This window comes from Typha latifolia, chromosome 14 (assembly GCF_019914945.1).
Source record: "Typha latifolia isolate L0001 chromosome 14, TyphaL0001v2, whole genome shotgun sequence".
Classification (NCBI taxonomy): domain Eukaryota; kingdom Viridiplantae; phylum Streptophyta; class Magnoliopsida; order Poales; family Typhaceae; genus Typha; species Typha latifolia.
In genome coordinates, this window is record NC_133099.1 from 2,704,538 (window position 1) to 2,759,212 (window position 54,675).

Genomic DNA, 54,675 nt, shown 5'->3' on the forward strand with positions numbered 1-54,675 from the left:
AATCACAAATAGTACAATTCGCCACTTAGTAGCAAATCAAATGGCAAGTTGAAAACAACACATCAAATTAACACCACATTAACAACAACAACGACAACGATAACAAAATGAGAAGTGAAACAAATCAACACACGACCAATGCAAACTTCCCCCGTGCGCGCCTTCACCAACCAAAGCCATGCACGAAGAGACCAACGGTCACCAACACCAACCCCATCGCAGCCGCCGCCACCCCCTCCTTTGAACTCCCACTGTCGTATGCGTTATGATCCACCAACGCCTGGTTCAAACCATTCCCTCCCTGCAACTGCTGCTGCCCAAATGGAAGGTTACCATTAACGCCACCGCTTCTTCCTCCAGCAATCGGCGTCGCAAACGCCGGCGGCGAAGCGAGAGGCAATTCCGGTGATCCGGGAAGATCGCTACTCGCCGGCGGCGAAGCGAGAGGCAATTCTGGTGATCCGGGAAGATCGCTACTCGCCGGCGGCGAAGCGATAGGCAATTCCGGTGAAGCCGGAGAGGAGAAAATAGACGCCGGCGATCCGGGAAGCTCGCTGGTCGCCGGCGATGGCGGCTGAATGATTTCATCACTAGCACTAGGTGGTGGTAGCAGTGAGGAGGAGGAGATGTCCACCGGCGGGGAAAGCGACATACCACTCGATTGCTGCCCGTTTTGCCCGTACTGTGACCCGGGCAGGCCGCAGCCTTGGTTCCCCTGTGTCTCGCTGCTCGACTTCCAGACCGGCTCGCCGTTGCTGTCGGCCAGTTGCATGTCTCCCTCGTCGTCGAGGGTTAACGCCGAGAGGTAGTAGTAGTAGTTGTTGTTGTTACTATAATTGCTACTCTCGCTGTTGCTGTTTACGCCGTCGATTCCGGTGTCCCACACGGCGTGGCTGCCGTCGTAGAGCTCGAGGCCGACGTCGGCGAATGCGAGTGCGCAGGCGTTGGCGGCGCTCACCGGGGTGCACTCGGAGTTCCAGACGCTCTTCCCGGTGCTCGTTTCCTGGACTTGGATGTAGCAGAAGCTGTTGGTGAGATCTCCGGTCATTGATGAGGCGGCGGCGGTGGTGCGGCAGAGGTAGGCGGTGTAGGTAGCGGAAGGGGAGGTGAGGAAAGGTTGATTGGGTTGGGGTGAGGTGGAGGGGATGGTGGCGAGGAGTTGTTGGGTTTGGGTTCTTTGGATGGTGTCTGAAGGGGTGATGGTGGTGGTGGGTGTTGATGAGAGTGGAGAGACGAGGAGGAGGAGGGAGGAGAGGAAGAGAAGGAGCTCCATTTGCTTTAGTTGTAATGGAGTTTGAGATATGAGTAGTTTGGATATGGGTGATATGGAGAGGATTGAAGTATGTATATATATATAGTAGGGAAGGGTTTGGTGCAAACTTATATCTTTGTAATGGAGTTGGAATGATGGAGTAGCGAGAATTAATAAATGCAACTTTAAGTTCAAAAGATGGATGAGTTAGCAACTGTTCCAATAGTTAGGGGAGTAGGAGATTGGGTTAGCTCTCCTTTTGAGCTTGAGCCCGGCTGACGGGAGAGATGGAGTTTAAAAGTAGAGAAAAAAGAAGATGTAATCTCTCACTAGTTTTTCTTCTTCTTTTTTTAATCTTTTTTTTAGGAGTTGTTACATTTTAGAGATGTACAAATCTACCTCTATTTTTTTCTAGTTGTTAATAAGCCTCCAAAGGGATCATTATCTTGTTTGTTTTGAGTCTACGAGACTCTTAAACTAGTACAGGAATTAAAGATATATTTTTTTTATATCTAATCGAATTTATTTTTAAAAAATTTAAGACTAAAATATAAGACTAACTAATTAAATCCGGAGCTTGGTCTCAAACCAAATAAAATTTTAGTTGCCAAAAGTCATGGCCCCTTCAAAACTAAATAGAAAATATAAGTAGAAACTAAATCTTCTCTTCTTCTTATCGCATAATACTATAATATAAAGTAATTCTCATATAAAGTATTACTCAGATTGATTAACCCTTTACATCTTAGTAAAACACTAATAAATATACCAAATTTTCTACCATGGTGGTTAGCTGGCGTATTTAAAATCGACCCAACAACTATGTGAGATGGACCATCTGGATAAATAAGTTTGCGAGGGCTACATTAATCAAAGTCCGGTCAAATACTCTCCTATATATTGCTGTTAATATTAATCTCTGCAGTTATCTCTTTTGCCAAGATCCTGCTATCCAATCTCGAGACATCTAGAAATTGCTTATTGGCATAGCTCCCAATCAGCAAGATTCAACAAATGGAAGTTTATGATCTCCTCCTTCCAAGCGGATAGAAGTTGAAGGAATTATTTCTTGGTTTTGTGAGCTATGCTTATCTTCAACAAGACATTCAGAAACCTTCCTGTGATCATATTTGAATTATAAGTTTAAAAGAGAACTCCTGTCTTTATATTTTGCTGTATTTTTAGATTATCAGAGTACTAATGGCACACCATAGAAATTATAAGTTAAAATTTGCTCATAAATATCTGATAGTAGAATGAATATTGTAAGTGTATACTTTCGATTCATTTGTTATCTTTTGTTTTTAAGAGGATTGGTTCAGTTATCTAGCTCGTTATCTAACTATAATTACTAATTAGTCTACGAGTTTATAATTAAAGAAAATATTACTTCATATTTTGCAAGTATCTAATATTAAATTACATGCCAATCATTTAACTAATAAATATAATATACATAATTTTCTCAAATAATTTCATCAATGTGGGACTTACGTCACAAAAAAGTCCTAGTTTTAGTGACGAACTTTTTCTGCTTTACAAAAGTTATAATTTTCGTATTTATGAAGTAGAAGACCAATCTTAACAAGATATATTCTTGATGTGCTTCTTTAGCTTATCTTAGATTAACTTAAAATTCGTGAGGAGTAAAATGAGTGGATTGCTTCACTTGTCAGATAATGTAAGAACAATCGACTAGGCTTGATGCAATGAGTAGACCTTTGAGATTTTTAATTAGTTCAATCAAGAGGAGTTCCAGTTACCACATTCAGTGACTTATCTAAAAGAACTTTAAACAATTTTCTTTTCCCTTGTAAATGGAACAACCAATTCTCCATATAAAATGGAAGAAAGCACAACATGTACACATATTTTGAACTTTGGCAACATTTGAGATTCTTAAGCATTTATTGCTTATATAGCAATATAACAAAAAGATTATGAAAATTAAAGTTATGGATCGTAAGATAACCTGTTGCTAAAGAATAGTGTTTTTATCTTTTATATTCTAACACTCTCCCCTACAACTAACCTCACCACATTCTAATAGACTCGAGATATGGATATTGAATTAAAAGGGTGAATATTTATATTTTTAATGACAAATATACTTGATGTAAGTTGATCTCATGACCTATTGCTTAAGTTGTAAGAGAGCAAACTTTCTATCTTTTATATTCTGATATCGATAAGGATGGTATTCTATCTTCTGTAGGTATTTTCCAGAATATGGTGTAGAAAAGTCGATGCTCAGTGGTAGTATACAAGTACCATTTGATTCATAGACGTGTGCAGCTTACAGTAGTATAGAAAAGAAGTCTTCTTGTGAAAGTGAGTCTTTGATTTTTCTTCTTTAGAATGATATAAGTTGCACCTATGGATCATCCACCAGCCTTTTCTAGATGGAACAAGAAGGATTTCATATTTAATACCTTGAAACTTCTTATTTTAATATAGATAATAAAAAAAATGAAGTTGCACAATGTCATCTGTGTAGACAATGTTGTCTAAAATGGTAACTATGTGTCAAGTTTTCAAGCTTTAGATGGGAATATATGCAAGTTTTGTATTACAATTGTTAAAGAGTCTTGGAAGGGCTTAACTATCAAGGAGCATATATGCAAATACATATATATTCCTAAGAGATCAGACTTGGTTTTTTTACTATACTTTAAATTCCTTCATCATGCTTCTTCTATTACTAATGTCCAACTCTATCTTAGGATCATCAACTAGTATTGATGTTATTAGCAAACAATATATACATCGTTGGATATGTAATCCATGTAAATTCTCATGATCTGCCATGTTGGAATACAATTCCACTCAATGTTTCTTGCAAAGTTGGAATAATGTCTTTTTCTCATCTTTTGTTTACAGGGATAAAAATTAAATAAAGTTGAAAGGTTCCACTTGTCCTAACTGGAAACCCAAGTAGTCCCTGGCATAAGAAGCTAACCAGATGATCCTATGAATCATCATGAAGATGAATATCTATTCTATAATTATTGACTTTATTCCTAAAGTAAATAATGCCCAGTTAGAATGAGTCTCATTCTCCCAAAGAATTGGCAAGTTTGCAGGCTCTTTGGTCCTTAATTTTCTGTTTACGAAAAGAGCTTTTCAGGAGAATTAATTCCCAGCTAATCTCGGTAGATTTTTCCCCATGAATACGGGGCCAATGCATTAGATTTTCAAAACCCCAAATATGGTGCTTTCTACAATTTAATAAAAGGACAAGGGTCAAATTAAAAATAGCGAAAAGGATAGGGTGTATGATGAAATAAATACGTAACGTACCGTGGACCAGTTCAGTGCCATGCTCCGGGAGTGGGAGGAAGAGCTGCGGGAGGCCTTGTACTAATTAAATATATTGTTGTCCAAAAATTCACTTATAAGTTGGGTGTTAAATAAAAACTTCACCAACTAAGAGAAATTTGCACCTAGCGCTCTGTGTTTAAATAAGAAATTCACTTAAATATATGGTGTCAAATGTAAACTTCATAAAAAAATTAGAGAAATTTGTACCTAGCGTCCTGTATTTATGCACACTGAAAATGCACTAATAATTAGGGTGTTAAATATAAACTTCGGCGGATCTAAATAAATTTGCAGTTAATATCTGTATTTATGCAAATATAGTGTTGACCAGAAAATTAACATTTAGAGGGCCTCAAATGAAAACTTTCACGAAAAATTAGAAAAAATTGCACATTCGATGCAAATATTATTCACACTGGAAATTTAATAATATATAGGGTGTTAAATATAAACTTCAACAAATTTAAATGAATTTGCAGTTAATACCCTGTATTTATGCAGTATAATGTTGACCAGAAAATTCACATTTATAGGGTGTCAAATGAAAACTCACAAAAAATTATAGAGATTTTCACTTTGGTCCTGTATTTATGCAATATTATTCACACAAACACACTGGAAATTCACTAAAGCATAGGGTGTTAAATGTAAACTTCGGCAAAAATTAGATAAATTTGCAGTTAAAACCCTGTATTTGCGTTGACCATAAAATTCACTTTTATAGGGTGTTAAATAAAAACTGTCGAGAAATTTGTACACAGCACCCTGTGTTTATGCAATATTATTCACTGAAAATTCACAAATATATAGGGTGTTAAATATAAACTTTAGCAAAATTAAATAAATCTGCAGTTAACACCCTGTAATGAAAACTACACCAAAAATTAGACATTTGCACATATAATGTCGACTAGAAAATTCACATTTATAGGGTGTCATTCACAAAAAAAAAATTTAGAGAACTTTGCACATAAAATCCTGTATTTATGCAATATTATTCTCACCGAAAATTCACTAATACATAGGGTAAGGTATTAATTATAAACTTCAGCAAAATTAAATAATGTATTTATGCAATATTATTTGATCATAACATTCACATTTATAAGGTAGTAAACTTTACCCAAAAGAAAAGTAGTAAATTTGCATTTAGCACCCGTTTTATGCAATATTACTGAACCACACATTCACTTATTAAATGAAAACTTCACCAGAATTAAGTAAATTTGCAGTTAATATTCTGTATTATGCAAATACTATTTGACAAGAAATTTAACATATATAGGGTGTTAAATAAAAATTTTAATAGAAATTAAGGAAATTTGCTTTTAGCGCCACTTATTCACGCGATATTATAGAACCGCAAAAACTAAGATAGGGTGTTCATTGAAAATTTCACCAAAAATTAAAAACAAATTATAGTTAGAGCCCTGATTTTATGCAATATCGGCATTCTCTCTGATGCGTGTGAAAATATTTTTTTTGAACAGAATTTTCATTTAGGTATCCGCATTTATGCAAAAAATAACCGAAAATTAGCGGGTGTTAAATGAAATCTTCACCAAAAAAATATACAAACTTGCATTTGAAACCCTATAATTATGCAATATTATTTCAACAGAAAATTTGACATACATAGGGTGTTAAAAGAAAATTTTACCAAAATGAACGCAATTTGCATTTACTGCCCGCTATATATGTAATATTATTGAACAAAAAATTCACTTATATACAGGGTGTTAAATGATAACTTCACAAAATTTAGGAAATTTGCGATATATAGTGTTATTTGAAATCTTTATAGAAAATGAAAGAAATTTGCATTTACCATTTGGCCGCAGCACCCCCTCTCTCTATAGAGAGTTTCCCCACGCCATTGGCGGCGCGTTCTCTCCTCCCTCCCCTCCCTGTGGTTTAAGGGAGAGGAGAGAACGAGATGCTTCTCCCTCTCCCCTTCTTCCTTATTCTCTTTTCTTCTCCTTTTTTTCTTTCAAACAATTCCGTTATTTTCTACCTTAATATATATAAATTAGATAATTAGGCTAACCACCGGTTTAAAACAAGTTTTCTGTTACGTTTATTTAGAGATTAGTACCATTTCCTAAACCACCTTAAAATTCTTTCCAATACAAGGAGTGTAATATCATTGCTCACCTAAGTTACTACAATCTTCCTAATTGATAGACGAAAACAATGAATTAATACACAAGAACTCAGATGATCCAAACTTGATTCATTTTTTTAAAAAGATCGGATGAGGAGAAAGTTAATTTTACCTAAAACTATATAAACTGATGATCAACAAATAAGATAATAAGAAAATCATCGAAGCAGGGCTATCGTTTTACTAGGCCACGGAGGGGTTCAGGGGTCAAAAGTGCTATCCTTCCTACTTAAAAACGACACTTCCATTAAAGTCTCGTCAGATGCATCGAGAATCGCACCTAATCCATCGTCCGAGCCGCGGCTACTTGTCCCTCTGCGGGCAAGGACAAAATATATGGATAAGATCCATTTCCTCGCACGTTCTCCAAAGATGTCCAGGTAATAATCAAACCTACTACCGCTATTAAATTATTCCAAAACTCCAAAATTAAGAGAGGGTAGAAAATAAATCCGTCTATGTAAAACTAAAGACGGCAGTAGATTTATTCTATTTTAAAACCCACAGTCCTCGGAAACCCCCAAACAACAAAGAGGAAGAAGACGAACCACAACGGACTCGAAGACACAACAAACAAACTCTTTTTTATTTTAACTACCATTCTAGCAGAAGCTTTTAGATCTCAAACTCGTATGGAGTTCATTCAGATCTACGCGATCTGGCCGCAATCGGCGATGGTGACGGCCTTCGATGTCGTCCCCGACCTCGATCCGACCTTCTCGATCGCCTTCACCACATCCAACCCCTCGACGACCTGGCCGAACACGACGTGCTTCCCGTCGAGCCACGGGGTCGCGACGGTGCAGATGAAGAACTGCGAGCCGTTCGTGTTGGGGCCGGCGTTCGCCATGGAGAGGATGCCCGGGCCGGTGTGCTTCCGCACGAACTTCTCGTCGGCGAACTTCTCGCCGTAGATCGACTCGCCGCCGGTACCGTTGCCGCGGGTGAAGTCGCCGCCCTGGCACATGAAGTCCGGGATCACGCGGTGGAAGGAGGAGCCCTTGTAGTGGAGGGGCTTCCCAGAGCGCCCCACGCCCTTCTCGCCTGTGCAGAGAGCGCGGAAGTTCTCGGCGGTGCGGGGGACCTCGTTGGCGTAGAGCTCCATAACGATCCGGCCGGCTGGTGCGCCGCCGATCGCCATGTCGAAGAAGACCCTGGGGTTCGAGGCCATTGAGGAGACGGTATCGAGCGAGTAGAAGCGTTAGGGTTTGGGTTTTCGATCGCTTTTGAGATTTCAGAGGCAGGTGGGGGAGTTAATTATATAGATGTAGATGGAGATCAGGGTTCGTAGGAATGTACATGTGGCGAAATCTGGAGGTTGGAAAGGGTAAAACTAACCAGGGTTAGGAGAGGGGGTTAAGGGGTATATGCCGTGTTCTGGCGACAATATACCGGGAAATGAAAGCGGATGGCACGTGAGCCATGAGGAACTGAGTAACTGACACGGCCCACATATCCTTATCCTTTCAAATTTAAGAGGTGTAAAAATATGTCAGAATTAGCCAATTAGGGTAGGGAAAAGGACGGAGAGTATTCAGATAAACCCAAAATTTTAGGGTGGGTTTACATTTAACCCTTAAAATATCTCTTATTTACTTATATACCTTAGAGTTGAAATTTATATGTATATTTATTAAAACAGGCAGTTTTAGATGTATACGGTTTATGAATACCTCATCACGAAGTTAATTAACTGTTAAAATTTAAACAATTTTTTTAATATAAAAAAGATAAATTCATACTTGTGTATAAAATCACTCTATTTGTATGTGTTTTTTTTCCCATTAAAACGGTTTAGCATGTAGAATTTTTGTTAATTTGGAAGAAATTTTTTAACAATTTCACTTTGATCATGACTAATGGATAAAATGTATTTTAAGTAATTCAGACTTAAAACACACACACACACACACACACACACACTGATATATATATATATATATATATATATATATATATATATATATATATATATCAAGCATAAGAAATATTTAAAGAGTATACATTCGAAAAATGAAACCCTATTTTATTGTGGGTTTCTACTTTCTAGCTTGTTTTACTGTTCATATAACCTTTCGTCTGCTGACCTGCACTCATTCGAGTAGATCAATTGGTGCTGGCAATTCTCATTTTTATACCAGCATAGATTTACTGTGCTTGATCAAGCAATGCTAAACTACATTGCAATCAGATGGTGCCAGCAATCTAGACAGTAGTAAATTTATTTTTCGTTCTAATTAAAAAGAAAAACTGATATAATAAATAATGTTTCTCCTAAACCAAACCTAATTTCCAAAAATTTTCTTGTAGTTTACAACAGAAAGTCGGATTATAATGACACCAGAAGCTGGAGCTTAAAGTTAAAAGCTACTTGAAAGCAACTAATACACTGTTTCTTTTCCATCTCGTCAGAATCTATCTCTTCCTGCTCTCCTGCTCTAGAAATCTGAAAATGATTCACACCATTGTGGAGTCTATTTCTTCTTCTTTGACTTGCTTGATAGTGACTGAGCATATGCAGTTCCCTGAACGACAGGAGCAAAAATAATTTGTATGTCAGAAGAACGAAAACCTAAGCAAGACAAGCGCACGAAAAAGGTTTAACCATCTAAAATTGCATACCTGCAACCACTCATCCATATTGGCATCGGTTGTTCCAGTACCTACTTCCACCTTCGGTGCCCTCTTTGTTTTCTGGGTAAAGCATTCAAGAAATAATAAGATTGTTTTGTACTTAGTAATTTATTTCTAGCACGACTCAAATAGACAACACAAGTCAACTAAACCAAGCGAAATTGAAACAACTAACTTGATTTATGATTCTTTGACAGCAAAATCCTGATTCTAGAACTTCAACATGGTTCTATCAGATTCCATTTATTGCACTATGGTGTCAAGAAGCAAAAACAACATGATGTCTGCCGCGAGAAGGAACCTACTACACTGATTGGCTAATAGGTCATCAAACAGCTCAACTTTAGGATACAAACTTCAACGGAGAAAAAACAGTGTCCAATAATATAGTTTTGAGAATATGGTCAATTATCTGTACTTCGCCCTCAATATGAACATGATGTCAAGTACATGTAGTTTCAGATATGCAATGGTTAGAAGGATAAAGTTAACCAGGGTTAGGAGAGGGGAAACTTACATCTAACAACCCTACTAATTCAGCATGTAGAGAAAATGACTTAATTCACAACAAGCAGCAGAATTGTATTCTATCAAATTAAGATATTTAAAGTCCTAACAGTGAAAGTAGGGAGAGTCTAATGTGCGGACAAAAAAATATCACAACAATATTTGTAAAATTAAATAGAATATGATAAAGCTCATAAGACAAAATATGATAAAGCTCATAAGACAAAAAAGAGACCTTTGAGAACTGCTGGACTTGACCGTATGCCCACACCCCGAAAAAGCCAAGTAGAGCAACTCCAAGGGTAATAAGGAAGACAGACTCGATGCTGAGAAAACCTCCAGCCTCAACAACCTCAATGGTACCATTATAAAAGACACTCTGATATGGATGCTGATCAATCTCGTACACAATGGAACCTACTAAATCGAACGAGCCAGGCTGCAGTGTAGATTAATTATTAGATTCTGACGAAGGAAACAATATGTTACAATAGCTATGCAAATGACGACAAAATTGCTAGTTTGAAAGCTATTCAGATTTCAAAGCATCCAAGAAATTACAAGAAAATAAGACTGCTACAAACCAGTGCTTACCTGCAAGAATTTGCTTACAGCAAATATGTAAGGAAATGTTGCTTGAGCAGAATATGGAACTGACGCGTTATGGAACTCCTGCAACAAAAGGAAACAAACTATTTCATAAGGGGTGGGAGGATATATCATCAAAATGGATCTAACACCAAAATGGAATAATGAATGAATAATAATTAATTTGAAGAATCAACAAAGATCTGGAATTGGAAAAATTGGAAAAGAACAGGAAAAAAGAATTTGGGGTGTCCAGACTCCAGATTACACTGTAATATCTAGCTTCTGTCAATTATATCCCTGATGATAGAAACATAAAATGGAGATGTTACTACTGACATACAACTGCACTTGAGTGTGACAAAGGATTTTGCTATATGTCAATTAACAATTTTTATCCGTCAACATGTGCCTTCCATGCACAGATATTGTTGTGCATCTTCCAACTTGCTGCATATAATTATAGTGCACTTCAGAAACTCATATTGAAATAATGAAGAATTGCATTACATATATTTTATTGCGCTTTATGACTGCTCCCACAACCTGGACTGAGTTTTTCATTATTGCAACCTCTACTTCTTTTAGCTAATAATAAATAAGAGACTTAGACCATTATGTGCTGCTAAAATAACAAGTTATTTCAGAATAAACAGAATATCAAGGACAAGAATACCAGTATAAATGGCATAGGAAAATCAAATGGATCTTTGATCAACAATAAAACAAATAAAAGGAATAAAACACAGAAATGAAGATTAACAATTAACCAATTCATTGCATAATCATGGAAAATATATTTCATATTTTTACGCAACTATGCTAAGTTCTACACAACTTAGGAATAAGTAAACACCAAAGGACTTGAAAAGAATTGTGGTCACACCTGAACAGTAAGATTCTGGACAAACATATGATGATCGAAGGGCAGATGAAGGCTAGCATGTATGGCGATGACCTTTAAAGTTGATTCACCTGAGCTTCCCCAGATATTAACAAAGAGTAAGAACGTATCAGACAATCTTCAAACAAAGAATAGACACGATGAAACAGAAAAAAATCGAAATAAAAAGCATCTTGCGAGTTAAGATTAGAAGACAATTCTTAACAATATTGTACCTAGTATTTATCAACAATATCGATTGGACAAGTATGAAAATACTCAAATAGCAATCAAAATTACATTCAACCCTTAAAAAATCATGTTGTTGGCAAGATTTTAAGAAAAAATAAACATGATTATTCCTTTTTCTGGGCTTTCTGATAAATTGGCATCTTCACAATTCATATAAACAATTGCTTCAATTATGACTGCAAAAAACTTCATAAATCATAGATTTAGAATAAGAGTTCAGAGGCTTAAGGGTGCGGGTGCAACCTAGAGTTTAAATGAATATTAAGAAGACAAAGGTGAAACATGCAACAAACACAAGACCCAAACAAACAACAGAAAGAAAAGGAATATCATGCCACATTAAGCATACCCAGTAGACCATTCATAATATATACTCATATCATGATGATCAGGATAATAATTCAACAAAAAAAATTGGACTGCTCCATCAGATGGAGCTCACGTGAGCACGTGACTGCAAGACCTTGATTGCAGCTACAATAACTGTGTCATACTGATATTTACCTAGGATAATCCCTGAGCAATGGTAAGATAGGGTTAAGAAAAATCTAAATTTGCTAGAATGACAGTCATGATGATCAGCAAAATCACAGTTAGCAGTTAGCACAACAAATTGACAAAAAAAAGGGACTGATCAAATAGGCAATTTCGAAGAATACAAGTAAATCATGGAAATAAACGATCAAGTATAAGAGCTAGAGAGCCTGTAATTTCCATGTTAATTCATCCTGGTATTTATATAAAACATTTACACAGATATCAAGAATTCTTAATGGCTCATGAACTGAACAATTACAAAGGAGAAGTACAGCTAATTCTAGTTAAAGAATGAATTGATGGATCAGTGTTGAGCACAAAATAGCAACACAAAAGGATAGAAGGAAGTTACCCTCATTATGCATGCCAACAAGAAGTTCAGTCTCTTCCCCTGCTGGTACCACTGCATTCAAGAGAACATGGTATTGGAAGTTCAAAAATAAGGAAAATGAAAATAAACCATTTTGATACTTACATTTTGCAGCATTTTTTGGAAAAACACATACTGTGTTTATTCCAGGAGCTGGACTAAAAGTTCCATCACCAAAGACTTGTGTCTCATCACCAACTATGCCAAGATCGCCTCCTTCAATAACTTCAGCTGCAGCAATTTCTTCATCTGACTGACATCTAATGCCTGCAATGTTAAGCATGTAAAAGAAGGCAATCTCTGTGTCTGTAACAATGATTCAATTATACTATCTGAAGATAAAGGCACCCATTGAGAAGAAGTAGAATAGGCAAAACCAAATGATATGGTCAATAACAAAAGCCTGTCATTGATCGACTTGTTGTGGATAATTTGTGTCAACCTAGTATAAAATCAATGCACCTTTAGAAAAAATATTGTCTTATATTGAATGTATCACATGAGTCTCATCCAGTTTTTCCATATGAATATGGGCTTTTTTGCAAGCCAGCAAGTCACTCCATAAAAAAAGTGCAAATTCTAAAACCGAATGAAAACTATGCAAGAGCGGATTGCTAAATCAACTGACAAGTGACAAATAGTAGCAGCTACTGAGGAATAGAGACAACAATCTATAAGCTGTTTGTTTAAGTGTAAAGGTCGATACAATAATTCAATGGGCAAAAGTCCCAAATTATTGCACAAAAACTCCAACTTTGATTAAAATAGAAGCAACAACAAGTAAAGAGACATTCTGCTAACAATGCCTACATGAAGTGGTACCAATAAGCAGAACTAATCAATCCCAAATATTTTTGACAAGAGATTAAATTTAAAATGTTGGAATCTCAGAAGATACAATGAGCACATGAAATAATGATAAAAGTAGAGAATACCGTTATTGTGATCATGCTATGTTAATGCAATAAATAAAAAATATTGCAAATGATTTGGCACCATTTGGTCCATTTCTCTTTCAAGAATGTTATTATCTGATCCTTCTTTAACAAAGTAACGCAGAACACATGGAATTGTCCACAAGGCACCTATCCAGCAGAAATCTAATTATATCCCAACAATCTCATTTTCCACAAGCCCATCCATTAACAAAAATTTCGATCAAATACTCAATACCCTGGAAATGCCAACGTGCCAATCATCTCCACCTTTCCTGTTCAAATGGGATTCCAACTCCATACTTCTTTAAAAAAATTCCAACAAATCCACCCAATTCCAAGGCAAAGACAGATAGATCGCTCAGATCTAGCATCAAAACTAACTAACAGTAAGATCGAACACCAGATCCATGGGCTCCATTACATGCTAGAGATAATAGCAACCAGAACACAGGCAGAAACTTAGATCTAACGGGAAATAGAGAGGGATCGGTGGATCGAGTGCTCACCATGAAGTGCAGGCGAGGCAAGGACGAGGAGCGCGAGGAGGGCGGAGAAAACCCTAATTCCCATGGCGACGGAGGTGGCCGAGGAGAAGAAGACGACCTGTTTGATCGCGGAGAGGGGGAGAGAGAGAGATACTTATAAATTAGGGATCGCGGAGAGGGGGGGAGAGAGAGATACTTATAAATTAGGGATCTTTATTAGTTCTTTATTAATAAAGATGGGCCTCAGAATATTATTAAACGGGCCGGAATTTGGGCCAAGAGTTGGTACTCGAGAATAGGACCCAAAATAATCTCAGATAAACAGAAGTTTTATCGTGATAATCATGAATAAAGGGAAGTTTATTCATGAATAAATCTCTCTTCCCGAACTAGTTACATTGGGCGAATTGAGATTGTGTTATTTGTTACTATGTTATGCTATGTTCTGTTATTTACTCTTCATACAATCACTTTAGTTCGTCTTAATGTATAGACAATTAAAACTAAGCCTTAATTTTGCACTATCGGCTGATGTCAAATCCCTTTTAGTCTAATATATATTATTTATTTTGGACTCTAAACTGAAACCAATTGAAATCAAAATTCAAATTTCAAACCATGAGTGTTAAGTTAGGTCTTACATTGAGTTTAAAAAAAAATTCTCTTGCCATTTATTCTTATAAACAGTTATGTCTTTTAAAAAGGTATCTTTTATCTCTTTTTTTTTCTTACTTTAGTGTAGGTTTATTGTATGTTGGTAGACTTGTATTTTTAATTATTGGATCGTGCCGAAAGCATAGACTAGCTGACTTAAAATCTTAGATATCGTAAATTTAAGAGGGCTATTTTTTTTTGTCGTATATTTTATTTGTGATCTTTGGTTTGATACTCTAATTTATTTTTTTGTGGTGCTGTATATTATTGGCAATTATGAGCCTTCCCTGAGAGAGAGAGAGAGATGGAAATTAAGTTTCAATCTATTGATTTACCTTTTCCTCTAGGTTCTTGAACGAAGCTCTACAATGGAACATACCATTGATCACATTGAAGTTTTTACACTGAATGAGGACATTAGCTGGAGTGAAAAAAAAAAAAAAAAAAGGTGTTGAAGTGGAGATAATTTAAAGATGAGAAATCTAGCAAATGGACAAGTTAAAGGCACTTTAGAGGAACCTTCGATGAATCTTATCACATCATATATATTTTTTTAAATTTTCTAATGATATAGCCCTCATTTGATGGTATAAGGATTTACGTGAATAATAAAAAAAGTTCACCTGTGCTGCTATCTGGGCATCATTGTTCACTTCTGTTGTTACTTTGGGCTTCATCCAATACCGTTTTCGTGTGAGTATTTTATTTAGAAAATTTTCTTCTTCCCTAGCTCTTCTTATAAGGAAAGAGGAAAGAAAAAAAAATATATAATTTGTTTCAAGAAAATGAATTATTCTCTTGTACCGGAAAATACGCATTACCTGAACTAATCATCATTTTATCTCTAAGCAAAAACACTAATTAGTTCAGTATTTTTGTCTTGTCATAAAATGCCAATTAGTTTAGTATTTTATATATATAAATTCTTTTAACTTTATCCTTCAGCAGTTAAAAGAAAAAAAATTACCTAAGAATAAAAATATTAAACTGATTAGCATTTTTAAAAATGCTAATTAATTTTACATTTTTATTTGGATTGTAATAAGTTTGAGAAATAGTCTATTTTAATAAAAATAAATAAAAAAGAGGGCTAATTTGATAAAAAAAACTCATAAAGAAGACTATCAACCTTGTGTAGCTATACTGTTGCATCACCTTCCATATATATATATATAGAGAGAGAGAGAGAGAGAGAGAAATTTGTTAGTATATATTTACTAATTAAATTTTGTTCTCACGCAAATAATTGCACTTCTTTTGGTCATTTTCGAAGGAAGGATCATCAGTTTCGACTCGGTTTTAGATGTTTTGCAATGAAGTTTCTGCATAGAGAGGCTAGAAGATGTTGTATAAATTGAATCTTCTACTTGAAGATTTCTGCTCACTTTTGATTTAATATCTCCACCAAACGCTCACGAGTGTCCTGTTTAGCTATTTACTTATAATGAAAGGGTAAAATAGTTTTCTTTTTCTTCTTCCTCCTTATTCTCAGTTGCATATCCAAGTTGAAAACATCGTCAATAATTTCTCTAGAGGATGAGAAAATTTAATATTTGTAGAGTTGAATGCTAAAATTTATTATTAGATACTCTTGCTAAAATTAGGGGCAGATTCTGGTTTTGTATTTTGATCGGAGTTTGTTTGGTTGATTTGGTTGGCCTCTGAGCGTATTTAGTCTATTTTGGTCCGTAATAACTATAAGACATCAACCCTTTGTTGAGAAGCGCTCTGAGCTTAAGTCTCTTACAGCTATTTCTCCTATGCTGAGCAATCTTAGTAGACCAAGAGAGGCTTGCTCTAGGGCCGATATCTTATCTCCTCTGTTTTATTTCAGCATGAGTACTTGTATATTACGTATGAATACTCTGGATTAATTATTGGTCAATCTGTATTTCAACCAAGAGCGAGACTTATTTCAAAATGTTATCTTATCTCTCTTTTTTATATTTTGTATAATGTTATAATCACTTTCTGAAACCTAATGAATTATTTGTCTATGTGCATTTCTAAAAAAACATAGTCACAAAGTACAAACTTTCACTGTGTTTAAGAACAATTTCTGCTCACAATTGAAGGTACATATAACTTTGTCCCTAACTTCATTCTTCACTTCATATATTATGCAAATCCTAGTATTACATTCTTTTATGAGTACTTGTACTAATAGAAAATTACATTCCATGGAAAAGGATAGAATATATTTTGCTAGAGAATATATAACAGATCAGTACATGTGTTACTCCACAAAATTGGCAATTTGCTAATTCTCATGAGAGAATTGGGGGGGGCGCCCAAGGCCATATTTGAGAAGAAAGTCAAATTGTAGGTAAGATTATCCTTGCACATGAAGCCTATTTGAGGTATAGTTTCATAGTTTGAGTGCTCGTTGTCCGCTATATTATAGTGAGGCAACTCATTTTTAAACAATAACATACACATTTTGCTTCTTTACTTTTAGGAAAAATTTACATCTCCATTTTAACTCAGAAAGATAAAAAGGACACAACATAATATACCTCCCAGTTCACAATTTAGGCTCATGAAACCCCAAAAGAGACCAACCTTTTGATAACTCTTCCAGACATGCCAGTAACTTAAACAAAGAAGATGACAACCATAAATCTAGGAACTAGTCCTCAATTTAGAACATCAAATTTGTCTGCATAAAGCACTATTTTAGGCAGAGAGTTTATTTTTCAATTAAGTTAAATTAATTTAAAACATTGGACTAAACAGGAAGGCAAAAATTATCTCAGAGAAGCATTAATAAAACTTATGTGTACAGTTAAGCCATTATAATCTGAGGCTAGGCACCACGGTTACAAATATGAAGGCATCTGCATGAATAAAGAGCAGCATGCTTTAACATTGACAAGATCCTTCTTAAAGTAAAGAAAGTTGGATAGTCCAAAGAGTTACAAGAAAGCAATTATAGCATTATTTCCCAGTTTCTGCACAAATGTAACAGCATCAATTGCGTTCACTGCACCATGATTGGCGATTGATATAGCATTTTGGAAAGTCGCACATGACATATCCCTCCTCAAAGTTCAGAGATGGTTGTGCTAGCTTTTCAGTCATCACTCCTGTTTATTCTCTGAGGTAGAAACCTCAGTACTGCACATAGGGCACGCCTGCATCGAACAAAGAAAATTTCATTCATCAGTCTCACTAGCCACTGAATAAAATCTCCATGAACACAAGATTAATGTGGAGCAGCCATAAACACCAGCAGATCTATTCTCTTGCACGAAAAATGTCAGCTATAGGATTTTTATTTACACAAATAGAACTTTCTCACCTTCAAGACATCCTGATGACTCTCCCTAACTATCCATCAAAAGATATTCGCATTGTTAGATGATCTCTCTCCCAATATATCTGAAAAGAAGGATAAATAGGGGGAAAAAATTTGTCCTCATACACGTGTATCTTTCCTCCTGCTCTCTCAAACAACTCTTTCCTCTTCATCTTAAAAGAAGGGAAAACTTTTCCATCCTTATGACTCCCACCCTATCATTCTCCCTGGCAGCTTTCTTTCATTCTCTTGACCAAGAAAAAGGAAAACAGAAAATAAGTCCAGTTGCTGCAAAGTCCCTGATATGCTGTTATGTATTGACTCCTTGGTAACTATCTGCCAAATACCTGACAAGCTGCTATATATCGATAGAGAAAGTGATGCTATAGTCCCAAAAATGTCATCCTTTTTGTACTCCCGAAAATAGAAGTGCAGTGAAATTAAATCTTAACGCATATTCAGACTTCAAATTGAACTCCAATTCTACACCAGATGCTGGTGAACTAAAAAGTAGCCTCACCAGATTGTTGATAAATTGAAAGAATGTAATTCATAGAGCTAGCAGCAATAAAAGGTAGAAATTTCTCGGCAAAACAAAGGGGAATCATGAAAAATTGTGTCGAATCAGATAGACGACATTGCCAATCATAATGAGGAAGAGCATCTAATATCTAGCGTAAATTAACACAAATTAGTCCTTAAAGAGTATAAAGGGAACCTAAAAACATTAGTCCTTCAAGAGAACATGGATACTGGTTAAATAGCAAAAAGATGATGGTTGAAAACCAACTTAATATTGAGCTCAAGGATCTGATTCAGAAGATCTTGTAATTTGTTGCAATTAATTATTTAATCAATGGTTATTATGAAACCACAAAATTAGTGACCAACGAGAACAATCTTGGAATGGCTCTTCCTATGAAAATTAAAATTAAAAATAAAATAAAAAAGACATCAGTCATGCTTTTGTACAACCAAAAGATACCAAGAAAGTTTGCAACTCTTTATTACAAGAGTGCTGACATCTTTAAGATGATGTTATTATGCTTAAAGCATTTTTTAACTTACACTTCTGTCTAAAGTGGAACCTACAAATTTTGAAATGCCAAGAAATGTGGTGTGATATCCAATATAAGAGCATAAGCAACCCATTGTTTTTTAAAAGTAAAATGTGTTCATAACAACAAGAACATAAGAAATGTTGTGTTCATAGAAACAAGCAGCAAATGAGGACAACCGTAATAACAATTAGAAAATGCATACTCATTAGTAAAAAAGGCAAAAATGACTGGTGAAATATTACCATCCAGTTGAATAAGAGATAGAGAATCGTCAAGCAAAACAGTGTGGCAGATAAGAGGACATATAATAGGCTCCTTTTCCTCAGGCCTATATTTGTTTTTTAGCAACATGAAACAGAAAAAGGATTTCACAGAATGATCCTTCAAGATTTTGAATTTGCAAAAGAATATCACTTCCACTTTTCATGCAGGGATGGTCTTTTAATATCATCAGATTGAGATACACGTAGGTACTAGGAAAACGTGGGTAGAGTAGCAAGTACTTAGTCTACATTCACTGACATGTGCCTACTAACATGTGACATTAGCACGTATTAGGAAAACTCAGGTGTATTAGCAAGTAATTAGCCTACATTCAATGAGATGCACACGTGTACATTTGCAGGTATTAGGAAACTCAGGTGCATTAGCAAGTAAATTAGTAAAAATGGCTGAAACTATAGAAAGGCGAGTTGACCCCTTTAGCACATTCAAAATTGTTGAGGGGCCAATTTCGATTATCTCAGTGAAAATGTACTTGCATGTCTGGTAAGCTCAAACTTGAAAGGCCTTCAAAAGTTCTTGAATAGTATGTTTTGAAAATGGAAAAACAAGCACATTCTCTGCCTTGGTGTCCAAGATTGCAAGACAAATATAATAATAGTGATGTAGAGACTACAGTAAAGAAAAAAAAATCAGCCATGCTTTAATAAAAGGGGAAAATGTATAAAATCATGAATTCAGAAAAATCTCACTTATACTTATAATACTTATATATAATAAAAAATAGTTAAATATGTTTTACCATTTTGTACTTAGGCTCAAATTATTTTACCTTCATATACTTTAAAAATCAGTCACTATACTTATGACTAAAATTAGCCCATTAATTTTTTATAATACTTATATATAATAAAAAATAGTTAAATATGTTTTACCATTTTGTACTTAGGCCCAAATTAATTATATGCACCTAAATAACGTCCAAAATAAATTGGCACTCTCTCTCTCTCTCTCTCTCTCATATAAATAATTTTCTCTTTAAAAAAATAATCATTCTCTTATTTTCTTCTAGATAGCTCTTACTTTTGCATTCCCATTGCCTCTTCCCAACTATTTTTTTCAATGCTATGGATAGTCCTTCAAGGCCATGCTATTGTGAACAAAGAGCTCATTAAAGATAGCTTAGACATACAGTAACATAAGGGAAAGGTTTCTAGATTGTACTAACTATATAGTAAGTATGAATAAATTCAAATTTTTATAAAGTTGAGTAAATTACATCCAATGGTGCAATTTATAAGACAACAATATAAATTATGACTATTTTGGTCATTTGGAGGCATGATCTTAAAAACCCGTATATTATGCCTAACAAACACGATAAGATATTTTGGTCATTTGGCGACGGTCAGTTAAGTTTAAAAAAAAACTAATAGTTCTACTTTAGTCATAAGTACATAACTGCTTTAAGACATTTTGAAGTATATACTTGTAAAATAATTTTGGATATAAGTACATAGTGTCAAAATATATTTAATCATAAAATAAACATTTAAATGTTGACCACCACTACAAATTGGTTTATCTTTTATAAGGTCGAGTGACCTACATGAGTAAGCAACAAAATTTCACAAGTAGAGTAAACTAGTGATCTAGAAGCGCATATAAAGATTGGATCTATAGATTATTAGCAGTTTATAACATGCATCAGACTGAATTTCAACTAAAAAACTAGAAACAAGAAAATATTTTATATCACAAAATCACATACATTGTAAGCCAAAAAAATAAAAATAAATAAACATTGAGAAGAATATTCTGGTAAACAAAAGAATAATGATAGAACAAAATTATTGATCCCGTGGACATATGATATAATGATACATACATAAATCATGGAATAATGGAAGCAGAAAATAAGCTCTGTTATTACAAGAACAAACCTTGTTTATTTTAAGCCACTTGTTTATGCATTCAGGGTGGTACGTGTGTTTGCAAGAAAGCACAACTAAAGAGTCGCCCTCCTCATATTCCATCCGGCAAATAACACATCTGCAACATAAATTAAATGGAAGCAGGATTCACTATTTCATCATACATAGACAATCGATAAAATATAATGTGAACAAAGTGAGTACATACTGATCAGTGTTGCCATCTTGCACCTCTGGTGTTTTGTAAGTGATTGAAGGCAAAGATGCAATTGTATCAGCAGAGAGGCCTCTATTCTCAATCCCAACTACTTCACCCAATGCAACCAACTCCTAGAATGGTAGAGATGTCTACTCTCAAAATAAGGACTCCAAAAAAATTTATGCAAAACATACTTAAAAAGAAATCTCCTTTTACCTCATACGAATATTCATCAGGATCAACTTCTTGCCATCCATCCTGCCATCACCAGAACATCAAAGATCTCATATCTTAATTACCCACAATAGGTAAATTAAACAAATGCAGCTTAGTATCTCTAATTAGTTATCATTATGAAGTTCCAGAAATACTAGCTACCAGATGGCACACAGATCAAAGAATCAGAAGTAACTACAGAAATCACGTAATTGATCCTATTGTTCATAAAGATGACACATAGCAAGTAAAAAGAGCATGTCTGGTGGGGTGAGGGAATGATTCAAGGGAACTTGATGAGTTGATGCCCAAAACATAAAAAATATGAAACAACACTATCCCTATCTCAAACAACATGAAAAGAAATCGTGTATCTTTATCCGAGACAGCTCTCCTAAAAAACATATTCATGTTGCAAAAGAATTCAGGACATATAAAAGACATTACTGAATAAATACAAGATATTATACTTCCTTTCCAATCTTTTAGAGGACAAGATGTTATTTAAAAACTGACCATCCCCCATAATTCTTATGTTTTTTGGGCTTTTAAGCCATAAGAGAAGAAGTTTCCCTGATTTCTGAAATGTAAACTGAACGCTACACTAGCATGAATTCAGCAGATGTCATGCAGAAATTTGAGAAAGAACTTCAACAGTGTAGTTATTCATGAAAAGGTGCAGTACGTATATGTCTTACCAATTCAAGAGAAGCAACAATATAAGAGGTAACAAGAACAATAATGAATGATACTAACAGAACTAAGAGATCCTATTAGGTGTCAATCAAGTAGGACCAGCCGGATTCCTTTTACTCCATTAAGCTTCAAAAAAGCTGTAAAAAAGCTAGGTCCCTATGAATGTTTTATGAAGATTACACTGAAATAGGTGTTCTGTTATATCAGGGACCCTTGTTAGTTTGTTTTGTATAAAAAATAACTAGATTGTCAGATGTAATAAAAGTCTATTATTGCAACCTTTCGTTGTATAAAACAAACTACATTGTTTGACAGAACCAACCTTAAAATAAGTTCATACATAAGATCAACACCAAGCAGAGTATCTCAGAATATTCTACACCATGAAGGAAAAGATCACCTCAGAACAAAGTTTTATAACTTATGAGGACTCTGTAAATGACATGGCAAATAATAGAAAGATACACAAGATTTGATGAACAAGCAATTAAAAATTTCTGTTCGTGGATGTGTATAGGGCAATAGGTAATTGATGCAAGAATTTTAAAAAGAAATCACGGTTCTTACAAACATATACAACTTAATTTCATTCGAGTAATTCAAAGTAATTCCGTTAATTGCAAAATAACACCTCGCAGCTATTCATTGATCAGTACAATAACAAAAATATAGATTTACCTGCTCATTAACCTGAGAATTATCGCCATAGTCCTCATCGTCCACCTCAGCCCGCCCTAAAAGATCACAAACTCAAAACCTATCCAAGAAGTAGCATCAAAGCAACAAATTTTTTAACAAGATTCACTCACAATCGTTCAGTCCGGCAAGTGCCATCAAGCGGACAGCCACCTCCCGCTCCTCGACATCCTGCAGCGCCCTCGCAAACGCCTCATCATCGTCGAATTCCCCAAGATCGACGTCCGGATCGTTGGCATCAAACGCATCTTCGCCATAATCGCTTCCCTCGATGCTCCCCCCGTCCCCGATAGGGTGATCGTGATCGTGATCGTGATCATGATCGAGATCGTCTCCCTCCTCGTACTCGTAGCTCCCGACCTCGGAGCTCCCGTAGTCGCTTCCTTCCCCGTTGTTTAACCTTAACATCATGTAAGCCCTCTCCTGAACCAATTCAAAGCACTTCAACAAACTTGGAGAACCCTAACTCTATCCCCAAGATGGATCCAAGAAAGGATAGGATAGGAGAGGTGAGGAGGAAGGAGATAAAGATTTCTTGCCTGTTCTTGGAGGGCCCTGGCGAGGGCGAGGTCGGCGTCGACCTGGCTCAGGCTGGTGAACGGCGTGCGAGGCGGAGGAGGAGGCGCCGCCGCGGCCGAATCAGCCGCGGGGACGGCGGCATCTCCGGTGGGGGAGGTTGAATTAGGGTTGGGGTTCACATCGGTGGGCTTATCGCCATCGCCGCCTTCCTTCGCGTTCTCCATTTTGGGAGAAGAGAGAGGAGTACCAAAAAGGAGGTGGAGAAAAGGACAGGTTTTAAACCCCGGTTTGGTTTCAACAAGGAATTATCTCGGAAGGGGGATTGGAATCTAAGAGGAGGTCGCCGATCTTAAGTTATATTCTCCGTGCGGAATTGTTGAAAGGGAAATTTACATGTTTCACCCTTAATTGCTAACTTATCACCAAGAACAACCGCATGAATTGGGACCTAAACTGCGTCAATGTTCGAACTTCAAAGTAAATTTTATATATATCACTCCCAGGGTAAAGAGAGATAAATAGCTTCAACGTTTTCCCTCCTATATATATATATATATATATATTTGATAGATCATATAAATCGATATGCTAAGTCTTTCAAGAGACGTGACATAACTTACAAATATTGTAATCAATGCAACAAGACGATGCCACACCATCAATTCTTATAGAATGGTTTTATTTTTCGTAGGAAAAAAAAAGTATTTCGTGGCCAAACAAGTCTTAGACTAGCAATCTACTGGAAGATTGGCAAATTGCCGTTACAGACTTCATGCAAGTCCAGATCAAATACCTCAATTCCAACTCCAATCTCTAAACACAAGTCTTTTATGTTAAACTTGGTGCAAATTGTTACAATCAGTTCATAACTCAGAAATGCCATAAAAAAAGATCCTGGAAAAGAAGAAAAAGTTTCAAGGTTATTTCAGGGTACATTAACCGCATCTTGAGCTTCAATCTCACACCACTCCTGAAGGAAGACGTAGCACCAGTTGCCCACCAACCAAACTGTAACAAACAGCGCAAATTAGGACAAGATTCGAAACTAATTCTCTACAGGTAGGTGCACAATGGTGTAAAAATAGCATTGTTACCTCATCACATAGTAATAGCAGAAGTCCGCGAGGATGAAAGTTTGAACAATTTCGGAGAGTAGAACCATAGGAGGCCACAATCCATATCCCAGAGCCGTCAACAACTGTCCGCGAGTATCCAAAACCTAATAACATAGGAAGTTCCTCTGGGTAAACTGTATCTACTCTTTCATTACATATAGATCCATATTTATGAATTTTTATTTTTATTTTAATCTATTATGAAACTAGCTGTCAGACAAACTAATACCTCGCTGGTGAAATATGACGGGAAGTTTTGTTTGTCAAATGTGCTTATTTCATAACCATATACTAGGCAAAGTATAGCAAGTATCTCTTTGGTTACATAATAAATTTAAATAATAATAATAACAGCTTATATGTTGTCTGACGTTCCTATATCACAAATAATACAGGAACTACCAACTTCAATCAGCATAATAGGTTAACAAATAAAAATCTAAGGTTGTCTTTAAGAAATTATGTATAAAGCCAACCTGAAGAATCCAGTGAGCACAGCTCAAAAACCTAGCTACTCCCAAAGCAAATACATAATGAGCTGTGAATGGTTCAACAATCTGCCAAACAAAGACAAGGTGAGAACAGTTGACTCCTAAAAATACAAGGGATTGTATAGTTATATTTTCAAATTTACCTTTGTGTTTTGCATCAGACGTAATTGAGGCAACACTGAAACAGCTTCCAGATAAACGCAGAAGGCCCAAAATATCCGGTTCAGAATATTATGTGTCGTCGAAGGATGAATAATTAGGGCTAGTATGGCACAAGGCAAGACCTGCAAACGATATCAATTCTTTTATATTTGTAACCAGCACAATAAAAGGAATATGTATGAGAATTTGACTGAGAAAATACTTCATATTTCTGCTCACTAAGTTTGAACTTACAGCTCTTTCAAAATTATATATTCCAATAATTTCTCTGCACATGAGATGTGTAACAAATTGCACGATTTACTCCCATTACAGAAAACAAAGAAATTAAGCAATGACCTCTCCAAACCTCGCCTTTCAAGTAGGAAACTCTAGGTCACGTGATTAAGTCATTCAGATGATCATATATAAGATTATAAGACCAACAATATTGTATACCATGACTTCCCTGAATCTAAATATATTGCAGTGAATCCCCACAGATGTAAAAAAGAAAACAAAAGGAACATAGAATAATGTAAAGCTCATGTAGTACTCCCTAGTGGAGGATTAGTAATAGTGTTTTTCCTTTTCTTTTCCTCCTTCACTGAGAAATATTTGACTGCATAATAACACAAAATTTTCCAATCAAATTTTCACGAAATGATCATCAAAACACTAAATGCTTTCACTTTCCAATCCATCAAAGAAAATCGCCATAAGCAACGCATGCTCCAGACCTCATGATTGTTTTATCCCAATCATGAATTGTTAGGAACCATGCAAAAGTTAATTAAGATGATATTTCATATGACTTTTGAAAAGCAGTTACATACAACAAAGATGTATAGATTTCCTGAGCCTAATTTAACTAAAGCATTCTCCAGATACTAAATGCAGAAATGCAAACATGGAAAGACCAAATGGGATGAAGTAGAAAGATAAAAACACTGGCATGAGTTTTATATGCTTCTCATTATTACCTCAAATCAAATTAAGGATTGTTATCGCAGATACCAAAAGAATACCACAAGTATTTTAGGAAATGATGCTTTCAGGAAATGTACTACAATTACACTTGCCAGATAATTCTACATAGGAATTTCTCTGAGCATATGGGGTAGCAATATTCAAGGCACCCAAGCATGTAATTATTTAACCACCTCAAGATGAAAGATGCATGACAGATGCATGATCACCCTCAATTAATGAAACAGTTCATGCAACAAAATCTAAATATAACAAATGAAGGAACATAAAATTTTTCCATCCCTGAAAAAACTAACAGTATTAAAAATGCTTTGGTACTAATTTTTAGTGCCAACCTAAATAAGAAAGAAGTGGAAATAAAAGATATTCTAAAACTCAACTGTCTTTATGACTAACACAAGTTTCCATAAGATCAATAATATTAAAGATATGCTCCAAGTTCTAGCAGTTTTAAATGCCTAATATAGCAAGGTTCAAGAAACTAAGAGATGTCTTACCACAAAATATATTGCAAAGTTGTCCTTATCCTCCATGTAACTTGATTTTAGTTTAAATTGTATCATATATATGACCCAGAGAGTAGTCACAAGTGTAGCAGTGTCCAGCAGCGTGTGGATGTCATACTCCATAACGAAACTACAGTAAAGTCTAACAGCTAGAAATAAAGCTGTTAAATACTGAGACTTTAGAGATAGTCCTGCAATATTTGAAATTTAAAATAAATCAGATTATTAAGTAAATCAGAGCAGTTGCTACAAGTCAATTACTGAGAAGCCTAGAATAAGAAAAGCCATATTCACTCGAGTAGACAAAATATGAAAAATCAGTGACTCCTCACCATCCCACAATGCAACATTTTGCTCGTCATTTGAATATTGAAAACATGATGTGAATAAGTATAAGCATCATGTGGCAAGCTATCTGAACATGCAAACAACTCAAAGTATAGATAGCATCCTTGCAGAAGAAGCATGTATATTGCTCTTACATTCCTCAGTCACCTACTATATTCATTCGCTGCTCTAGTATTTCCCTCTCGACGAACACTTTTGGAAATGACAACTCACATATTGGCTTGAAAGCTCAAAGTCAAAATATAAATGTCTATATTGCTTCCAAGCCTAGACTATAACTATTCAACTCTTTCCAAATTTCATGCTCCAGCATGTGGAATATAGTAATGTATCAGTTTCTGGAGATGCAATTCCCCTGATCTACAAATCATGAATTGTTCATGCCGCCATTTCCTGCAACCAACAGATAGGTCTGCTAAATGATCATTTTGGCTTGAGATTTTTTTTTTTTTTTTCATTTTTCTGGGAGAAGAAAAGCATTAAGATTGTTTGCAGCCCATATCACAATCCCTTGAAAAACTAGAAAGAAGAAAGAAAGAAAGAAAGAAAGAAAGAAAGAACCTGAATTTTGATTCCGAAGGAAGGAGAAAAAACAGCCTTTGGGCCTACGAAATATCAACCTACTTCGTAAAAGTACATAAATATTTCATGCTGAACTCGCTAATCTTCAATTCCTCCTAGGAACAACGAATCAAACAGGAAAACAACACTAGTCTTACGATTCAGACAAATCCACGTAGACATGTACCAATTCACGATCAAATCAATCAAATTTTAACAACCAAGATAGAAAGGGAGGATTTTTAGAGGGAGAGGGGGGTCTCAAACCAGCGCAAGTCTTCTCCTTTGTGAGCTTATAGATGAGGACGGAGATGCCAATTGCGTGCGCCGCCTCCGCGGCGACGAATAGGTTGTCGTGGTCGTGGACGACGAACCGGATGAACACGAGCGCCGCCATCCCGGTCACCACGGCGAGGAACGCCTTCACCTTGGGCGGCTGCCGCTTCACCCATCCCACCACCGCGTTGATCGGCCCCCTCGATCCCCGCATCGGCTCCTTGGATCAATCCAATCGATCGCGATCGCGTCCGAGACTAAGCGGAAGAGAGTTTTCGATGCTTCGTGATGGTATTCGAATACCTTATAGTGTTCGGAAGGGTATATTTAGATTTTTGAGACGATTTTATTGGGAATTAAAATGGTAAGTCTAATATTACATTCCAAAAAATAAAACCCCCTTAAGATCTGGAAAAAAAAAAATCTGAATAAATAAGCTTAATGTTTAATCTCTGGGAATTTCCTTCAAAAAAACATTGTTCTATTTCGAACACAAGATAATAACAAGGAAATTCAATTTATATCTGTACTAGGTATAGCTTGCCTAAATATTGGATCACATAGGATTGGAATACTTTTCTAAGATTAAACTTAACAAACTTTTAAGGAGATTATAGGAATAGACTCCGCTTGGGTTAAAAAAAGTTAATGAAATAGGCTACTTGGTTGTATACTCATTACTCTCTCAGAAGATTTACATGAAAAAGGTAACAATATGTAGTGAAGTCTTAGTAAGACCATAGGGTTAGAAAAAATTAGGGAAAAGAGGAAGTATTAAGATTTTTTTTTAAAGAAAGAAGGATTTTATAGACTAACTTCCACGGTTACCAAAAGCTCTGTTCGAATCGGAGGCCAATAACTGTAGAAGATCAAAAGGAAAACCCTCATCCCAGGTACAACCATAGTCATTGGTTCTATCAAAATTAGCAAGCCAATCAGCAAGATGATTAGCCTCTCTAAAAATGTGATTAACTTTACAATTTTGGTAATTGCAAGTTAGGAATTTGATGTCAAACACTATATCCTCTATTGATCATGTAGGTTTAGTTTTATCATTCAAAATGTTGACCAGGAGGAGAGAATCTGATTTGATGATGATTCTTTGACAGTCTTTGTCTCTTAGGAATAGAAGCATCTCTCTAATTGCTACTGCCTCTGCTATCAGGACTGATGAGTAAAATTCACAGCGAGCTCCTACAAAGAGAGGGGCACAGTTAGAGTGTCGAATCACGAAGCCTGCCCCTCCAATTTCCCCCATTACTCTCAAAAGAGCTATTAGTGTTTATTTTCCACCAGCTCAGAGGTGGTGGTTCCCACTGAATGAAGATTTCAGAGACAACAGGTTTCGTGTGTTCAACATATCTACTACTCATATATTCATTAGCTAATGGGATGAGACGTAAGTAAACCTTATCAAGGTCTTCTCTCTCCTTGTTGAAGACTACTCGATTACGATATTTCCATATTGTCCAAAAGGATACTGCGATGAGCGCCCTTGAGACAGCTCTATCTCTTGCCGAGAGCCCTTCGCCCTCATTGAGCCAAGTGCTATCAGCCCAACTATCCCAAAGTCTAATTTTCTGCGCCATATGCCTCCTTAACATAATCCCAAATTATAGTGGCAACCTTTAGTAGTTTCATTATGCAAAGAGCACACTCGACAGCATTGGTCCACACCAAGACCAAGGCTACCCAAGTTACAATTTGTAGGAAGTCTGCCTTAACATAATTTTCAGAGGAAGATTTTAATTTTGGATGGGATTGCCATATCCCAAAAGTTCTTCCAACCTGGCCAGCAAGCCCTTCTGCCCAACTGATTTTTGATATGGCAATAGGCAGTTTTAGAAGAAGCATACCCGGACGAGTGAAAACGCCAAATCCATTTATCAGATCCCATAGTTAGGGGGATATGGATTCTAAGGATGGACTAACTTAGTTCATGACCAAAGATAGAGTGAATGAGATCCTCATTCCAACAGTTATTATAGACGAGGTTAGAGACTTTGGAGATTGAGGTTACCCTATTGATATTAAAGAAGGTAGGCCAGCGGTTTAAAGGCATGGAAGAGATCCACGGATCATTCCAAACACTAGTACCCTTGCCATCATGAATAATTTTGACAAAGTCATCCTTGATCTCATTGACAGCATTAAGAATTAGCCTCCATGTCCAAGAACAGTTTTTTGGCTTGTGTAGGGACCAAGGGTGCGGAGTTCCATATCTGGCCCTCATCACCTTGGCCCAAAACTCACCATCACCATTAAGCAATTTGTTAATATTCTTAGCCATGAGGGAAATTCTCATAGTATGTAGATCTCTAATGCCAAGCCCACTAGCACACTTGGGCTTAGTGACTGTGTCCCACCCAATAAGGTGCAGCCCCTTATTGTAGCTGTTCTTATCCTAGAGGAACTTCCTAGAGAGTTTGGCAATCCGATCGGCAATAGCCATAGGGGTCTAGGTGGATGACATAAGATGTACTGGTATGGAGTTTATGATAGAGTTGATTAGGACAACTCTCTCTGCCTGTGTTAGACAGGATCTTTTCCAACCAGCTAGCCTATTATTAATCTTAGAGAGAAGTTCCTCGTGATTTTTGATGAGTAGTCTTTTGGGAGAGATTTTGGATCCCAAATATTTAAAAGGAAAATCCCCACAAGATATTCGCAGGCTGCTAAGTACAGTAGCCCGCTTATGTAGGGGCACTCTATTCGAAAAATAAACCTCCGATTTCTCTCTGTTCATCCTCAAGTTAGAAATCCGCTCATACTTCTTGAACATATTAACGATAGCACTACACGCCCTAGAGCAGGCTTCACAAACTAGAAGAAGGTCATCCGCATACATCAGATGACTAATATTGATATTGTTCTCAAAAGAGATTAGGTTAATGTTACCCAAATTAACCCCACAATTCATAAGACCGGTAAAAATTTCAGAAATAATGATGAAAAGGTAAGGGGAAAGAGGATCACCTTGACGGATTCCTCTTCCACCTTTAACCCAAGCAGATGAGGATCCATTTATCAGAGCAACAAATATAGAAGATTTAACACATGCATCTATCCAATTAACAAATTTAGCAGGAAAATTCATAGCATGCATCGTACCAATAATAGCTGACTAGTTTAAGCGATCATAGGCTTTTTCTAAGTCAACCTTGATCATAATATAATCTTTCCTACACTTATACGAGTTTAAAAAATTTGCAATTTCATGCGCAGTTGCAATGCTATCATGGATATGCCGACCAGCCATAAAGGATGTTTGCTCGAGCTAATTCAGGTTCGAGAGGAGGGGTTTGATTCTATCAGCTAACAGTTTAGCTAAGATACGATAATTCACATTACACAAGCAGATAGGTCAATAGTCCACCACCTTGACTGGATTGAGCTTTTTTTGGAATGAAAGATAAATACGTTGGCCCCCATTGGGCAGGGAGAAAACCAAAATATTGAAAATGCCAAAGTGAGTTAACTAAATCAGGGCCTATAATGTCCTAGTAATTACGGTAAAACTTAACCTGAAAACCATCGGGGCTAGGGGCCTTTCCAGTCGGCATGGACCACACAACCTTTCTCATCTCCTTGATCGAGAACTGCCTGATGAGTTCATCATTGCAGGGGGGGTCAATGACAGGTAGGGGTGGCCAGTGATCCGAGGCCATGGAGGCCCCGACATCCTCGCATCACAGGTTCTTATAGAAGGCGACAAATGCATGACTGATCAAGAAGAGCGAGACACATTCAGAGTTATCCATAAGTTGGATTTTATCAATAAAATTCCTTTGCCTCCTAATTTTAGTAGTTAAATGAAAAAAATTTATATTCTCATCACCATCTACTAGCCAATTGTTACGAGATTTGCTATGCCATTTCATACATATTTGTTTAAGAAGAGCCGAACACCGACGATTAAGAATACTGAGATTAGTACTGTCGGTAACCGATAGAAGGGCAAGGATTTCTTTCCTCTCCAAAATCCCTATTTCTTTCTTAACCTTGTCCAGATTATCCTCTAGTCGGTCCAAGCTGGTACGATTCCAGTGGGAGACAGAGGATTGGACATTTTTAAGCTTAGATAGGAAACTTTGAGTAGGGGAAATATCCTGCTGAGTTTGTCTACCCCAGACATTAGCATTTATTTCTCGAACTTGCGGGTATTTAAACCAGAACCATTCAGAGCGGAAAGACAATTTTTTTCTAAGTTTAAAATCACTGAGAGTTAGCAAGATTGGGGCATGATTAGAAGTGCAGAGGAAACAAAAACCCTATCCAATCGAACTAAAATCCTAGCTAAACCATGTCTATTATTGCACCATGTATAAGGAAGTCCACTAAAGCCCATATCAAGCAAATCGATTTTGCTAATTAAAGATCGAAAAGCCGAAACTGAATAAGATAAAGAGAAAGGTCTACCTCCAATTTTGTCCTCTGGGTTAAGAATGCAATTAAAATCTCCCATAAGGATCCAAGGCAACTTAATTGAAAGAAAACTCAGTTCAAACCATAACCAGTTATGGATCTGGGTATCCGTACTAGCATAAATTACTGAGATTAAGCAAGGATTATTACCTTGTTTAGAGGCGATAACATGTAAGGCTTGTGTAGAGGAGTGTACCACCGTAACTTTGTAGAGGGAAGTGCGCCAGCATAGAAGAATTCCTCTTGTGCACCCGTCCCCGGAACATAGGTACCCTCCCAGTCAAGAGCAAGCCTGCGTAAAAAGAGTCGTTGCACGATCATCCGTGTGTGTTTCCACAAGTGAACAAATTTCAGGAGAATAAGCTACCATAAGTTTGAAAAAATGCATTTGGCCTTCCCTTTTCATGAGACCACGGATGTTCCATGAGAGTACACGCATTAGGAAACCATATGGGTGGCCCGGTCCTGCTCAGGATGTTCCGGAATTTGACTTGGGTTGATATGCTCTTAGCCAGCATCTGTGGCTAGCCTCTTTGCATTTTTTTCCTTCGAGGTTTAAGCAGGGAAGTTGATTTAATCATAGAAAAGGGGTTCATCAACTTTCTCTAATATAAGGACTTTGGAGCAGGGAAGGCACGGAGATCAGGGTCGGGTAGCTCCTCAGGAATGATAGTAGCCTCGGTAGTAGCCCTTTCTCTAGCATGGGTGAGGGCATTGCATGCGAGCGCTACCATTTCTTCATGACTTGGTCCCCCTTCGGGGTCATGAGGAGGAGGGAGGATAGATAGGTTAGGGGGAAATTGAAACCCTTCAGCAGGCAAAGCTTCAGGCAAGGTAGAATAGGGGAGAACAATGGTGAAATCAGGATGCAGAAGAGGGAAATGACCGGGAGGAGGGTGGAGGGTGGGACTCGGTTCCAAGGTCGTTAACTCTATTTGCATTGGAGTGAACCGGGACCAACAGAGGACTAGCGAAGGAGGTTTCTTGGGGAGAAAGATAAGTCATATCTGAGGTAAAGGCATTTAAGGGGATATCAACAGCTATCAAATCAGAGACAGGAGCATGTGATGTAAGGGGGGCTGATTGATGGGATGGCATGCACACTACAGGCATTTGATTCGAGAAAGTTTGGATCGGTGGAATGGCATGGTTATTCAAGGAGCCGTTGGGAGAATAGGGGAGTTGTGTGTAGGGGACAACAACATTAATGAGATTAGACATAGGACGGGGAGGGTCACCAAAAGGGGCAGGGTGAGCTGCCCACGATGGGCCACCTCGAGCCCTTCTTCTCTAATTACGTGCCCTCAGAGTGTTAGGGCAAGAAGCCCTAGGAGGTTGGGTGGGAGTACCGCTGGCAGGGTTATCCTTCCAACTACTCGACAATGTGGGGACGGTAAGCTTACCGCCCGTGGAGCTATCTGGCCCAGGGGCCACCGGATTCCCTACCTCCGTCACCTTTTCCGCCAAGTCGGAGGCATTTCCAAGCACTAAATTGACCTCTTTTCCCCGGCGGCCCTTCCATTGGACACAGATCCAAGGGCCATATGGCTCCGATTCTATGTCATTAGGGTTGGCCGCCTGGGAGGTCTGGAGCTTTGCATCCGACATAACATGATCGCCCTCCACTGGGACTTTAGAGGATTTCTCATTAACCACAGGCCCACTAGGACAAGCAATAATCCTGTGGCCGATACAATCACATCTAAAACAAACAACCAGAAGATTCTCATAGGCCACCGCTTGAATAACTTGTTCCCCAGGCGGGCCAACGAGAGTGGACTGCTTAAGTGGCTTAGTAAGATCAAGCTCAACATAAACTCTGGCAAAACGCCCACGAGAATGGGCAAGGGTATACCCATCAATCTTCAAAGGTTTGACGATATCTACAGCAATGTCCATAAGCATATCTTGGGGCTAGTATTCCTCCGGCAACCCGACCAATTGCACCCAAACGGGAGAAGATAAGATTTCCTCTGATAGTGGTTGGAAATTCTGCCTCCAAGGGATAAGATTGAGGACCATGCCTCTAAAGGTCCATTGCCCTCTCGTAAGAACTTTTAACATATCCTCCTTATAGGAAAATTTGAAAATGAAAAAGCCACCAGCCATATCAATAACTTGGAAATTTCTAGCAGGTTTCCACCTCCTCTCCGTCTCCTTACCAAGATAGGATAGAGGAGGTGGTCTCCCGAGAAACTTACCTATAAGGCTAAACTTCCATTCAGCCCTGCTCTCTTACACTCCGGCAGGATCAGTTGCAGCTTTGGTCGTGGCGGCTTGTGCGATTCTCTGAAGTATAGATGAGTATTCACCAGCAGGTCCTTTTGGATCAACTCGTGTGTGGGTGGCCTTGAACAGTTCCGCCCACGACTTGGGGCACGACGAGTAGGGAGCCTTAGCCTTGGCATTTGAAACGACACCCTTGCCAGCTTTTGGTATCTCTTCATTGGGCCCAGCAATATTTACTATTGTTGGAGCAACATCTTGAGCATCTTTTACTATCTCATTAACTCGGCCAACAACCAGAGGCGGGTCGGGAGGTGGATATGGTGGAATAGAAGGAGGTGGAGGCAAGGAAGCAGAACCAATCGCCTCAGGGGAGTTCATTTTTTGACTATAAGGTCAAGGAATTCACTGAAGTATTAAGATTGAATACTTACTTTATGTACTCTTTCTAAGATAGACATGAAGAAGATATATAATATACAGTGAAGTCTTAGCAAGACTGTAAATATCACAATTCATAATTTTTTTATTTAAATACAAATATCTTGGGTGTTCAAAAAGTTAAATTTGGAGGAGCTATTAAAGAAATTTGGCAAAAGAATGCACAAGGTGACAATAAAATTAGCTAAACTTGGTCACAGAGCAGAAGACTTAACCTATCCAAAGTGATCATCACTCCTTCATTATAATTGTTATTTTTTTATCGTATTTTATCACATATTGAATTTGAAGATCGTCTTTATAGCCTTATGCATAAAATTTTAGATATTAGATAAAAATTTTAAAGCACCTAAAATAATATTTATATGATTTAAAAAGGCATATCTATGATAAAAACAACACACATATTCATTATATTTAATATATTTTTTATTATTTAAAATCTGATGATTATTATTTTAGATAAGTTGAAAAACTTTTTTAGTTTACCAAATATGATAAAAAAATTAAATGTATACCTTAGGTCAACACAAGTAATTAAGTAAAAAATATATGATAATTTTTGTAAAATTAAGTTAAACTACATTCTTAATTTGTAAGTACAATTTTTGCTTAAAAAATATGAATTTATAAGTCATATCGTACATTTTATTTATTTTATAAAATATTTTTAATGTATTATTATAAAATATTTTTTTTAATACTATTCACTTTAATCCTGGGCGTTAAATAAAAATTGTAGAAAAAATAATGGATCTGATTATAAAATTCCCAACAAAAAATTTGTAACCTCCTCGCTAACTCGATCTCGTTCATCCAGAGTACTCGGTCAAACCCCTTCCCCATCCCCTTCCCCGGCCCACGACCTTCTCCAAATCCCATGAACTGCCTCAATCTCACAGATCTTTTCCCCCCTCCTCTTCCTCCCTCCCTCCCTCTCCCTCCAACCGCTCTCCTCCCATGGATTCCTCCAAGACCAACTTCAACCCCATCTCCGACTGCGACGCCTTCTTCGATGCCCTTGATGCCTTTCCTCCTCCCGATCCCCAAGAAAACCTCGATCCTTCTCCGCCACCTCCACCTCCACCTCCACCGCCTTCGCCGATCTCCTCCTCCTCCTCCATCGCCGTTGAACATGACCTCCCTCAGAAATCTCCGTCCTCCCTCCGCCGCCGGAGGTCTCGGATCGCCGCTGGTATCGATACGCCCGGAGAGAAGCAGAGCAAGAACCTAAGCGGCCTTAAAGAGGAGGTTGTCGCCGATAAACCCGCTGATTCGAGATCGACACTTACTTCTGATCGAATCAGTATTGGTAGAGACCAGGAGACAGAGATTATAGGTTCGTCGGCTACGAGCGCTCCTCGTGATGTGGAATCGAGTCTACTGGAATCGATCGCTGGTTTTGTGATCAAAGCTGTCATCTTTCAGCTAGGTTTGCTGATCGGTATCGTAAAGTTTCCATTTTGGTTGCTGTATTTTTCGTTCTTGCTTGTTATTGATCCTCTTGGCTCTTTAAGACGAGCAAGAGATGGTATAATGGCGAGGAGTTTATCCGTATGGAAGATTTTATTAGAGAAGGCTGGGTCTTTGGTGCACGAGAGGCTTGGGAGCCAGCATGGAGTGGGAAGATTGGCAATGAGGTTGATTTGGGGGAGTTTTTGGGCTATTTATGTTAGCATTGTGCTGTCTGGGCTCCTGGCAGCTGCCTTCTTGGGTGGCAGTGTGTTAATGGGGAGGATCGTGGAGGAGCCGGTCCAGATGAAGGAGGATTTGAATTTTGATTACACGAAAGCTAGCCCGGTCGCTCTTGTGCCGATCTCATCATGTTTTGGTGATTGGGGTTCTCCTGAGGGAAAGGGTGGATCGAGTGGTCACACGGATAGGCGGCTGGTGCCGCTGAATCATAACTTGCAGTTGATTATCACGTTAACATTGCCAGAATCTGACTATAACAGGAAACTTGGGGTTTTCCAGGTATCTTCATTTGTGTGAACTCATATGATAGCTCTTGCATATTCAACGAATCAAAGTATACGAAAAGAGAATACAGAGGTAATTTGTTACTAAGTAATATTGTAAGAATGAAAAAGACGAAATACAGAAGAAAATAATTCGTTGTAGAATGTAGGCTAGATAAGTAAAAAAAATCATTTACAAGACAAGGAATATGAAGAAGAGCAGATGATCAGAGCAATTAGGAGAACAAAACAATCAAATCCTTGGAGAATTTGTATTCAGAATAAATGCACTCTACATGATGCTTGTATTCTGTGCTTGACTGATAAATACAAGCTGTGATTTTTTACTTGATCCTCACTGTAATTTCAAATTTTAAATGGACAACCATTCTTAGAAACTCAAATTCAAGAACTTCGGGGACTTCATTGGGTTTATTCAGTCTTAGGAAATGCTAACTGATTCTGTATCTCTTAGATCCACCTAGTTAACTTTTTATATTGGGTAAGATGATGCTTGCTCCATATGGTACTTATAAATTTTCTTTTCCTTTATCCTTAGCCCAAGCTTGTCTAGCATGGTTGGTTTTCCCAACAGAGTCCTTTTTGTGGTCTAATCCCATAATAAGAATATTGGATGGTTTGCTAACTGATGTTTTCATGACAGCCTCAAATCTCAAATTTTTGTTGTCAGATGAGATGTAGGTTATAACTTATAACCTGGTTAGATTATGGATTTTGATCCACTTGTCTTTGGTTTATTTCCAATTAGTCCCCATTTAATATTTCTTGAATAGGCTAGCTTCTTTCCTGATAATTCTTCACTTAAATCCAGTCTCTACTTTGTAATACTCTGAGTGAGAGAGATAACTTAAAAGTCACGCATGAGATGCTCTTTCTTAGTATGAAATTGTTCTTTAATTCTCTTGTACATGCATTTCCACTGCATGCTGCATCATAATGCATCTATTTGGAACTCTCCATGTAACCACTCTCTCCTGCCTACAACCATACTATAGGATTGACATCCAGGTTGTATTAAAACTATTCAGTATTTTTGGGTGGAATTATATATAGCAAGACTCAAGATAGTAGGACCACAAATTAATTAGGTTTTAATATGCTTCCTTGCATGAGATATTCTATAGAATTATCGTGTGATTGCTCATTAACTAAAGCATAATTGTTGTTCTCGTAAGTTGCATTCAATTATTAGATCTCATGTAGTTTCCTCCTGTTTTATAAGTCTCAGATTTCCTTTTATATTTGATGCACTTTTTACCTTTCTTTCATGTCTCTTTGATCTTCGCAGATATGCTAGCTAACAACACATCTGCACAGATGATGATTTGTTATTTTTAACCTTCTTTCATCCTCTTAGATAGATGTCATGTTGGCTGTACTGGCTTTTGGCTCAGCGTTCCCTTTTTCTTTTCTTTTCCTGACTTCAGGTCAGAGTAGAGTTTCTATCTGCAGAAGGCAAAGTGAAGTCTACTACAACCCAACCATCCATGCTACGGTTTAAGAGTTCTTACATGCACTTCCTGGAGACCTTCCTAAAAAGTGTTCCTCTACTGGCTGGCTATTCCTCGGAGGAGCAGGTCCTCAAAATACGAATGAGGGGCTTTACTGAAGGACTTGAGCCGACGACTTGCATAAGGATCATCCTCGAACAAAGGGCAGAATTCAGGGCTGGTGCTGGTATACCTGAGATATATGCCGCGTCTTTAAAGCTCGAGTCCGAGCTTCCTCTGTTCAAGAGGATTACATGGAGCTGGAGGAGGACAGTATTTATCTGGATCAGTATGGGGCTCTTCATCTTCGAGTTGCTCATTGTTCTGGTTTGCTGTAACCCTGTTTTACTCCCACGGACTCAGCTTAGAGGGTCTCATAATAGATAAAAGTGTTAGGAGAACAGAAATGTATAGTGCTAGATAAACTGATGGAGAACTAGCAGTCTAACACTAATGCAAAGGCGCGGTTGGTAGGAAGGGACAATAGACCAGGCTAGCTCATCTGCGGCACATGAAACCTCGTCCGAGATGGCCGGGCTCGAGCTCGGGACCAAAATTTCTGCAGTCAAGTCTTGATCTAGCCTGATGAATGGAACCTAAAATGCTTTTTGTACTGAGAGTCTGACTGAGTTGGGTATATTGATTAGTGGCCAAAGTGAAAATATGACAGTGTCCACTTATGATACATGCACAGGTTTGGTTTGATAGGGCAAGATTTCAGGTCAGGCCAGGAACCTGAGGTTTTGAACCTTTCTGTAGAAACTAGTTAGTGTATTCTTGATGTATTCTTGTGAGACAGTCAATTGACATTGCAATAAGGCAAAATAAATTTACTGTTTTTGTAAAGCAATTTTGAAAAGCTCATAGGGGATAGCAGAATAAGATGTCAAACTAGCCCACAGACATGTTCATATTTTGTTGATTGTTGTGTTCCATCTATGAATATTAACAGGGGTTAGAGGCATCTTAAAGGTTGAAAGGTACTAACTAATGCGACATTAGTATTTGGTTGGAAAGCTGATAAGTTGTAACGTCTCTAAAAAAAGTTGGAAGGCATTGAGTGTTAGTTCAATTCATGTGTACAACTTTAATTATAACAAATAGAGATCTTAGTCATGGGTTCCACCAGTCTGCCTGACCAGTGGAATGGAAAGCATCCCCTCAGCCACTGTAATTAAAGAATTGCTTAAGAGTTAGGATGAAGACATAAAAGAAGACTTTTGGTGAGGATTTCATTCAACCAGAGATTACAGCAATAATAACTTCATGTTCTATTTTGAATCAACCTCACTCACATCTAGATTTTGAGGAACTACATGGGAAGAGTTATTCTAAAAAATACTTCATTTTAATAAAATTTGTAATACAACTGGTCCTTTTGCCTATGATTTTCATATAACGTCTGACCGTTTTTCTTTATTTTTTTGCTTTTACTCATAGATTATTGTTAATTTAACTCTAAGGATGAAGTTAACTCTCCTTGAAACACTTCATACTAATCAAATTTAGTACAATACTCTTGATAAAAATGTTCTTGAAAAAGTTTAGCTTCTGCAATCGCATCGTAAGGATATTTTAAAAGTTAAATCTTAGTATATTCCTAAATACTTCTAAATACTATTTTGTTAGATGTTGATTGATTTAAGTTGATCCAAGTTGTCGTTTATAATTATACACAGAATGGAAGAGGCAAGTTTAAAGAAACATTCACAAAAACGAGGCGTTAATCATAAAATTATAAAAGCATAGCGGGTATATCGTTTTCCATACACTCTAAATTAGAAAGACTTTTAACTTAGAGGTCTATATAATTATTTTTGTTCTTAATTTAAAAAGATATATGTGAACTTTTTTTAAAAAAAAAGAGTTTAAAAGGATATAAGTGAATAACTGGATAATAAAATATTTCATTAGAGTACGTGTGAAAAAAAAAAGACAACAAAATGTAACTCGATAGTGAAGAAGTAGGCAAGTAGCTAATGCTTAGTGGTTAGTTTGGTCGTTAGGCTCACACTATCAACTATTCTATAATATTATATATTATAGAGAGAGAGAGAGAGAGAGGTTGGTGACCTAGTTGGCGTACGGTATCTATCAAGATGATAATTATATTATTATCTTAGGAATTTTTAACATAACACCCTATATTTCTATTGTTTTTTTTTATTAATTAAGGAAATTTGTAATTCCATATATTTTTTCTATAATTTTAATATGGCACTAAACCCCATCAATTCTAAAATAGAAGAGTATCAAATTATCAACCAAGGAATATTTTGTTAGAATGTTAAAGATATTTTTAAATACCTAAATTACCTTTGGGTTTGATAGAGTAGAGTGATTAAATATAGAAAAAAAGTATTAAATTTGATAGAATGAGCTAGGGTGAGATATGGCTTAAGAAGGGTGACTCAAGATTACATATTTTGTAAGAATATTTTAATAATTTAATCGGTCATAGACTAGAGTTAATGCTAGTTAGTCAAATAACAACGCGGTGTTATATAAAAATTATAGAATAAAGGGGGCTCCTGTTACGAACTTTTTAAATATAGAGTGTTAATTAAAAATTAATAAAAAGATAGGGTGTTATTTATAAATTTTGCTAATTTAAAGAGTATATTACAAATTACCCATGTAGTTATGCCTGAAATTAACTACTAGTGATCTTATATTTGTATCAGTTTGCCTCTAATAGTTTACATTAATACTAAACTATTAACTTTTTAATCCATCTAAAAATATTTAATTACTATAATTACCCCTGTGGTATTAATAATTCTATTGTCTAAGTAAATATGAATCTTCTACCTATATTTTTAAGACGATTGAAAATTTTCTTCCATGATCATATATTATGATAATTATATATTAACTAAGATTTAAGACTTGTAATCATATATTGAAAAAGATAGAGGATGATAAAAGTCGATATTATTTTAAAATTGAAGAACATGACAAGGTGAGTAAATTTAATAGAAAAAAAAACTGACATTTTAATATTTAGTATTGCGAGAAAATTCTCTCTAATAAATTTTTATTTCCTATAATTTCTCTATTATTTTGGATAAAAAAACTTTATATTAGTCTAAACTTCAGAGGAGGTAAAAATGATATAAATAAAAGTTCAAAAGATAATTTAATTTTTAGTCATAAATAAGGGGAAATTTGTAAGTTAATTAAGATTACAATTATTGGTTAGTTGGTGTGGTCTCACCATCCAGCAGACTCCAGTACTTAGCCCAACCGTTGATGCAGGACGGAAGGCTCTCGGCATCCAAATTCCATCAAAATAATATAAAGATATAAATAGCGAAAAAATTGCCAACAGGAAAAGTTCCTACAGTGACCTAGCAACGATCTCTTTGTATATTATACTATATTATATTTATATATATATCTTAAACTAGAAGTGTTTAATTAATCCATTAAATTAATGATGGATACTGTCCGAGGTGGAAAACGTAATTAGCTTAAATATAAAATCTCACACCTTCCAGAGAGGTATTTCTAAGGTCCGAGTTCATGTTGTTCATGTCGGTGGGCCCCGTCGATACACTTCCACGTACACATTTTTTTTTATCCTGAGAAAAATTTCTCCAGATTGTATAAAAAAAGAATTCTAAATTTTTTTTTAAAAAAAAAGACGGTTTGTAGTTTATATGTATATATATATATATATATATATAAAGCTGGTACCGGATCCGGTGTTAGTATTATAACAGCAGAAATCATGATTGGCCTATACTTTATCAGCTTTTGGGCGGGCCCCACCTGCGGTAGGCTACGACGTCGTCATCTTATTTGGCACCAAACACCAGCGACGGCCTAGTCGGAGATACCTGACCCGCATCGTACGTCAACTTGCTCCTACACCGAGCAGCACCTTGGCCAATGGGAGCTTCCCACGTGCAAAGTTACGGGGACGCTCCTCCCCCATGAATCTATCCGCTGTTAGCCCGAAACCAGCTGATACCATCCATTTCGGGGCAGCGGATCTACCCGCCTCGTGTCGGTCGGGGCATTGGCTAATCTCAGTAAAGGTGAGGGTATTTTAGTAATTTCTCTTACCGAAACAGCGCAAATATAGAGAGAGATCTGTCCCGCCTCACAGTTCCCGCAAGCTCTGCTACTTCTCTCTCTCTCTCTCTCTCTCTCTCTCTCTCTCTCTCTCTCACACACACACACACACACACACAGATCCAAGAACGCGATAACTCCATCAAACCCTAGAAATTTCTCGCCTGGAGCTCGAGCGTACCGGAGATCTCTCTTCTCTTTACCAGTGTTTTGGTCAGTTTGGAGGGGATTGGGGAGATCCAGCTCTAGATTTAGTTAATGCGGTAGGTCGAGCTTAAGGATTCGAGAATGGGGGTTTCCAAGTATACTAAAGGATGCGGTGGATGGTTGATCGTGCTCGTGGTCGCGGCTCTCGTGGTCACGGCGGCCGTGGTGGCAATCAAGAAGAGGAAGCCCCACCACGCCGAGGCCCTCCCGGTTCCCGGGCCACCGGGGGCGATCGACCAGAAGTACGGGGATGCGCTCTCCGTGGCTCTCCAGTTCTTTCAAGTGCAGAAATGTACCTTTCCTTTCTATCTTTAATCCATTTTCTGGTTAAAAAAAGTTTTTTTATTTTTTGGATCTTGTTGATTTGTGTTCTCAATTGTACGCAGCTGGGAAATTGGTTAATAATAAAATTCCTTGGAGAGGAGATTCGGCTCTGAAAGATGGGAGTGAAGAAGGAGTGGATTTATCCAAAGGGATGTATGATGCAGGGGATCACATGAAGTTTGGTTTTCCAATGGCTTTTACGGCGACCGTGTTGTCATGGTCTATTCTTGAGTATGGTGATCAGATGAAGGCCGCGAAGCAGCTTGACTCAGCTCTGGATGCGCTTAAGTGGATCACGGATTATTTGATCAATGCCCATCCTTCTGAAAATGTGCTATATATTCAGGTAATATTTGTGGGTTTCTTTTCAGATTTCCAACAAGGCAGGGTTACCTGAATGTTTAGCTAAGATACCTAACTAGTTTGTGCAATCAAACCTCATGTCTTTCTTGTATTGAGTTCCTGTCATGAGGACATCATAGATCTATGTCATTATAAGTGTCTTCTATTGCTGGTTTAATCCATCTTTTGCCTACTTTAATTGATTAAAAATGATCTTTTTGAAGTTGGATGCTTTGCTATATTTATGTGCTACCTAAGAAGAATTAAATGGTTAGACCAATAAATTAATGCTACTCGTACTAGCTAAGACAAAGTTTATGGACCTAGTTATTGTAAGTAGTGTTCTTCTTGCCTCGTTGTTCCTTTCTAGTAAGAATATTGTAACAAAAAATTCACCATGTTGCTTGCCCTCTTTCTATTCACGTCAGTCTACTCTTGCTGTATTGCTATTGGTTTTGTTTATTTCATGCCATACTAGCAATCAGAGCAATCATTTTACAAGACATAAGCAAGTGAATAGACTTCTCATTTGCTTGTCATGTAAGTGATTAACTTTTGTCATATTTCCTTTTCTCCTTTATGTTCCAGTCCGATTGTCTCATTTGCCCTTTTGCTACTCCACAAGAGTAATCAGAAGAACGTCCATCTTAGATGCACCATTAAGTCTACTTTGGATTTGAGGGGAAAAAGAAAGTAGCAAATTCACTTGATAATTCTTAAAATCTGTCTGAAAAGCTTTAATTCTGATTGGTAGGTGGGCGATCCTGATATAGATCATAAATGTTGGGAGAGACCAGAATTAATGGCTGAGAAAAGGCCAGTAACACAGATTAACAAGACAGTTCCAGGAACAGAGGTGGCTGCAGAGACAGCGGCAGCTCTGGCTGCATCTTCCTTAGTTTTCAAGCCAATTAATACAAGTTATTCAGATGTGCTTCTTCATCATGCCCAGCAGCTGTTCACTTTTGCTGATGCATACAAAGGTTCCTACAGTGTCAGCATCCCACAAGTTCAGAGCTACTACAACTCTACAGGTTATGAAGATGAACTCTTGTGGGCTGCTAGTTGGCTTTATCATGCCACTGGAGATCAAACATATCTCAGTTATGTCACCGTCAAAAATGGAAAAGCTTTTGCTGACTGGGGAAGACCAACATGGTTTAGTTGGGATGACAAACGTGCGGGAACCCAGGTATATATAATCACCACGTCATTCAGAGTAACTCTACTATGGGTTGTAGTTAGTTTTCTTTTGCCTCATCTAAAGCCAGTTGCAACAATTTTACAGGTTCTTTTGTCCAGAATAAATATCTTCGGTTCAAAACAATCCTCAAATGCAGAAAACACAGGTCTTCGGATGTATAGGAAAACAGCTGAAGCTGTAGTTTGTGGTCTTTTACCAGATTCCCCAACAGCCACTTCTAGTAGAACAGATGGTACATTGAACACCTTCTTTGTTTTGTTTAACACTATGAATTACTACAAATATGCTGTCTTTTCTCTTTTGTAAGTCTGCTGTTTTAACAGCACTATGTGAAAATAGCTAATTGTCAGCACTGTCATATACTTATATGGTTTCTTTATGTTTTTCTCGATTATCATTTCTTAGACTCTTCTATTTAAGACAGAATCAGTAGTCAATTACAATTCTGAATTTAAAGGAGGTTGTATCACAGACGGCAAGGACAGCTTGTAGGTTGGAGAAGAAAAAAAACATGCACTAGAACTGAGGTGTTGGATTTGAACTTTCCTCTTTTCAACATAAAGGAAATCATGCCTTAGAAAACATATACTAGAACTGAGGTGTTGGATTTGAACTTTCCTCTTTTCAACATAAAGGAAATCATGCCTTAGAAAACATATACTAGAACTGAGATGTTGGATCTGAACTTTCCTCGTTTCAACATAAGGGAAGCTATGCCTTCAACATAACGACTGCTATCATATTGCTGTAATCAGAGTGCAAGACACTGTGTATCAGTTTGTTATTTCATTTCTTTATGTTTGCTAGTTCATTTCTTTATCATATTAGAAGTGAAACCACATTTGCATCTTCTTTTGCATGAATAATGCCTGACGTTCATCTACACAAATGGTATTCCAACTCTAAGTTGTTTATCTTTCTGTACTTATGGGTCTCAGCTCAACATTTGTCTACATATAAATCTCGTTACGTCTTCCTTGTGTTTGACATACGCTTTTGTTGCATTTAATCAACTACTTTAGTGAGACATTCTTTGTTCTTTGTTCTTTTTTCATTCTTTCAATGCCATTTGATTTAGGGATAATCATAATTACCAAAGGCATTTTCTTTTGTAATTTTCCATTTTCTCCTACGATGATAATACAGGGTTAGTCTAGGACAATATTTCAAGGAGTCGTTCAAAGCTGTTAATTATAATAACTCATCTGATTACCAGGTCTTCATGACGATATATGTATATATCATGCAGGTGGATTGCTTTGGATAAGTGACTGGAATGCTCTTCAGCATCCTGTGGCTGCTTCATTTCTTGCTGTTCTTTACAGTGACTACATGCTCACATCACAGACACCAGAAGTCAGTTGCAGTGGAAAATCATTTACGCCCACAGACCTACGTAATTTTGCAAAATCTCAGGTAATTATAGTTTGCATTTTATTCTCATCAGTGTACCTAGTTGTACGTTGCTGGCCATTGGCATATTTTTAAATGTCTCCTAGAATAGCTTTCAAATCTTTTTAGTGTGAGTTAAATCTTTTGTTCTGGTGATGTAGGAGAATATCAAATTTTGGTATGTGCGACCTCCTTGTGTTAGCGCGTTATAGTCTTGGTTAGATGAAGGTGCAACCTTTCAAGGATCAGCCAAACTGAGAAACAACTAATTCTTCTTTCTTATGTGTCCTCTCTACCAGGTTGATTACATCTTGGGTAACAACCCAATGAAACTTAGCTACCTTGTCGGATATGGGAGCAATTACCCACAACAAGTGCACCACAGAGGCGCCTCAATTCCACCAAATGCCAATACTGGCTGCAAGGGCTTCCAGTGGCTTACTTCAACTGATCGGAATCCAAATGTAGCCACTGGAGCACTTGTCGGCGGGCCATTTAAGAACGACTCATATATTGACCAAAGGAACAATTCCATGCAGGCTGAGCCCAGCACCTACAACAGTGCTGTCCTTGTTGGTTTGCTTTCCGGCTTGGTTACAACCTCCTCCATTGCGCAGTCTTTCACCTAGGTTTTTTTCTGCACTCTTTGATAACTTCTACTAGCCTCCAGCATGCACATGCATCAGTGTTTGTGATCCGATTAAAGGTTTTATCGCCATGTTCTGCGGTGTACATGTCAATTCATTCAGTTCTTTTGCTATTGTAATGGTTTACTGCACTGATGGAAGCTTGCATCCAGTCAGCTATTAGTACCAAATACTATATCAGGTGTACAATTAATTATGAAAGAGCCCTATTACCTTTGTTTGTGATCAGGGTCTTGCACTGTGGAATGCCAAACGCGATTACTGGAGAATTTCTAGCCACTTTCAATGTTCTTTTTCTGCTCACGCTACATGTAATGCGTTGATATCTGGATGGTACTTCAGAAAATTGAGAATTTCTGACAGTTTGCTGCATGTTGTAGCATTTTGTTTGATCTCCAATATGTTTATCAATTTGCACTCCAATATGTTTCTTTTATTCTTTTAGCTTATAAACAATTTACCGTATAGATGATGTCTGAATTGAATGGAATTCGACGACAAACACAATTTCATAATGTAAAATATTTTATCTTTATACTGAAATTTTATGAAAACTAATTTTTTAACCCAAGAAAATATATTTTCACTGAAACTTTCAAATATCTTAGCACAAGAAAATATAGTTTCACTAAAAACTTTCAAAATATCTTAGCACAAGAAATATTAGAAATTTTTTACATAATTATCACTGAACTTTTTAAAATCTTATAATTGCTGGCACATTCTTAAAAATATTAGAATCTAAAAATATCTACTCTTTCAAAATTCTCAGTATAGTAAATTTATAGTTAATTTTTAACAAAATATTTCTAATATATTATTATGAAAGTTTATAAATACGTATAAATAACTAAAATATTCTTTTTTTTAAGTTTAGAATATAAAATATTTATTAATAATTTTTATCTAGCAGAAAATAAGATAAATGTCGTTGTAGATAGCTTTTAGGCTATTTTTAATAATTTATGTAAGTGCAAAATATATATTTTTATCTAAGTTGTTTAATTATTATTAGTTAGATTTAACTAAAGAAATGATACTTTTAAAAGAGCATGATAATTTCGTGATAATTATGATATTTTAAAAATTTCAGCGACAATTATATAAAAATTCTTAAATATTATTACCACCACAACAGTCACCTTAATTCGAACATAATTGCTAATAGAGTGGATGTTTGGAGTATAAATAAAGAGAAAATAATAATTCTTATTAAATTATTTGCCAAAAATATAACAGTCATTTCACAATGTTAAGTCTGTTAATGGGTTTGGTTATATTGGATAGTTGAGGATGTGAAAGTGAAAATAATCTATAGTTGAGGGGTCAAAGCGTAAGTAATCCTATATTTTATGCACCTCAACTTATTTTCGCCACCGTGGTTTCGGGAGCCAACGAGATCAACGAAGTCCTTTGTTCTCTTCCTCTTCGTCTTCCTTCTACTCTCGATCTCGGGGGAGATCGGAAAGCGGCTTTGAGACCCAAATGCCGCCGTTTTCTTCATCGGTAACGATGAGAGAAAGTGGATTGCGTTAGATTCTTTAAATCCGGATCGACTCGAAAATCTGGTTTCTTGGACGGGTTTGGCGCCCTCTGGATTCAAAGGCAGGGTTTCGGATTGAATCCTCTGAGTGTTTATCTACTGTTTTGGTTGGATTTCGAAAGATGGATTTGTCTGCAATAAGTGAGGAGCTGGCCGAGGTCGGGGGCCAGATCAGCGACATCTTTCGCGCTTTGTCGTAAGGAACAAGATCCTTCATTCCTAACATTTGAAAGTTTTGGCTACTTTTATGGTCGGGATTTTTACCGCTGATCTCTAATGTGAATGAGGAGTTGGTTTTTGGAAGTTGTTGAGTTGCAACGATGGAGGCCAGATAGTTGGAAGTGCAGCAAGTAATTTAGTGAATGTGAAACTGTTTGCAGAAATGGATTTCAGAAGTTGGAGAAGATTAAACACCCGAATAGGAGGAGCAGGCAGGTGGAAGAACTTACTGATAAGATGCGATAATGCAAAAGGTGTGAGCTTTTGAACCCTCCTCTTTGTTTCAGATAAACTCGAGTTGATTTGGAATTATCTCTTTCTGTTTCCTTGTTTCTTACTATAGAAGCTGTCAAAAATTGAGTATATTGTGATTTCCATGTAAGATTTTGTTTGTCGATGAAGCTATTCTGCAAGATTTAATGGTTAATGGCACTTCATCAATATATTTCAGGAAATTCTGATACCAGGAATCGAGATTTGACATCTTATATCAATATATTTCAGTTTTTTTATTTTCCATAGTCAAATGATGATGCATTTAAAGCACTGTAGAAAACATGCGCACTAAATTCTAATTGCCGATTTGAATTCTGATAGCTGATGCATTTTGCGGTTGTTATTTTCATTGCTGATTGGCAGTTAATGGTTTTCATTGTTTTCTAGACTCATCAAAGAGTTTGAAAGAGTGACGACGGAAGAGGACAGGAGAACTACTCAAGATACCGTCAAAATACTAAATGATAAAAAACAATACATGGTATCAGTTTTCCTCTTTCTTAAGGCTAATCTGAAGTCCCAATACGTTCTGTTCTTAAATTTATACCTTACTAAGTGGTAACTTGCTTGTTTTGCAGATTAAAAAACTGAACTCATATATTGGTCTCAAGAAACAGTGAGTTTTTTTTTCTTTCACTTGGCTTTGAATTTCTCTATCATCTATATTCGTTGCTAACTTTCATGAATCATGATTGTGTATGTTCAAGTTAGCATATGAGATGCAATACAAACAATGGTCTTTCTTAGATCTTTTCAAGTTTTTTTTTGTAGATGTCTGTTTCAAATTGGTTGTAAACTGTTTGACCCTTTCATATTCTCTGAACTTGCAGATACACTAGTAGTCCTGAAAACAAACGAGTCGATCTATTTGATGGTCCTGGTGGCCGCGATGGTTTTGGTGAAGAAAATGTTCTGTTAGCATCATGTAATATTTGCTATTCTGCTATCCCTAACTGCATATTGCATTAAATAAAGTTCAAATCAATTTAAACACTTGACATTGAGGGACTTAAAGCATGTGGATCCAAATCATTAGTTCCTAACTTTGCTTAAAGAGCAAATGATAAGTATGAATTAGCTTCATAAGTTCTTCAAAAGGGCCTTGAATTTTAGCTAAATGCTAGAAGCCTATTCATCATCTTTAACGAAATGTATTCTGCAGCTATGACAAATCAACAGTTAATGGACACTGGACACCATATGATGGATGAGACTGACCAGGCTATTGAACGGTCAAAGAAGGTTAGCTTTCTGATATGAAACTGATTAAGGAATTGCATTCAGTGGACATCTTTCAGAATTACTTTATGACAGGACTCTTTTTGTTCTCTTAGCTTCGGGACACTACTGAATGAGTAGCATAGAGTTTTCCATGAAAATACTATGTTATCTCCTGTTGCTTGTCCTATCATTTCTCAGACAGTCGTTGAAATATATTGACCTCATGATCACCTTGGAAGAAGATGTTAATGGGAGAAGTTGTTTATTTCACTCACCTTGTTGACCATCACATGAAGTATGTTTCCACTTTCCTGTAATCACTAATTCAATTTAACTCTGATGAAGCAGCAGGGTTTCTGTAATATAGCTACTGATTGTTTCATAGGTGTCCTCCGTCATTAATATTATATGCCTCTTTATATAGTTATCAATGAATTCTGATTGATGGTTGAAGAAAAACGCAATTATTCTACTGCTAATCTAGAAAATAATTACAATGAAGTGGGGAGAAACTAAGTTTGCTTGGTGCCTCCTTTCATTTCTGGTGGAAGTATCCTGTATTAATTTCTGTTACTTATATATGTAATTAATTGCCTTTCACACTGTGATATAGGTTGTGGAAGACACTGTCAACGTTGGAGCTGAGACTGCAGCTGCTCTGAAAGCATAGGTGTATAGTTTGTCTCATCTTAATCTAGAACTTATCTAGCCTGGAATAGAAACGTTATATGGCTCATGCTGCTATGACTTCTAAATTATACCAGACTGAGCAAATGAGCAGGATTGTAAACGAGCTGGACTCTGTCCATTTTTCCATCAAGAAAGCATCTCAATTAGGGAAAGAAATCGGCAGACAGGTTAGTTTCATAGTACGTCATGTTTCACTTCTGGTTCTCGAAATTTTCAGTTAGCATTTTGTTCCTTTTATTTATTTATTTATTTTTTTTCAGAATAAGTCCATAGACATTTTCATTACATTGAAATCGTTACAAAAGTTAAGATCGCAATCGCTCTATTCCTTTACAACATTTGTTCTAAAAAGCTAGACCGGCAAAGTTGTGGGCTATTGAGTTGTTTTCTTTGCTCGAGTAGAGAACCTTGATTAAGGTGAATTTCTTGTACAGTCTGATACATTCCTGGATAATAGGAGATATCTGCCATAATCCTAGGTTGCAACTGATCATTGTATAATGGGCATGCTCTTGCAAATTTATTCACAATTAATTTCCTAAACCTGTGATAACTTAATTAACTATTTCCAGTAACAGAGCCAGAGGCCTTTCTGGACGTAGAGATTTGTGATATGTTGAACAAGATAGGATGATCCATTGGGTAATTAAGCCAAAGGGCATGACGAACTTTGTTATGCCCATCATCTCGACTAATCAAATGGGCTGGATAACAGATCATCCGTTATCCATACTCAACTCAAAAATAATTAGCACTCTCTGTACTCACACTACGGCTCCTTGTATTTTGATTATTTTTTTAGGCACCGACTTTACTGTGCCTTGTCACTCTTGTTGATCTATGAGAACTTTTCTCATGAAAACCACTGTTTTCATATGTCCAGACTGTGAATCCACATAACAAGGATGTACCCGATATTCCTGGACTTGCTCAGGTATGTCTGCCTTCATATCAATCTACCAAATCTTCTTTTCGCCATGTTCAATCGCACAAATCTCCGCTGGTTTGAATGTTGAAGTTCACACTGTATCATCCCTGGCATTTGTTTTTTTCCTCTCTCACCCACTAAGATGTGTCAATGTAACGCTTTGTGATGAATGTTTTAATCAAATGCGAGCTCTATCAGCGAAGAGAATATCGTATTTATTGCGGTTTTCTTGCGATTCACGTGTGTAAATATGTGAATAGATCTCCAGTTTCAAGGTTTTACCTCAGTGATGAGTGGGCCTGGCTGGCCCGAGGGATCTATCTATTGGTACGTCTTGAAATCATTAAGTTTTTGTACGGCTTGTGAATGCTATCTTTTCTCAAAAGTTGAGGTGTAATGGATACTAACTACCTAAAGGCTAGGATTAATATTGGATAGCTGCCTCGAAAAGTCTGGAGGAATGGATACTAACTTTCAAGAGCAATCTCACGTCCGACCAGCTCACACATGCGTTTACCCTAATGTGGGTTATCTGGAAAGCAAGGAATAACTTGGTGTTCAGACGAGAAGATGTTGATCTAAGAAAGAGTAATGGATGAGGCGGACCGGCTGTGGAAGCTCAACCATGACTCTTAACAATTATGACGCCAACACCAGAGATCAGATGGCCTTTGGAGGGGGACCTCATGTGTTGGGTGGATGCTACTTGGAAGAGGGGACATACCCGGTGGTGGGATTGGTATTGCTCTCCATAAGTTTCCAGTAGGATTTTGCACTACAAAAATGTAGTGGAAAGGTTAAAGGAGATTGCTAACCAGGCAGCAATGAACACCTGTTGGCTCTTTAGGGACTCTCAGATTGTTGTTAATACCGTCAATAGTGAAGCTACGGACTAGAATTGGACAATCCTTAGGATTATTCAAGAATATACTAGGATAGCTTCCACCCTATATCATGAGCATGGAGGGAGCAACAACACCCTTGGCTAGTTTGGCCGACCATAAACTATTACTTTAAAACAAAAAAGTAGAGGAAGATAACATCTCAAAAGTACCCGCGATGAATAATTAAATAAAAATGCAGGGCTTAATTCGTAAGTAAATAATATTACTCACTGTAGTTCAATAATCAGGTCTACAAAAAAAAAATGATATTTTATTTATTTTTAACATATTTTTATTATGTGGAGCCCACACGTGGCTCGCTGCTATTGCGTGGAAAGCATGGAATGCGTGCTTCCAGCCTGACGTTGCGATTAAAATTATTGCCACCGACCACACGCACACAGCGACGAGCATTATTGTGCTATCTTTGTCTCTTCTTTTAACCTACGACAGATAGCTCTAGAAAAGAAAGTGAATTTTTTTTATTAATAAATCCATTTAAATTAAACTAATTAAACTAAATTTAAATCTATTTGAAAAAAAAATCGAAATCGAATTACCATACATATGATGACAAATGTGAACGATGGGAACTTTGCATGTATTCTTATCAAAAAAAAAAAAAAAAACTTTGCATGCATTAAGTCATTAACACATAGATTTCTCAACTAATTAGTTTCATATCTCGTCAAATGAAGTGTTCATGGATGAATTCAATCATATGTGGATCCCATTCTTGCATACTTTAAGTACTATTTTTTTTTTAATATTATTTTACCAGCAATTTCATCGAATTTAGTCAACTCAGTCGTACTAGACTTTGACGAGTTTCTTAACAATGATGTCGGTAAACTAAAATCTAAATAGATCTTCTCATGTCTAGCTTCACTTCCTTTTGATTAAATTATAACTTTGTAAAGATTCATACTATACTTCCTTTCTAGTTGAGGTTAGTAAAGCCTAACAGCTATATCATCTACCTCCTTTGTTTATTTATTTATATTTACAAGGACTAAGACAACTTTTAATGAATGATAGAGATGGGTCTTCTCTAATAGCTTGTAAGATAATAAGATCGCCAAGTGATATAACAATCAACACTTTATGATTTAAAATATTACTATTTTTAATTAGACTAGACATTTAAAAAAAGCTGCATAATGGACATGATCTTATCACTGTTTATAAGAAAACTCATATCTTTTACAATAAGTAATCATATTTATGAAATTAGTGGGAAGAATTGAAACAGAAAATTATATGATTGTGATTGGATTCTCAATCAATGGTATACTAGTCTTCTACTAGTCTTCTATTCCCTGTTCAAGAAAAAAATAAAGTATGACATCTCCTTCTAGTTTGGTCAAAATATAAAGAGACGTTTGAAATTTTTATTTATGACACTTGACCTTGTTGTTTTGATTTACCTGTAACTACCTAACAATTGTTACTTTTAATATAATAAAAAAATAACTAAAACACGTCTATTATTTTTGTAGAATGAGAGTGTAGATTAATCCTAATAGTATAATAAAAAATATTTTACTTTTTATTTTTTTTCCTTTTCTATAAAATAAGTATAAAATAGTCCGGAGAGAGCATGAAATTGATGGCGTTATATATTTTTTAATATATAACTAACATAGTGAGTTATTTCAGATATTTTATGTAATTAAAGCGGTGAATGTGTCATAAAAAAATAAATAAATGGGGATTTAAAAGCAAATTTTCATCTAAAATATTCACAAGGAGGTGGTTTCTAGTAAACATATCAGTAGGAGAAAGAATCAAATTTGTAGAATATATAAAGTTTTCTACATTGTATCTAAAAGATAATTGAGTAATAGCATCAAAGACAATTAAATTTAGGGTAAATTATAAATTATCTTCGCTTAAGATTAAATTCTTCTAAACATTTATTTGTATTACTTTATCCTTCTGTGGGTCAGATTAATGTGAAATACTAGACAGTCATTAATAGAGCATTAATTACTATAATATCTCTATATTACTAATTATCTCATTGTTTGAATAAATAGGTATCTTCTACTAATATTTTTAAATGATTGAGATATTTTATTCTATAATTATATATGCCAACGAGGTGGGGATATAGATATGAGAATAAGATTGGAAGCTTATAATCATAGATATAGGAAAAAGATAGAAGGGTTAAGTTTTGTAGAATGAGAAATACAATTATAATATTTTGATGTCTATTTTGTTGGTTAAAAGTGTTTAGTACCTTTACGTTTAAGTTTTGCTAGAAAATATAATAGTTTTATCTTAGTCTTTAATCATAT

General features: G+C 36.5%; 6 protein-coding genes and 1 pseudogene across 7 annotated transcripts; 3 read left to right on the plus strand and 4 right to left on the minus strand.

Moving 5' to 3' along the window:
• Positions 1-7,179: 7,179 nt before the first annotated feature.
• On the minus strand, positions 7,180-8,370 carry LOC140800818 (peptidyl-prolyl cis-trans isomerase-like). Its single transcript, XM_073155698.1, has one exon. The coding sequence runs from the start codon at positions 7,906-7,908 to the stop codon at positions 7,387-7,389; it is 522 nt and encodes a 173-aa protein (XP_073011799.1). The 5' UTR covers positions 7,909-8,370; the 3' UTR covers positions 7,180-7,386.
• Positions 8,371-8,943: 573 nt separating this feature from the next.
• On the minus strand, positions 8,944-14,127 carry LOC140800737 (translocon-associated protein subunit alpha-like). Its single transcript, XM_073155550.1, has 8 exons — positions 13,953-14,127; positions 12,614-12,775; positions 12,491-12,541; positions 11,353-11,441; positions 10,473-10,550; positions 10,114-10,317; positions 9,360-9,431; positions 8,944-9,262 (listed from the first exon to the last, which is right to left on the minus strand). The coding sequence occupies exons 1-8, from the start codon at positions 14,014-14,016 to the stop codon at positions 9,212-9,214; spliced, it is 771 nt and encodes a 256-aa protein (XP_073011651.1). The 5' UTR covers positions 14,017-14,127; the 3' UTR covers positions 8,944-9,211.
• Positions 14,128-17,320: 3,193 nt separating this feature from the next.
• LOC140800936 (E3 ubiquitin ligase BIG BROTHER-related-like) lies at positions 17,321-23,886 on the minus strand. 2 transcript variants are annotated; one of them, XR_012111328.1, is made up of 8 exons: positions 23,447-23,754; positions 23,021-23,330; positions 22,890-22,945; positions 21,516-21,557; positions 21,309-21,430; positions 21,110-21,218; positions 17,887-18,238; positions 17,321-17,719 (listed from the first exon to the last, which is right to left on the minus strand). XR_012111328.1 is itself a non-coding variant. In XM_073155871.1 (7 exons), exons 1-7 carry the CDS (start codon positions 23,648-23,650, stop codon positions 17,666-17,668), a joined length of 897 nt encoding a protein of 298 aa, XP_073011972.1. In that variant the 5' UTR covers positions 23,651-23,886; the 3' UTR covers positions 17,321-17,665. The 2 variants fall into 2 exon arrangements, 1 of the variants encoding a protein (XP_073011972.1); XM_073155871.1 differs by lacking the exon at positions 17,887-18,238 and having other exon boundaries at positions 23,447-23,886.
• A 354-nt stretch (positions 23,887-24,240) lies between these two features.
• On the minus strand, positions 24,241-28,191 carry LOC140801355 (uncharacterized). Its single transcript, XM_073156431.1, has 6 exons — positions 27,846-28,191; positions 26,661-26,860; positions 25,176-25,316; positions 25,018-25,098; positions 24,521-24,645; positions 24,241-24,434 (listed from the first exon to the last, which is right to left on the minus strand). Exons 1-6 carry the CDS (start codon positions 28,066-28,068, stop codon positions 24,386-24,388), a joined length of 819 nt encoding a protein of 272 aa, XP_073012532.1. The 5' UTR covers positions 28,069-28,191; the 3' UTR covers positions 24,241-24,385.
• Positions 28,192-35,739: 7,548 nt separating this feature from the next.
• Positions 35,740-39,265, plus strand: LOC140801449 (seipin-2-like). Its single transcript, XM_073156572.1, has 2 exons — positions 35,740-36,920; positions 38,353-39,265. The coding sequence occupies exons 1-2, from the start codon at positions 35,907-35,909 to the stop codon at positions 38,800-38,802; spliced, it is 1,464 nt and encodes a 487-aa protein (XP_073012673.1). The 5' UTR covers positions 35,740-35,906; the 3' UTR covers positions 38,803-39,265.
• Positions 39,266-42,484: 3,219 nt separating this feature from the next.
• On the plus strand, positions 42,485-46,890 carry LOC140801290 (endoglucanase 24-like). The gene is made up of 6 exons (XM_073156320.1): positions 42,485-42,994; positions 43,089-43,372; positions 44,123-44,560; positions 44,657-44,804; positions 45,822-45,988; positions 46,264-46,890. The coding sequence occupies exons 1-6, from the start codon at positions 42,784-42,786 to the stop codon at positions 46,591-46,593; spliced, it is 1,578 nt and encodes a 525-aa protein (XP_073012421.1). The 5' UTR covers positions 42,485-42,783; the 3' UTR covers positions 46,594-46,890.
• Positions 46,891-48,022: 1,132 nt separating this feature from the next.
• On the plus strand, positions 48,023-51,630 carry LOC140801238 (novel plant SNARE 11-like; annotated as a pseudogene).
• Positions 51,631-54,675: the final 3,045 nt, after the last annotated feature.

Excerpts from the sequence above, each read along its gene's own strand:
- LOC140800818 (XM_073155698.1), bottom strand. The coding sequence starts at position 7,908 with ATGGCCTCGAACCCCAGGGTCTTCTTCGACATGGCGATCGGCGGCGCA.
- LOC140800737 (XM_073155550.1), bottom strand. The coding sequence starts at position 14,016 with ATGGGAATTAGGGTTTTCTCCGCCCTCCTCGCGCTCCTCGTCCTTGCC. Across the intron at positions 10,551-11,352 it reads TCCAGAATCTTACTGTTCAG|GAGTTCCATAACGCGTCAGT; the intron begins GTGTGACCACAA and ends CTTTTGTTGCAG. Across the intron at positions 9,263-9,359 it reads ATATGGATGAGTGGTTGCAG|GGAACTGCATATGCTCAGTC; the intron begins GTATGCAATTTT and ends CCTGTCGTTCAG.
- LOC140800936 (XM_073155871.1), bottom strand. The coding sequence starts at position 23,650 with ATGGAGAACGCGAAGGAAGGCGGCGATGGCGATAAGCCCACCGATGTG. Across the intron at positions 22,946-23,020 it reads ACTTGCCGGACTGAACGATT|GGCGGGCTGAGGTGGACGAT; the intron begins GTGAGTGAATCT and ends GTGATCTTTTAG. Across the intron at positions 21,558-22,889 it reads ATTCTCAGGTTAATGAGCAG|GATGGATGGCAAGAAGTTGA; the intron begins GTAAATCTATAT and ends TGGTGATGGCAG.
- LOC140801355 (XM_073156431.1), bottom strand. The coding sequence starts at position 28,068 with ATGCGGGGATCGAGGGGGCCGATCAACGCGGTGGTGGGATGGGTGAAG. Across the intron at positions 26,861-27,845 it reads AAAGGAGAAGACTTGCGCTG|GACTATCTCTAAAGTCTCAG; the intron begins GTTTGAGACCCC and ends CAAATATTGCAG. Across the intron at positions 25,099-25,175 it reads GTCTGATGCAAAACACAAAG|ATTGTTGAACCATTCACAGC; the intron begins GTAAATTTGAAA and ends TTTGTTTGGCAG.
- LOC140801449 (XM_073156572.1), top strand. The coding sequence starts at position 35,907 with ATGGATTCCTCCAAGACCAACTTCAACCCCATCTCCGACTGCGACGCC. Across the intron at positions 36,921-38,352 it reads GGAAACTTGGGGTTTTCCAG|GTCAGAGTAGAGTTTCTATC; the intron begins GTATCTTCATTT and ends TCCTGACTTCAG.
- LOC140801290 (XM_073156320.1), top strand. The coding sequence starts at position 42,784 with ATGGGGGTTTCCAAGTATACTAAAGGATGCGGTGGATGGTTGATCGTG. Across the intron at positions 44,561-44,656 it reads ACAAACGTGCGGGAACCCAG|GTTCTTTTGTCCAGAATAAA; the intron begins GTATATATAATC and ends ACAATTTTACAG. Across the intron at positions 44,805-45,821 it reads CACTTCTAGTAGAACAGATG|GTGGATTGCTTTGGATAAGT; the intron begins GTACATTGAACA and ends TATATCATGCAG.